Raw genomic sequence first — 72,089 nt, 5'->3', positions numbered from 1 at the left:
CCCTCTTCAAAATGCACAATGCTTTATAGAATTCTCCAACCCCCTATGTGTATCTTCCCTCATGCTAATATCAGAATTCAAGTGATCCCCTTTCATTGCCAATTTACACTGACTTTCAGCCAAAATGTGGGACAGTAACATCCAGCACCCTGTCACTCAGAGTATTATATGGAGAATCAGAATCATCTCAGGGCTCAGCAGGGCTCATCCCATTATTATTTGCTTATTTGAAGTGCACTCTGGAAGTCTGGTTCTGTTCCATAACTCCAGCAGGAACCTTTTGTTGCTTTAGTAAGTTGAAATCCACCCCAGATAATGACTACAAACCCTGTGAACTGACAATGACAATATTGTCTCTGGCTTGACAATCTAGTTTGAATGGAGGCCACAACCAGGGGAAAGAGATGGGAGGACAAAGGAGAGAAAGCACTATTCTCATCCTAACAATTGACAAAGCAGGGATGCCATAGAGCATGGTAACATGTTGCCATAAGATTGTATCATATATCAAAAAATGTTAGATCTCAGAAAATAAATTGGTATACCTGAATGATCACTAGATGTGGAGCCAGAGGACCTGTGTTTGAATTCTAACTTTGCTGGGACCTGAGTTGTTCCTCAAGGTCTCTTCCACACCCACCTCCTAAAGGTTAAATAAGATACAAAGGTACTGTTTTTCAAACTCAAGGATAAGTTAAGCTGCTGAACCAGGAGTTCCAGGTCAAAAGTTTATGTTGATACCTGAGAATCATAGAGTTCAAGGAAAATATAAAAATATATGACCAAGAATCAGGTGAAATTTCAAGTATTAGAATATATGAGATGATTTAACTTACACAAAGGGTTAAGGATCATTTGAAATACTTGGAGTTTTGGAAAAGGTATACTTTTGGACACGTACAAGAGGATTGTCTCAACTCTGACCCCCACTAATTCTGGCTTATGTTAGTTGGACAGTTTTCTGCTACTCCCTGAAAGTAAAGAATGGCATAATGGATTGACTTGAGGTCAGAAGCATTTGGATTCCAATCCTACCTGACATTTATTAATGATCTTGACCATCAGCAAAATTGAGGAATGGTATGTTTCAATATGGATTCAGACTCCATCTGTTCCTTCTTTGGCAGTTAATTTCCTTTTTTTTTATCATGAGTCCTTTGGAGTTATTCTGGATCCTTGCCTACTTGAAAATAGTTCTCATTCACAGTTGATCATCATACATTATTGTTACTGTGTACAGTGTTCTCCTGGTTTTGCTCACCTCACATTGCATTATTAATAGTTTACCTTATATCAAACCATCTGCTTATCTAGTAAAAATTATATAACAATTATAATGTAGAATTTTTGTGTTATGTTGCTGTACTATCCTGGCTAATATTTTATTTATAATTTTTACATCTGTATGCATTAATGAAATTGACCTATAATTTTCTTTCTTTATTTTTGCTCTTCCTGGGACCATAAGTCATCTGGAAACAGAAAATAGTGTCTTGAAAGTGAAAAATTAATCAGCTTGAAAATGAGGAAAGAGGATGAAAGATGAGGCAAAGAAAATGAAAGATGAGGCAAAGAAAATGAAAGATGAGGTAGAGAAGATGAAAGATGACCTCCAAAGAAAATCAGATCAGAAGGAGAAGGATGACCAAAAATCCAAGGAAGAAATTCAGTCTTTAATATCCAGGTTACAACAACTAGAAGCAAGTGACTTCACAAGGCAATAGGACACTATAAAAAAAAAAGCATGAAAAAATTGAGGAAAATATGAAGCACCTCATTCATAAAACAGAAGATTTAGAAAATCGTTGCAGGAGAGACAACTTAAGAATCATTGGTCTACTGGAAGACCATGACAAAAGAAAAAGTCTAGACATCATACTACAGGAAATAATCCAAGAAAACTGCCCTGATATTCTAGAACAAGATGGAAAAGTGTGGAGATTAAAAGAATCCACAGATCACCTCCTTTACTTAATTCCCAACTGACAACACCCAGGAATGTTATAGCCAAATTCAAGAACTATCAGACCAAATAAAAAATATTACAAGCTGCTAAGAAGAAGTCATTCAGATACCATGGAACCACACTGAGGATAACACAGGATCTAGCTGCATCTACACTGAAGGACTGAAAGGCATGGAATATGATATTCCAGAAAGCAAGGGAACTAGGTCTACAACCAAGAATCAATTACCCAGCAAAATTGACTATATTCTTACAAGGGAAAGTATGGACATTCAACAAAATAGAAAAATTCCAAGCATTTGTAAAGAAAAGATCATACCTGAACAGAAAATTTGATGCCCAAGCACAGAACTCAAGAGAATCATCAAAAAGTAATTAAGAAAGAGGGAAAAAAGAAAAACAAAGCAAAAAGAAAACCTTTTCTAAGAGACCCAATAAGTTAAAATGATATGTATCCCTATAAGAAAAGAGATCATTGGAAACTCTTAAAAATTGTTATTATCACCTGGGCAGCTAGAAGAATTACACTTAGAAGGAACAGTGACAAACTATAAAGGATGAAATGCCAAGACATAAATATGTATATAGATATATGTATGCATAGATACCTATATATGTGTGTGTGTGTGTGTGTGTGTGTGTGTGTGTGTGTGTGTACAACTAGAGCTTAAAAAGAGGTTAATACTAAAAGAAATGGGAAAAGAAACAAAAGGGGGTAAATTTATATGTCACAAAGAGGCTCATGGTGGGAGAGAGAAGAACATCAGTACACTGGACAGGTAAAGAGGTTGAAGATAGGAAATATTCAACTCTTACATACATTGAAATCGACTCAAAGACTGAAGAACAATAAAATCCATTGGGGCAGAGAACTGATGTGTGCCCTGTAGGGAAGTAGAAGGTAACAAATGGACTGGTGGGGAGGGAAGCAGTACAAGGGAGGGAGAGAGTGGAGGTAGTTTAAAAAGACTATGGGAATAAGAAGGAAAGGGGTAGAAAGGGAAGTAAAATAAGGGTGGGAATCAGGGGGAATGATTAAACAAAAAACATTGGTGTAGAAGGAAATACTGAAAGAAGAAAAGGCAGGACTAGAAGCAGAAATCAAAATACTGGGAAATACACAGCTGGTAATCATAACTCTGAATGTGAATGGAATGAACTCACCCATAAAATGCAATTGAATAGCAGAGTGGATTAGAATCCAAAACACGACCATATGCTGTATAAAAGAAATACACAAAAGCAAGGTAGCTAGACATAGGGTAAAAGTAAGAGGATGTAGGCAAATCTATTGGACATCAACTGATAAAAAGAAAACAGGAATCACAATCATGATATCTGACAAGCCAAAGTAAAAATAGCTCTAGTTAGAAGAGATAGGGAAGGTAATTACATCCTGATAAAAGGCAGTATAGACAATGAGGAAATATGCATACTCAACATGTATGAACCAAATGGGATAACATACAAATTTCTAAAGGAGAAAATAGTGGAACTCAAAGATGAAATATATAGAAAAACTATACTAGTGGGAGACCTGAACCTTCCTCTATCAGAAATAGATAAATCAAACCAAAAAATAAATAAGAAAGAGGTAAGAGAGTGAATGAAATCTTGGAAAAATTAGAGTTAGTAGATATATGGAGAAAAATAAAAGGGGACAAAAGGGAATACACACTCTTTTCAGCAGCACATGGTACATTCACAAAAATTGAAGCTGTATTAGGGCATAAAAACATTGCAAACAAGTGCAAAAGAGAAGAAATGATAAATGTAAACTTCTCAGATAACAATGTAATGAAAATACATGGAGAGGCAAATCAAAAATTAATTGGAAATTAAACAATATGATTCTCCAAAATTGGTTATAGAACAAATCATAGAAACAATTAATAACTTCATTGAAGAAAATAACAATGATGAGACATCCTTTCAAAATCTATGGGATACAGCCAAAGCAGTACCCAGGAGGAAATTTATATCCTTGAGTTCATATATTGACAAATTAGAGAGGGCAGAGGTCAATGAATTCCAATTAAAAACTAGACAGTGAACAAATTAAAAATCCTCAGATGAAGACTAAATTAGAGATCCTTAAAATCAAAGGAGAAATTAATAAAATTGAAAGTCAAAGAACTATTGATTTAATAAATTAGACTAGAAGCTGGTACTTTGAAAAAAACAAATAAATAGACAAAGTACTAGTCAGTCTAATTAAAAAAAAAGGAAAGAAGAAAACCAAATTGATAGTATCCAAGATGAAAAGGGAGACCTCACTTCTAAAGAAGAGGAAATTAAGGCAATCATTAAAAACTACTATGCCCAATTATATGGAAACAAATATGGCAATCTAGGTTAAATGCATGAATATTTACAAAAATATAAATTGCCTAGACTAACAGAGGAAGAAATAGACTACCTAAACAAACCCATATCAGAAAAAAGAACTTGAACAAGCCATCAAAGAACTCCCTAAGAAAAAATTTCCAAGTCCAGATTGGTTCACAAATGAATTCTATCAAAAATTCAAAGAACTAATCCCAATATTATAAAAACTATTTGACAGAATAAGCAAAGAAGGGGTTCTACCAAATTCCTTTTATGCCACAAATATGGTACTGATTCCAAAGCCAGGCAGTCAAAAACAGAGAAAGAAAACTATAGACCAATCTCCTTAATGAATATAGATGCAAAAATCTTAAATAGGATACTAGCAAAAAGACTCCAGCAAGCCATCACAAAGGTTATTCATTATGATCAGTCAGTATTCATACCAGGAATGCAAGAATGGTTCAATATTAGGAAAACCATCCACATAATTGACCATATAAACAAGTGAACTGACACAAGTCCCATGATTATCTCAATAGATACAGAAAAAGCCTTTGACAAAATACTACACTCATTCCTATTGAAAACACTAGAAAGCATAGGAATAGAAGGGCCTTTCCTAAAAATAATAAACAGTATATATCTAAAACCATCAGCAAAGAAATGGTACAACATTTAGTTTTTTAAAGAAGAAACTAAAGGAGCTTAAGTAGGAAATAGATAGTAAAACTATACTGGGGGGGGGCAAAGAAGGGCAGATCTCAACCTTCCCCTATTAGAACTAGACAAATCAATGAAAAAATAAATAAGAAAGAAAAAAGGAAGTGAAGTGAATTAAATGTTAGAAAAATTATTATTAATACATATCTGAAGAAAATTGAATAGGGCTAAAAAAGGAATATACCTTCTTTTCAGTAGCACATGGTACACATACAAAGACTGACTATGTACTACAACATAAAAACATAGACAAATGCATAAAAGTAGAAATAATAAATGCAACTTTTTCAGATCACAATGCGATAAACATAAATAATAAAAGTTCACGGAGAAACAAATTTAAAATTAATTTGAAATTAAATAATCTTATCCCTCAAAACTGGTGGGTTAAAGAACAAATCAAAGAAATGATTACTGATTTCATTGAAGAGAAGACAACATATGAAAACCTATGGAATATGGCCAAAGCTGTGCTCAGGGGGAAATCTATATCCTGAAGTGCCTATATCAACGAAATAGATAGGAGATCAATAAATTGGGCATACAACTTAAAAAATCTAGAAAAAGAACTGATTTTAAAAAATCTAGATTAAAAACTAAATTGGAAATCCTAAAAATCATAGGAGAAATTAATAAAATTGAAAGCAAAAGAACTATTGAACTAATAAGACTAGAAGCTGGTTCTTTGAAACAAATAGATAAAGTTTTGGTTAATTTAATTAAAAAAAGGAAAGAGGAGTATCAATTAACAGTATCAGAGGTGAAAAGGGTGATCTCATCTTTAATGAAGAGGAAATTATGACAATTATTAAGAGCTAATTTCAATACTATACAAACTATTTGACAAAAAGAAAAAGCAAAGAAAGAGTCTTAGTAAATTCTTTTTGTGGAAGAAATATGGTATCAATTCCCAAGCCAGGAAGACCAAAAACAGAGAAAGAAAACTATAGACCACACTCCCTAATGAACATAGATGCAAAAATCTTAAATAAAATACTAGCAAAGGGACGATAGCAAATTATCATGTTGATTAATCACTACGACCAGGTAGGATTCATATCAGGAATGCAAGGATGGTTCAATATTAGGAAAACCATCCACATAATTGACAATATTAACAAGCAAACTGACAAAAAGCACGAATTTTAGTCAATTTAAACAATAGATGCAGAAAAAGCCTTTGATAAAATACAACACCCATTCCTATTGAAAACACTAGAAAGTACAGGAATAGAAGGGCCTTTCCTAAAAATAATAAACAGTATATATCTAAAACCATCAGTAAACATCATCTGCAATGGGGATAAACCAGAAGCCTTCCCAATAAGATCAGGAGTGAACCAAGGATGCCCATTATCACCTCTACTATGTAACATTGTCCTAGAAACGTTAGCAGTAGCAATTAGAGAAGAAAAAGAAATTGATGGTATTAAAATTGACATTGGGGAGACTAAGATATCACTCTTTGCGGATGATATGATGGTTTACTTAAAGAATACTAGAGAATCAACCAAAAAGCTAGTCAAATCAATGAACAATTTAGCTAAGTTGCAGGATACAAAATAAACCCACATAAGTCATCAGCATTTCTATATATCTCTGACCCATTTCAGCAGCAAGAATTAGAAAGAGAAATTCCATTTAAAATCACCTTAGACAATATAAAATACTTAGGAATCTACCTGCCGAGACAAACACATGAACTATATGAACACAACTACAAAACACTCTCCAAACAATTAAAATTAGATCTAAACAATTGGGAAAATATTGATTGCTCATGGGTAGGATGAGATAACATAAAAAAATGACCATCCTATTCAAATCAATTTACTTATTTAGTGCCATACCCATTGAACTACCAAAAAACTTTTGCTCAATTAGAAAAAACCATTACAAAGTTCATTTGGAAGAACAAAAGATCAAGGATATCCAGGGAAATCAAGAAAAAAAAAATTCAAAGGGAGAAGGCCTTGCAGTCCAAGATCTCAAACTATACTGTAAAGCAGTGGTCATGAAAACAATTTGATACTGGCTAAGAGATAGAAAGGAGGATCAGTGGAACAGACGGGGTAAGTGATCTCAACAAGGAAGTCTATGACAAGCCCAAAGATCACAGCTTTTGGAACCAAAACCCACTATTTGGTTGAAAAAAAACTGCTGGGAAAATTGGAAGACAGTATGGGAGAGATTAGGTTTGGATCAGCATCTCACACCCTACACCAAGGTGAATGACTTGAATATAAAGAGGGAAACTAGAAGCAAATTAGGTGAACACAGAATAGTATACATGTCAGATCTGTGGGACGGAAAGACTTTAAAACCAAGCAAGAGCAGGAAAAAATTACAAAATGTCAAATAAATAATTTTGATTATATCAAATTTAAAAAGTTTTGCACAAACAAAACCAATGCAACCAAAATTAGAAGGGAAGCAACAAATTAGGAAACAATCTTCATAACAAAAACCTCTGACAAAGGTATAATTACTCAAATTTACAAAGAGCTAAATCAATTTACAAAAAAATCAATCTATTCTCCAATTGATAAATAGGCAAGGGACATGAATAGGCAATTTTCAGTTAAAGAAATCAAAGCTATTAATAAACACATGAAAAAGTGTTCTAAATCTCATAATCAGAGAAATGTAAATCAAAACAGCTCTGAGGTATCACCTCACACCTAGCAGATGGGCTAGCACAACAGCAATGAATGGAAAGCAATGAATGCTGGAGAGGATATGGCAAAGTTGGGACATTAATGCATTGCTGGTGGAGTTGTGAATTGATCCAACCATTCTGGAGGGCAATTTGGAACTATGCGCAAAGGGCAATAAAAGACTGCTTGCCCTTTGATCTAGCCATAGCACTTCTGGGTTTGTATCCCAAAGAGATAATAAGAAAAAAGACTTGTTCAAGAATATTCATAGCTGCGCTCTTTGTGGTGGCCAAAAATTGGAAATAGAGGGGATGCCCTTCAATTGGGGAATGGCTGAACAAATTGTGATATATGTTGGTGATGGAATAATATTGTGCTCAATGGAATAATAAAGTGGAGGAATTCCATGGGAACTGGAATGACCTCCAGGAATTGATGCAGAGCAAAAGGAGCAGAACCAAGAGAACATTGTACACATAGACTGATACACTGTGGTACAAATGAATGTAATGGACTTCTCCACTAGTTGCAATGCAGTGATCCTGAACAACTTGGAGAAATCTACAAGAAAAATCATTATCCACATTCAGAGGAAAAACTGTGGGAGCGGAAACACAGAAGAAAAACAACTGCTTGAATGCATGGGTCAAGGGGATATGGCTGGGGATGTAGACTAAATGAACATCCTAATGCAAACACCAACAACATAGAAATGGGTTCTGATCAAGGACACATGTAATATCCAATGTAATTGTGCAACAGCTGCAGAAAGGGTGGGTGGAGGGGAGGGAGGGAAATAATGTGAGTCTTGTAACCAAGGAATAATGTTCTAAATTGACTAAATTAATTAATTTTTTAAAAAAAGAAATGGATAGCAGACTCTTAAGTAATTTTGATGATAGGTTTGTAAGACTATTTAAACTGAGTGTATCCCAGGGTGAAAAGACAATCTTGGTACCTAATTTACCTGAGAGCACTAGTTCATGATTGTAAAAGGATGAGGATGTTTGGTAAGGTATCAGAAGTTTATAACATTCTGTGTAATGAATTTGACATCAAAAAATGAGTGGTAGAAGTTTGCTGATAAATATCAGATATCCCTCCTTCTATTGATATAAAACAGATATTGTATAATTATACCATTTACCTGGAGATTTCATATGCCAGATGACAAATGTTCCTTTGTAATTATCTTATTTTGCATTGCATAATTTAAATGTTTGAGCTGTCAAGAAAGAGCACTTATCTACAAATATCAAATTATTTCTGCGTATCATCAGGTTAGAAGACAATCAGTAAACATAGTTTTTAAGAAAAGTGTACAGTGATTATCAAAGCTTGCTATTTGGGACATATTATAGAACAATATAACGAAATAGTTGAACGTTAGTTTTACTAAATGTCATTCATGTGTAGATACTAAAATATTATACACATATTTTCAGCAAACCACATGGTACTTCTGCTTTACTTTACAATACATTTTGATTCTTCCTATTTTACAATGAAATGGATGAAGGATGTGAGGCAGCATAGTGTAGTGGAGAGGTAATCTTGGAGGTAAGATGTTGGTTCAGGTCAAACTATATATATATACATATATAATATATATGCAATATATATTATTTATGTATCTATATGCATACATACACACATAGATATAGATAGATGTAGATGTAGATGTAGATATATACTGGTTCTGTGTCCCTGGGCAAGTCACTTAACCTGAGAGCATTCTGAGCAGCTCTCTATAATTGCAGATCTTCGATTAGTTGCTGGTATGCTTTAGAAGAGGGAATTCCTTCTACCAATGAAATCATAGGTGTCTTCCACAAAAAAAGCATATTTATTCATTTATATGTGTATTGACTCATTCATTTATCAATTAATTTATTCATTCATTGCTCTACTTGATTATTTTATTCTTAGCATAAGCTAAGCATATAAGATTACACTATTAATTCTTTAGAATTTAGAAATTTAGAAAATTCCCTTCCCTAAAATTCTTTAATCTTTTTAAAAAATCTATTTTCTGTTTTAAAAAATAGGGTAACAAAAATAATACATCTTACTATACTTTAGAGTTGTATAGGAGGAAGGTATGCTCAGAGGTACAGATCTGATGTGATGATATACCAAGTGTGCCTCTTATGAGGGGATACTAAAAATGCCCATCATTATATCCCAGTTCATAAATGACAGAAGTAGCATACAATGGCAGAATACTCAAGAGAATAAAAACCTACAACAATGTTTTCAGCACTAAAAGATGATTGAGTTTGCAGCCTAAGTCCACTGAAATATTTGTAATTCCTTCCAGGTATTATACCTCTGTTGTTGTTGTTGTTGTTGTTGTTGTTGTTATTGTTGTTGTTGTTGTTGTTCAATTGTTTCAGGCGTGTCCAACTTTTTGTTGCTCCATTTGGGGTTTTCTTGGCAAAGATACTGGAATTTTTTGTCATTTCCTTTTCCACCTCAATTTACTGAAGTAAACAGGGTTAAATGACTTGCCAAGAGACACACAGTTAGTATATGTTTAAGGCCAGAACTGAACTCAGGAAGATGAGCCTTCCTAACTTCAGGCCCAGCACTTTATCCACTGTACCACCTAACTGTCCTGTTATGCCTTTTTCTTGGATAAATGCCACCATATGAATAATTTAAATAGCTAACATTCATGTAATGACTTAAGGTTTTCAAAATGTTTTCCATTCATTTCTCTATTTGATTATTTTATTCTTATTTTATTCTATTTATTCTTTATATTATTATCATATATGATCTTCACAATAATCCTGGAAGGTAGGTGCTTTTATCATCCTCTCTTACTGAATGAAGAAATTAAGGTAGACAGGTTAAGTTACTCACCCAAAGTTACATGGTTAGTAAATACCTAAGTCAGTATTCAAACTCTGATCTTCCTGATTTCAGGTCCAGTACTCTATCTACTGCACCATCTAGCTACCTAGAAGATACTTAATTAGAACACCTATTGAATTACTTCAGGTATAGATAACCCAGAATGCCAAGAATATGAAAATCAGCACTAACTTTGGTACTTAAGAGTCTTAGTCAATTAGAATAAGGGTTCAAGGAAACAAAACAAACAAACAAACAAAAAACTACAAAGAGAATAGTTTACTTTTTACTGAGCTGTTAAAAGAATTGTTTCTCTAAACACCTGTTTTGTCATTATGTGGTTTTTGTGGTTTACTTTTCTATATTTATAGTGTCCCACATATTTTTCACAATTCCTGGCTCTAATAGTTTCCATTTCAATTTATAGTATAATTATTAATAATTCCCTTAACATTTCTCTGTTACTCTCTGACTAGTAAGTGCTTTAAATGATTCTTAGTTTCTCCTGTCCTCAAACAGTTCTCCAGCTGTTTGCCTATATCAATCCAATAGATCTTTTTTCTTTTTCCAAATATTTTTGAATTGCCTTTTAATGCAGGCATGGACAAGTATACCTGAATCTTCTCCAGGTGTTCTTAAATCACGTATTAAAAACTTCTCATTGTATTAAAATTTTCTATGGGTTTTTAGAAATATAGATTTATTTTTGTTGTTCTTAAAACAAAATAATTTAACATTCTTTATGTCAGAAAATAATAGATTTTACTTTTTATTATGTTTAAAAAATGCATCATGTTGCTAACAAACATTATTTATGTTTTAATGTTGGAGTGTCACAAATTTCCACATCCCTATGAATAATTTCTCCATTTTACCCCTTGACCTTTTAAATATCCAATCCTTTATTTCATCTCAACTTTTTAAAAACATCAAAAATAATAGTGAAAGAAAGCAAAGCAGATTTCCTTACATGTCGTTTGCTTGAAATGTCTGAAGTAGATAATTCTTTGGCAAAGGGAAATATAATTCCTTTATTTATTTACTTTGTATTGTAAACCTTAAAATTTCTTAGACTTATGAATGTTGGAAATTTCCCCATTTCCAACATTAGGTAGGGAGGGTCCTTCTCCTCCCTACCTAAGATTACTTTAGGACAGAAAACTTTTGCTGAACAATGGAAAGGGCTTTGACCTATGCTTAAGCATAGAACAGGAAGTTCTTTGAGTCATGATTGATTTTAGAATTGATACAATAGAGATACTTGGAATGACAGAACCAGGTCTTGGAAAATACAATTTCCACCCTACTCAGTCCTAACAGGATTTAGGAAGGGCTGCAGCATAGATCAAGATTTAATTATTTGAGAATATGACCTTCAACAGACATGTGCAAAGCCACAGACCACTGGGCGGTCCTAGGTTAAGGTAGAACCACCATTGGCACAGGGAAGACATGGACAGTGATTGGTAGATGTGAGAACTGAGGGGAGGGAACTGAGATGGTTTCCTTAAAGATAGAGGGGGTCTGAGGACTGAGGTGTGGTTGGAGAGGTTTTGCTCTGAGAGGTGGTGCTCTGAGAAGTTTTGCTCTGAAGGAGGCTGGAGGTGGAGGCCCCTGAGACTGTTTCTCCATTTTGGTCACGTGAGTGATAGGGACTGATCTCTTTTCTTTGCCTCAGCTATCTAAGGGCTTGGGCCTTTTGGCCCAGCCTAAACAGAGGGGGTATTTAAGCCCTATTCCCTTCTCTCCCCTTTCTCTCTCTCTCTCTCTCTCTCTCTCTCTCTCTCTCTCTCTCTCTCTCTCTCTCTCTCTCTCTCTCTCTCTCTCTTTCTCTCTCTTTCTCTCTTTCTCTCTCTATCTCTCTCTCTCTTTATCTCTAATACCTTTCTTCCTCCTGTTTGTAATTAAAAACTCCATAAAAGGTTGACTGCTGACTTGAGTTTTCATTTAGGAATTACATAGCTGAATTCCTTGGCGACCTTAAATTAATATATATCAGTCTTTTAAAGTGATTTCCTTGTCACATTGTGGCGACCCAACTAGAAAACAATTTCTTAATAACTATTCATCTTATAAAGAATTAAAAACAGTAAGAAACAGCCTTCAAGAAATAAGTAGGTAGGTAGAGGAGGGGTGTTTAAACATCAGTAATATTTACATTAGGAGGAGGTAAGATATGTCAACTTTTCCATGAGGGGGAATGACATGCATTTCTCAAGAACAGAGTGCTGCCATAGAAAATTTGTCAAGCTCTTTAAGGATAAGACCCTTTAAATTTTTAGTGCATCATCTACAAAGGCAAAATTATGCTTATTTCTCAGGAATTCTTCCTCAGTATAACCATGCTTCCAAACAATTTGCTTCTGTGGGATCCTACAAAGTACTAAGAAAAGTGCTTAACAACAAAGATCTCTCTCAAGTTAACATGCCTAAATTCTCTCTGAAAAGTGAATTGCTGTTATCTGTCCCCTTAAAAGGCTATGTTATGAGCATAGGTTGGATGGAAATTAATAAAATAAATTAATAATAAATAATAAAAACTTGTAGCTTCCACAGGCCAGGATGAGAGGAAGAATAGTTACCTTGCAAGACTTTTATATGGATTTATTTTTTGGTAACATCTACTAATTTTTATCTACCATCACCTTCTTTACTTAGGACCCCTCAGAGAAAAGGTTACAGGATTTCCTCTTTCTGCTTCCCTAGAATATTACACTATCCTATTATTTACATTATTATGCCCTCTCAGTTAGGCAACTTGCCCTTGTACAATCAGTATGTACTAGAGGCAGATCTTTTACCTTGTCTACAAGGTTATCCACCCATCTTTCATCACTGTTTTAGGAGTTTTAAAAAATGTTCCATATTATAAGAAGCCATGGGAGGCAGAGTCAAGATGGCAGTATAGAGGCAGTAAAAGTTCAGACTTCTGAAAACCTTTCCTTACCAGTTACAAACTAAATGTTCCTAGGGTACTGAAAATCAACCCTAACAACAGGACAGAGCCAAGGAACCCTCCTGTTGGACTCAACTTAAAAGGTACATGCTGCAAAAGCCTGAATTTGAGAACACTTGGGTTTAAGGGGAAGGAAGAAGGAAGGTCCTAGGACCCTTTCCCCACCTAGAATGCTAAGCCTCCAGCAGTAACTGAAACCTCTGGGTTGGCAAGGGTGCTAGTCTAGAGGGAGCACCTTGTGGACAAAGCTGTGCCAGGCTCAGAATGTTGAACACAGGTGGTGGGAAAGTAGTTAGAGAAGAAGCACAGAGCAGGCAGTCTAGTTGAAGCAGTGGAGACACTCTATATTGCCACCCCTTCCCAAGGTTTTGGCCTCAAGGCACATCCAGCTCTGCAACTCAGCTGGGCTGAATCTCATCAAAGCCTTCAGAGGGCCTGGAAGCTCAAGATCCAACACCCCTCCCCCACAGACTGTTCTGAGAGATTTGCTGACTAAGTTCCAAGGGTGAAGGCTGAAAGAAAAGCCCAAAACCACAGATCCAACAAAAAAAAATGAGAGGAGCAAAAGCGCAGGCAACTACAGCAAATGAAGAAGGAGTAAACATGAGCAAACAACAGAAAAAGAAAAAAAGAAATTACAGTTGACAGTTTCTCTACAGGCAATAAACAAAGAGCAAATGGAACAGAGAAGAATGAAGTAATGCCAAGCAAAAAAAAAATTTTTAAGCAAACAAACAAAGAAACAAACAAAAAAAAAACAGAAACTCCAGAAAATTGGATACAGGCTTTGGAAGAAATCAAAATGCAATTCAAAACACAATAAAGAGAGGCTGAAGAAAACTAGGAAAAAACTTAAAGGGCAAGATAAGTCATCTGGAAACAGAAAACAGTGTATTGAAAGCCAAAATAAATGAGCTTGAAAATGAGGCAAAGGAGATGAAAGATCAGAAGGAGAGGATGACCAAAAAGTCAGGGATGAAATCCAGCCTTTAAAAAACCAGAATACAACAATTCAAAGGCAGTGACTTTGTAAGGCAGCAGGACACTATAAAACAAAATGAAAAGAATGAAAAAATTTCAGGAAAATATGAAGCACCTCATTCACAAAACAAAAGATTTATAAAATCGTTCCAGGAGAGACAACTTAAGAATCTTTGGTCTATCAAAAGAAAAATCCTGGACATCATCCTACAAGAAATTATCCAAGAAAACTGCCCTGATATTTTAGAACAAGAGGGCAAAGTGGAGATTGAAAGAATCCACAGATCACCTCCTGTACTTAATCCCCAACTGATAACACCCAGGAATATTATGGCCAAATTCAAGAACTTTGATCCAGCCATAGCACTGCTGGATTTGTACCCCAAAGAGATAATAAGAAAAAAGACTTGTTCAAGAATATTCATAGCTGTGCTCTTTGTGGTGGCAAAAAAAATTGGAAAATAAGGGGATGCCCTTCAATTGGGGAATGGCTAAACAAATTGTGGTATATGTTGGTGATGGAATACTATTGTGCTCAATGGAATAATAAAGAGGAGGAATTCCAGGGGAACTGGAATGACCTCCAGGAATTCATTCAGAGCTAAAGGAACAGAATCGGGAGAACATTGTACACAGGGACCGATACACTGTGGTACAATTGAATGTAATGGACTGCTCCATTAGTTGCAATGCAGCGATCCTGAACATCTTGGAGAGATCTACGAGAAAGAACACTATCCACATTCAGAGGGAAAACTGTGGGAGTAGAAACACAGAAGAAAAACAACTGCTTGATTACATGGGTGGAGGGGATATGATTGGGGATATAGACTTCAAATGAACATCCTAATGCAAATACCAACAACATGGAAATAGGTTTTGATCAAGGACACATGTAATACCCAGTGTAATTGCTTGTCTCCTACAGGAAGGGTGGGGCTAGGGAAGGAAGGCAAAGAATATGATTTTTATACCAAGAAATAATGTTCTAAATTGACTAAATAAATAATTTATAATGACAAATAAATAAATAAATTTAAAAATAAAATTAAATAAAAAAAAAAACAAGAAACCATGGAGGAAATAAAGGGAGTTGGGAAAGTCATAATAACAGATAAAAGTTAAAGTTGATACAATATTTATTTATTTAATCTTCTATTTATATGTTTATTTTTAGTAAGTTTTGGTAGCAGAGTTTAAAACATTTTCTTCCATGGTTATCTTTAATTTGTTTTCTATAAAAATGAGGGGAAAATATTATATAACTTATTACTACACCTTTATGACAAAAACAACTAGATAAAGGTGTGTGCTGTTAAATGTTTAACTAATAATAAAAGAAAAATATGTAGTGTACACTTTTAAGTTTATTATTATTACATTATCAACATTTTCTTCAGTGAAGGCAATGAACAAAATAGTCAGTAAAGACCTGATATTTTTGTTTGATTTCCAAGGTGTAATGTAAATAGTGTAACTTTATTGAACCCCTTAAAATTACTCTTACATATTTACCTTTTTATGCTTCTCTTGAGTCTTGTGTTTGTCAGATTTTTCTATTCAGCTGTGGTTGTTTCACCAAGAATTTTTAAAAAATCTTCTATTTCACTAAATATCCATTTATCCCCTGAAAGGTTGTACTCAGTTTTTCTGGGCAGTATATTATCAGTTGTAATTGTAATTCCTTTCCTTCCAGAATATGACAGCCCAAACCTTTTGCTCCTCTGATGCTCACAATGAAAATTTAATAATTGGTTCTCCCAAATATACTCAAGCTGACTCCAGAATCCTGCCTAGATATAGGAAGAAGGAATAAGAATTTATTAAGCCCTTGATATGTGCCAGGTACTACTAAGCACCTTACATAAATTATCTCATTTGATCCTGACAACAATCCTGTGAGGCAAATACTATTACTATGCCCACTTTATAGCTGAGGAAATTGAGGAACACAAAGTATAATTTAATTCGCCATGATTACATAGCTAGTAAGTAATCTACTTCCTTTTCCTTCCTGCTGAAAACTTTCTACCAGATTTTGTCTTTATATGAGCTCTCTTGTTATGGAATTGCTTAGCAAAACTGGGGTAAGTCAATCTTTCACAATCTGTCTCTCAGTTATGATTATAGGAACCAAGATAAATACTTTCTATGTTCAATTAGAATTCAATCATAAGATACCTCACTTAAAACCCATTACTGCCCCCCTCCCCTGGACTTCCAGGTGACAATAACTACAATACAACTGGTGTTCCGTGCTATTCTCCCCATGGGTTAAAGGTCTAGTGATTTAGGATGGTCATTCTTTGAATCTCCATTTTTATGCTTAAAATCATGGAAACTTATTCTCTCTTTCTATTCAATGCAACATCTTGAATTTTGATCTAGAAAAGGATATAACATTCACTAAAGTCAAATATCCTTCTATATCTAAGGAAATTATAGTTTAGTAGAGAGAAAGAAAATGAGTAAGAGGATTGGTATTCAAATATAAGTCCTCTGACTCCAAATCCAGTACTCTCTCAACTGTTACTCATCCTCTATTTCTGCCTCATGCACCTAAGTAAAATTTTCCTGACTAGCTTATTCAACTGATTTCCCTTCATGATGAAATTTCCTGTCATCTAGTAGCCTTCAATGGTAACAAGTCCTAGGACCTAGGACCACAGGGCCTAGGCATCTATATTAACATCCTTTTAGTGTCACTTCTTTCATGCTACTCTTACCATGGACTCCGTTGCCAAACAATACATCTATACCGTCTTGACCCTATCATCTCTAAGGACATGTTCCTCATTGCACTATAATTAGAATGACTGACAGGTACATACTGAAAACAGTGGAAATGAAACATCTCTCTTTATCCTTAATATTTATTCAAGCTATTTCCCTTTCTTTGCCATGGTTTGTATTTGATGCTTGTCTCAGGAAAAAGTTCAGAAATTACAGTCAGAAGTGCTGAATTCAATTCCCAGCTCTGAAACTATATCTATGGTCATGGGCACTAAAATTCTCTGTACTTCAGTTTCCTCATCAATAAAATGCAGAATTTGGACTTAATGATCTCTAAGTTCCCTTTCAGATTTAAATCTATAATCCTATGATTCTTTGAAGAGTAAATCCCATAAAACACATTTTTAAGATAACAAATGAAAAATATTGAATGTAGACCATACAAATGTGTCTTTGCCTCCTCCAATCCATAGTTGAAATTTGAAGCAGGCAAAGTTTGTGTTCAGCTTTTTCCAACTTTGCCTTTCTAGGACCTTCTTCTCTCATCACAACTCATCCCCTACTCAAGGCCTTCATTTTCTTCATTCATATCATGAGTCCTTCTTCCCAGGTCTACCTTCCTAAGCAGTTCTTCATTTATTGCTATCCCTAAGTAAGTAATCTACTCATCAATTCCCTCTTCCTTCCCCCTGAATACTTTCTACCAATTTCTGTCTTGCTGGCTTGCTACTCAACTGTTAAGTAATCATATAGATTATGTGCTTTTTGAGCTGAGCTTAGAGACTGATCATGTGGTTTAACATTATTCCCATTTTTCAGATAAGGAAATTGAGTTCTAAAAAATGTGGTTCATGCAAAGTCATATGGGTAGTAAGAATGAGAGTTGGAATTAAAACCTGTCTTGTAACTTTAAATTCATTGCTCTTTCACTGTGCCCCCTGGACCTATTCTCTCTATTTCTAACCCAAATGTAGACAAACTGTTTTATTACCAGTCGAATGCGACAAATGACTTGCCTAAGATCACCAAGTTAGTCTGCAGGAAGCCCAGGTCTCCCAAGTCCAAGCCCAGGATGCTTTCTATTACAGTGTTCCCTTTTGGTTCCCTTAATTAAGTTTAGCTTCTAGCTGTGTTACCCTGGGCAAATCACTTAACACCAGTTGCCTAGTCTTTACTGCTCTTTTGTTTTAGAACCAATACTTGGTGTACTGATTCTAAGGTGGAAAGTATGGTGTTTTTTAAAACTAAATTACCATCTGTTTAATCAAAAATATCAAAGGACTCCTATAGACATTAGCCAAAAGGAATTAATCTCTAGTAATATCCTTCACCAATAATCTCTTACCAACTGAACTCAACTCTGAGAGCCATCCCAATGCATGGTACAGAGGTTAACACAGGGAATACCACCCAATGTATTGATGTCCCTTTTCATTTTTCCTCATAATCCCAAGGAAACCCTTGGAAGTTTAATTGGTTCTCTTGCCATGTGGTCAGCCTATATTTTCTCAGGATCCTCCATTTCTTTGTTAACCTCCTTACACTATTACCATTCTGCAATAAATCCTCATTTGAAATGTGTTACATCCTACACACAGTCACCATCCACCTCTCCATTGCCCTTTCAATGATCCTCAATTTCAATTCTTCAAAGACTGTAGTGTTCTATGACTCACTGTCATAGAACATATAATAAGAGCAATAATAATAATTCTTTACATTTCTATAAGGCTTCGAACTTTGGCAAAATACAAAGAACTTTGACATATATTATCACATTTGATTCTGAGCCCACCCATGTGAGGTTAGATGTGGATCAAATGGAACAATGTATATGAAAGTGCTTTGAAAAATAGAAGGCCATAGGATTCCGTTGATGTATTAGTTTTATTGAACTATTTTCCCCCTTTTAAAATTCTTTGTTAAAAAGATGATTTTCTGGGAAAGAGTAGGAGGGATGTGTTAGGAAATAAAGGTGATATGAAAACAAAATATATTAATAACTAACTATAAAAGTATTAAGCTTTATAAACTAAAGTATTTATCATTATCTTAATGATTATAATTATCTTCCCTTATACTTATGGAGAGCAAACAAGTTGGAAAAAAAGTTCCATTTAAAAGTACTCTGGAGTCTTACTTCCTCAGGGTAAAGATCATGGGAATAACTTATGACAAGGTCATTTGGTATTTGAATAACTAACTTACCCTATGCAATATGATTTCAGGGTTATGAGGCAAAGCTATTTGTACATAAACCATGCTCCCTTGTCATAAGTCCTAAAGCTCTACCCATCAGAAAGTCAATTTCTGCCATTTCACATGGGAAGACAAACCCCAAACAATGTGCACACCTGGAATTTGGGTACTGAGGTGAAAGAAATAATGATAGAAATTTGAATAGAATAGATCATTAGCCTGGGAATCATGAGATCTGTGTGATCCTAGATTAGGAATTTTCATTTTGGGGCCTCAATTTTCCCATCTGTAAAATAAGGAGTTATTTGAGATGACCTTTTAAATTCCCTCTGGTATTAATATACTCTTTTTCTGTGATTTGATGAATTGCAAAATCAAATCCTACCTTGTAATGAACTTGACTGTAGGAGTGATAGTGCTTCAAAAAATTTCCAATGTGGCAAGAATGGTGTTTGTGTAACACTTTAATTTATTGTCCTGCCACTATTCATTCATTTGCTATTCACTGTGATAGCATCATTTCTAATGAATTTATTTGGTAATAATGTGGATGTCATATGTACTTATGCTCCAAACTGCTGCAGTGAGTACCTCTGCCAGGAAAACTGTGTGTGACATGCTCACACAGGAACGTTGCCAACTTTAAAAGGAATTTTTTCCACCTTTTCAAATGACTCAGACATTTCTGGAGCACAAGCTGTTTCTTTAGCATTTTTGACCCACAACCATTTTTTTCCAACTTGGACCAACCACATGGCCTCCATATGCCTGTTGGTTCTACATGAAATGGTACTTGCTATCAGGGCACCACTCTAAAAAGAGAGGGTAACTTTGTCTGACTCTTATGACCATACTTAAAAAGATCTACCTTGGTGGAGCTGAGGAGGAAAGTGGGGAAATTATACTTAAAAGTCTATATGTAGCATCTGGAACTCATTCTCATATGTGAACTTTCAGAAATCTATCCTAGATTCAAGGCGCTTTATGGACAAAACTCTACTCAAATCCCTACTGATGCATTTCCTTTACTAGATCAAATAATAGATGAGAGAGACAGAGAGAGAGAGACAGAGACAGAGAGAGACAGAGAGAGACAGAGAGAGAGAGAAGTGCAATAGCACATTCTCCCACAGTTTATCAGGACATAAGTGGGGGAGAGGAAAACACAAAGAAGCTTATGTGACCATGAATATGAATAGCACAGTGAATACTTATGGTCAGGGAATGCAAGTGAAAAGACACGTATGTAAGGGATATGTGACAAGGTCAAATATGTAGCAAGGACATGTTACATCTCCGATGCTACAGAACTGCTAGGCATCTCTGGTGATGTCATCACACAAACTGCATCCTCCACTGAACTGGTCTTCTGTTGTGTACTCATTTATCCTGTGCTGCTCTCTGCTGAGGACCTTCACTGAGCTGCTCTCTGCTTCCATCTACTGGGATTCAGCTGCTATGCAGCTTCATTTTGTTCCCTATTGCTCTCTGCAAAAATCTGTTGGATTGTAACTCCTCTACATCCTCTCTGCTCCAGAGAGGTTATGTAGATTCTCACCTTTGGGTAAAATATACAGTCTTTGGTGTCAGAGAGAGGGAAATGGAATTAAGATTTGAAGGCATCTTACGTGGCCCTGGAGTTTTTGACAAGGACTCTCATATTCCATGGCATGATTGGATTCTGTATGTGTAGACATTCAGGAGCTATAGCAAATAGAAGAGCCTAATGTGGCTCAGTAGATAGAGCTCTGGGCTTGGAATCAGGAAGACTCATCTTCATGAGTTCAAATCCAGGCTCAGACATTTATTATCCATATGACCCTGAGAAAGTCACTTAACCCTGTTTGCCTCAGTTTCCTTATCTGTAAAATGAGTTGGAGGAAAAAATAGCAAAATCACTGATATATTTTTGACAAGAAAACCCTAAATGGAGTCACAAAACATCAGACATGATTGAAACAACTGAACAACAAGTAAGAGCAGAGTTAAGTGTTGTTTCACGAGACCTTTATACCATTGCAAAGGGAACAAAAATTGTGAGAAAACTATGCCAAAAGACAATTTGTAGTATATGTGAAAGTGACACCAAGGGATCACCAACTGAGAGAAACAGGGAACTAAAGAGAGCCACACTGTGATGTTGTCAGCAAAGAGTAGTAAGAGAAAACAAGGATCATAAATAAATAATTTAACATATCTGATACAGTTAATATATTCCAGGAATTGCATTCTGGGACCCTTGGGCTACAAAGTTACTCATGCAGTGAGTTCTGTTTTGTTTTTACCTCAATGTTTTTCTGGAATGTTGTGAATGGTGTAATATAAAGTGGGCAGTTGCATCCAGAAAACACTAAGAAATCCAGGTTTCTGGACATGTGTCTCAAATTAAAAGAAATTCAAAAATCCCATAAAATGTATCCACGATGCAGGATGAGAGTTATATGATCAACAAGATAGAGGAATTTAAGTTCTTTGAGGCCAAACCTCTTCAACCTGAAACCTTAAAAGAAAGGAATTATGTGCCAGTAGATGAATAATTATAGCTGATTTCAGAGCTAGGTAAGAAGGCAGAATCCTGCTATATAAGATTAAAAGAAAAACTCATTAATTGGCTTTGAAGGACATTAACACTTAGAACCCTCACTTACCACACCTCAACAACCTTACTCTATGATCAACAAAGGCAAACTTTTAGCTTATAACTAGGGTTCTAGCCATAGGGTTGACATCCCAAGCAGCTGTACTCTTCCTTAATACCACACCCCAATACATACACTCTGAAAGAAAGATATAAAGTATATTTCTCTTCTGATAAATTTTAAAAGAAATTTATGGCACCTAATTCCTACTTGAATATAAATTTCATAAAATGTTTTGTGATTATGAAAAGGTACTTAGAGGTCATTCACTCTGTTGCCCTCAGTTTCAGAGAAGAAAACTGAGACATAGAGAAGTAAATTGCCAATGGCCCCACAATCTTTATATCTTAGTTTCATCATTTGCCAAATGAGACAATAATACCTTTCCCTTCCCTTATAGTTGTGTTGAGAATAAATGAAATAATAGAGTGACACATCCCCATGGACCTCAATTTCTTCATCTGTCAATAAAGCTCCTTTCACCTCCAAGTCAATAATCAAATGATCTGAAAAACTATAGAAAAGTATAAATACTATGCAAATATAAGTAACATATGAGATTCACAAAGGCAGGCTCTGTTTTGCTTTTATTTTCGTATCTTCAGCACCTAGGATAGTGCCTAAGCACATTGGCTTGTACATAAGAAGCCCTTAATAAATGTTGAATTGTTGAAATGGGACAGGTGCATCATCTTTGCTTACAAAACAAACCTTTATAAAGTAAGCACATTTAAACAATTTAACTTCCAACAAGGCAAATTAGAGACTCAGTAAATCCTCTAATATTTACAAGGAGAATATTAAAATTCAGAATGCCAAGTTTTCTAACCCCAGGGATGTAGTTGACCTCTGAAAAAGGAAATATACAGTCTTCTTCCTCTACTAAAGATGTAGAATTGGGGGAGGAAAGTAAAGCTCATCATAAATTATTTCAAAATAAAAGATAATAGGTAAAGTAGGATTCTGAAGTCAGCTGTCCAATGGAACACATTTCATTATTCTTTCCACATGGCTCATGTTTTTAAAAAGAAATTTATATGCAACTCTATAATACGGTTGTTCCAAAGATCTTTGACAAAAACCTAATCACAAAGGTAAGCTAAAGCACTATCAAGTTCCTTGGAACTAGTGATGAAGGAGCTCTGTTTCTCCAACCTGAGTCTCCATCTCTGCCCTTCAAGGTTCTAAGCCAAAATTATCTTGCTGTCTACAGATGCTGACAGAGCATCTCAGAAGCCTGAATAGCATGCCCTGTAGCTGTGTCATTTCTAACTAGATGTTTTATGAACAAGCCCATCTCTCTTATCCATTTTACATGTTCCTCCTTTTAATAAAAGACAGGTCAAACAGTGGGGAACAACTAGTTATATCTTCAAAGACCCAGTGGGATTCCTGCCCTCACAACTTATTTTTGTGTTTTATGTCCTGCCAAACATAATCATCTAATGGTGGATTTGAATTGCCTTCAGGGCTTCTTATATATAGTAGAATTGAAAACACAGACTCTTCTAGTCCCAGTTTTATGACTATTTTTTTTATTCTCAGTGGTTCTTATATCTGAAATGGGCTTTCACAAGCTTATAAAGTGTCAGCTTTGTCTTTCCAGAACATAAAAGTAACTTTTAACAAATAGTGCCCTTAGAGGTCTTCCCTATTATCATAGAAAAGAACTTGGGCTGTCATCCCCAGATTATTCCTTTAGGTTATAACTAGATAGAGAGAGGCTTAACACAATCCTAGATATTCCTGGGCCTTGAATTAGATTTGCCTCATTCTCCAATTTAATATATTTGCATTTTATTAGGTAAGTTCACAATAAGTCAGTCAACTAGCATTTATTAAGTGACTACTATATGCTGGGCACTGTGCTGAGGACTGGAAATGCAAAGAAAAATTTTAAAGTTCCTGGTTTCACAGAACTTACAGTCTCATCAAAGTAATTTAAAGATGGAAGGGTCTTGAGGGATCATCCTAGTCCAACCTCTTCATTTTATATATAAGAAAGCTGAGGACCACAGGGATGAAGTGATTTGTCTATGATCATAGAGGCTGCAGAGCTGTTATTCCAAGTTCTTAGACTATGAAAGAATGATTGTTCCCTTACTATACTCAATTCTTAATCTAAAAGACTAACTTTATGTGAATAAATAATCCTTCCTGAGTATGTGGGATAGAATTTTGTATGACTATTTGTTATTATTGTTCCATTGCTTCAATTGTATCTCACTCTTCATGACCCCATTTGGGGTTTCCTGGGCAAAGATACTGGAATGGTTTTCAGTTTCCTACTCCAGCTCACTTTGTAGATGAGAAAACAGAGGCAAACATGGTTAAGTAACACAAGGTCACATAGCTAGTAAGTGTCTGAGGCCAGATCTGAACTCAGGAAGATGAGCCTTCCTGACTTCCAGTCCAGTACTCTATGGACTTTGCCAATGAGCCACCCTACATAACTTTTACTCTAACAATGTTACCCTAAGATGTGGAAAGTAAGCAGTGATGTGACTCCATCAGAACTGTGATTAGGAATTCAAGTTTCTAGCAAAAATTCACTTACTGGGAGCAGAGGGAGAGATGGGGTGGCATAGTGATGAGCCTCAGAGTGGGAAGCCCAGGACCTGGCTGTTTGACACAAGCAAGTCTTTAGTCATTCCTGATTGTGTGGCATGTGGCAAACCTTGAGGCACAGGGATGATGAGCTAGAATAGTGTCCCAGAGAAAAGAAAGGGAAAATATCCTCCTAGGTGCTAACTACCCTCAGTACTCTAAGGTAATACAATCCTAATTATGACTCTATAATACAAAGACAAAAACAAAGCAGTCTCAATTCTCCAGGAGCTTACACATTCCATTTTGAATTTTTAAATACTTTCAAAACCTATTCTTCATTTTATGGTGAAGTAGGTAGAGCTATACTAATGTGGTAGAGAATTGCTAATACGTAAGCATCATATTCCCCTAGAAGCATTAGTCCTGGAAATTGGCCAGAAATATCAAGAGTGAAGAGGCTTCTTAGAAGAGACAAAGAAGGCTTGAACTTATTAAGAAATGAAGTATATCTGTTGCTGGTTTCCCTGGGACCTAACATGACTATGATATGTGGAGTCTAGAGCCATATAGGTGGGGAAGTAAATAATAGTACCAGATCTGGAGTCAATAAGATTCATCTTTGTGAATTCAGATCTGGCCTCAGACACTTGCTAGCTGTTTGAGCCTGGGCAGTCACTTAACCCTATTTGCCTCAGTTTCCTCATCTGTAAAATGAGCTTCAGTAGGGATAGCTAAGTGGCTCAGTAGGTTAAGAGACAAACTAAGAGACAGAAGGTCCAAATTTGTTCTAAGGCAGAACATAAGGATTTTTTGTTTTAAGTGAGCTTGAAAAGAAAATGGCAAACCACTCCAGTATCTTTGCCAAGAAAACTACATAAGAGGTCACAATGAGTCAGGCATGACTGAAAAGTTATTTTAAAACAACAACAAATGTAGAGTCTAGGCCTGAGACTTCTAAGGTGGGCTTTGACAATAATTTTATATTTGTTATGACTGGCCAGAATAGGAGACCTAGGATAACATTCCTGGGCTTTATATATTATTCTTTCTTTAAACTTCCTCTTCATTTCTAGTAAACTCCTTTGAAAATCTACTTCTGGCTTACGTCTACTGAAGGAAAAGGATGCTGAGGTGGCAAAGTGAAAAGAACCCTATAGGTAGAGTAAGTGGACCTGGTTGTAACCCAGCTAAGCTCCTCACTTTTCAAATGAACTTGATAATAGTAATAGTAATAAGAATAGCCAACATTTACATAGCACTGACTACATAGTCATACATACCTGGTACATACCAGGTCTGTCCAAAGTTCTTTATGATGATTATCTCATTTGATCCTCACAATTATCCTGAGAAATAGGTGCTATTATTATGCTCATTTTACAAATGAGGTAATTGAGGCATACAGAATTAAAGTATTGGGGTCGCACAACTAAAGTCTAAGGCCAGATTTGAACTCAGGTGTTCCAGACTCCAGGCTCAATACTTTATCCACTGAATCACCATACCCTAAAATTAATTCTCTTTGGTTTTCAGCTTTCTTAAGAAGGTTGGACTATAAGTACACTAAGGTTCCTTCTAGCTCTAAATTTATAATTCTATCATCTCCAAAAGGAAAATGCTTATGGCTGATCACTAAAACACTGAAGCAGCATAGTGTGATGTGGAGGTGTCAAACGAGAAATCAGATTAAATTATAATTGGGAAATGTTTAACAAAATAAATAAAAATACAATAGAACAATTATGTTAACATCATTTTTGAAGTCAACATGTGGCCTACAGGGATCCTTATTTATGACTAAGTTTTCACCATTTCATTTGAGATTAACACCAGTGAACTCAGAGTAGTCAGAGATCTGGATTCACACATTGCCAGAGATACTAAATTTTAAACTCTAATCAAGTCACCTAATATTTCTGGGTCTCAGTTTCCTCATCTGTAAAATTAGGAGACTAGACTTGATGAACTCTAAAATTTCCCCTAACTCTAAGCTTGTGGTCTTATGATCCTTGGCTTCATAGTACTTCACTTAAAATAGAATCCAGGACATAGAATATGTGTAGCTTTAGGTAGGCCCTCTCTGAAAGGCTTTTTTCCTCCCCTTTATTTGTGTTCTCTATACCATTTCCTATTGCCTCTTCTAGTAGTTTTGCCTTTCAATCATGTTCCCTTCAATCTCTTCCTATCTTTTGGTCCTTTCCTTGATACCTACAAAAATGGTCAATTCTCTTCCTTTCTTAAAAGAACACTTAATTTTTTTTTCAATAAATCCTACCATTACATAAAATGGGAGTGTACAAATCTTTCCTCCCTCTCATAGGCATGATCCTAGAAAATGCTACCTTTATTGATTACTTCCACTTGCTCCCCTCCTATTCTCTCTTCAGCTCCTTTCATTCTGGCTTCCATTCTCATCATTCAAACTAAACTGCTCTCTCTAAGGGTACCTATGACCTCTTAATTATTAAATTCAATGGCCTGTTTCTAAGTTTTATTCTTTTAAACCATTTTCAGCATTTAATAAAATTTACTGCCTCCTCTCCTGAACATATTTTCCTTCTTGGATTTTGCTGATGCTATTCTCTCCTCATTTTCCTTTTACCTATCTACCTATTGATTCCTACTCAAGGTTTCTATTGGCAATCCTTGCCCAGATGATAGTGTCTTCTTTCCTGAATTTAGTTTTATCTTTTGCTCATATTTTGAATTAGCATCTCTGATCATATCATTTCCTCACTGTAGAAAAAAAGACTATTTGAGTGCAGGGACTGTGTGTTGGTTAGGTTTGGTTTGATTTAGTTGTGTATTCAGTCACCTAGTAAAGTACCTTTCATAGAGAAATTACTTAAAAATTTTGCTAGCTAGCATTTATGTTGTACTTTAAGGTTTGCAAAACACTTTACAAATGTTATCTCATTTTATCTTCATACCATCCCTGCTAGGTAGATCCCCATTTTTAGAATCCCCATTTTACAAATGATAAAGCTGAAGTCACTAGGTTTAGTGACTTGCCCAAAGTAACACAGCCAGAAAATGTTTGAGTGACTAAATCAAATGAATTAATGAACACACTTACCTACCCAAATGGAAAAGTGTCATTTCTTTCCAGTATAGCATGACAGAAAGAGGTCTGGCAGAATAGACAAGAGATATAGATAATAATTCTAGCCTTGTTATTTACCATCTATCTTGTCTTGGGGAATGTATTTTAGTTTTCTGAGCCTCATTTTACTAAACTGTAAATTTTTAAAAAGCTACATATGCCCTATCTACCTCATGGAAACTTTTGTGAGGATTATATGAAATAATTGATTATATAATTTGACTTTAAGTCATGGAACACAATTATTTCAAAAAAATTTAATGGAAGGTGATCCAAAAAGCAATGGATAGATATAAGATGAATTTAAGGAAATAAATATATATTGCCAAAGATTATTTGGGCATAAAAAGTGACATCATCAAGGAAATATGGGCTAAAAAAGAGGCTGATTGAACATTTCTTGTGGTTAGAGAATTAATGTGTATCATTTTTCTGTCATCTCCAGTTCTGTTACCCATTTGGAATCTTCTTGGCAGAGATACTGGAGTACTTCACCATTTCCTTCCCCAGATCATTTTACATGAGGAACTGAGGAAAACAGGGTTAAGGACCTTGCACAAGGACACAAAGCTAATAAGTGTCTAGGGGCAAATTTGAATTCAAGGAGATAAATCTTCCTGACTTCAGGCTTGGTGCTCTATTCACTGCACTACCTAACTACCAGAATTAACTAATATCCATGGAATATTTAATGAACTGTAGGCAATTTTCTAGCATGTTGACTTGAACATCTACAAGGAATTTACAGAATGATAGGGACAAGAACTACACAAAATGAGAAGGTATGACTATAATTCACCATGATTTAACTGAGTGTAGTACATCACTATATTAAAACATCTATAGACCCATCAAGGTAAATAAGCTCATATATGTGAATGTTCTTCAAAAGCCAGAAATTGGCATATAGATATGTCATAATTATTTTTGTTATTTTCTATGTTACTTCAGTACTTGTAGTAAACCAATTAATTTATGAAATCTAGAACCATTTTGGGTCTCAGGATCCCTAATATTTTGGTACAATTATCTCATTAAAATTTGCTTTTAAACAGGGTAAAGTTAAGGGAGAACATGTTACCACTTTTGGAGAAATGTCCCTTTTGGTAACAAAAGGTTTAAGAGTATGTCTGTATTCTGTCACCTCCACTCTCATTCATTTAGTATTTCTATGATATGTACTGAAAAAAAAAAGTATTTTGGAATCTTTCTTAAGGTTAAATAACACTCTAGTTTTTCAAGACTTCTATCACATGTCCTCTGTCTTTTCTTTTTTTTTTAATTTTATTCTCTATCTACTTTCTTAATAGTCAACCAAATGTCCCTGATCTTCCTTTCTATATCCACTTCTTTTTTAATCTGCATATTAAGATGTTTGGAATATATAGGGAAGTAAAATCCATTCAGTAAAATCAGGTAGAAGACTTGAGTTCCAGTCATATTCTAGCCTGTATGAAGTTAGAAAGGTGACTGAATGCCTGTCTCAATATTCCATCTGTAAAATTAATCAACAAGCACTTATCAAGTTCTTATTAGTGCCATGCACTTTGTTAGGTTCTAAGCATATGAAAGCAAAAATAAAATATTAACTGCAACTGACTTCCAGGATTTCTTTTTTTTATGTAAGATAAAGATAGTTATCCTATTTGCCTAAAAGGTCTGCTAGGATTATGGAGACAAAATGATACCATAGGTATTGTGATCTTGAATAAATCATTTCCCTCTTCAGTTCTGTATCATGTTTGTCAAATGAGGGAATGAACTAGATCATCTCGAAGGAATGAATCTATTGACTGGGTACCCTAGAAGCAAATTTCCTGACCTTTCTATGCCTTCCTTTCACTCTGCATAAAACTGGATGAAGTGACACTCCCTTTGCCTCAGGCCAATCACACAGAAAGTTACTGAGATGGATAGATGGATGGATGGATGGACAGATGGATGGAGGGAGGGAGAGAAGGAAGGATGATGGATAGGGAAGGATGCCTGGGAAACACAGTAGAAGCTCATAGAAGCTCCCAGCTTCATGTTCACTCTTTCCCCTTGCAATTTTCTCCTTTGTTAAGAAAATGTTCCTTTTATCAGAAAAGAGGACTTTTTTTAAGTCATTAATTGCCTCAAACAACAAGTCTCTGGACTTCTTATTTGCTACTCAGTACGGAGCACTTTCAGGTAGCCCATTCTCCATGATCTATACAAGGGAGAAAGCACACATGTCTTCTATAATCTGGAGCAGGTAATTAGTGTAGGACAGTTAGAACATTTCTTATTTTTTATGGCAGATTTATGAAATAGCATTCTCTCTCTTTTGTCCTCCCTCTTCCCTTTCCCATTTATCAGAAGCTGTCTCTTCTAATTTTAGAGGGATTTTTTTCCCAGTTGAAAGCTGTGATAGGCTGTCAAGACCTCTCTGGGAAGCTCCTGTTGCTGAATGATAAATTCATCTTGTGGCTGACAAGGAGAAAACATTGGTAAGTGACACCAGCTACATTGCAATCAGAAATGTGACACCCAATAGTCTACTAATGATGAAGATGTGTATCTTACCCAAACTGAGTCATTCTATAGCTGAACTCCAATGGCATCAACCTCTTGACTCTCTTCCTCCAGGGATGATATTTCTTTTCCCCCATTCAATTGGGGGGACCCTTCCCTACTAGCCTCCCAGGATATGTCAGCACTTAGAAAATTAGCTTTCAGGCAGTTCACTGTTCCTCAAGGTCTAATATCAACTTCCTCTGGCTTCCTATTCCAGTGGTCCTCTATTCAGCCCCTTAGGCCTGCTGCCAATACTGCCCTAGGCTTTTCCCAAGGGTTCAGATAGTCTTGATTCTGGCAGCTTCCCCATATATAGAACCTTCCTTTCTCAAATACAGTATAAGGTACTATAATGTTTCTACCACAACCCCAACTCTATCCAGAGCATCATACAGAGAGATTCATTTACCCTCAACATGTGAAATCTTTATTATTTGTCTCAGACAAACACAAGCAATACCATTTATATACCACTGAGACCATGATACAAAGCAATAAAAAAAATCTAATCCTGTCTGTCATTAGAAATATCTGACTCTGTTGTGTATTCCTTTGTGAAGCATTTTATATATATATATATGTATATATATATATATATATGGTTATATATACATACACACATACTATTGTAAACCTTAAAATTTCTTAGACTTATGAATGTTGGAAATTTCCCCATTGGGAAATTTCATACTGGAAAAAATTTCCTACTGATAGTAAGAAACTCTATTGGAATGTGAAACCCTAGGCATGGGAGGGTCCTTCTCCTCCCTACCTAAGACTACTTTAGGACAGAAACCTTTTGCTAAACAATGGAAAGGGCTTTGACCTATGCTTAAACATAGAACAGGAAGTTCTTTGAGTCATGATTGATTTTAGAATTTTAGAATTTAGAATTAGAATTCTAAATAGAATTTAGAATTTAGAAAATCTAGAATTTAGAATTAATACAATAGAGATACTTGGAATGACAGAACCAGGTCTTGGAAAATACAATTTCCACCCTACTCAGAGTAAAAGGATTTAGGAAGGGCTGCAGCAAAGGATCAAGATTTAATTATTTGAGAATATGACCTTCAACAGACATGTGCAAAGCCACAGACCTCTGGGCGGTCCTGGGTTAAGCTAGAGCCACCATTGGCACAGGGAAGACATGGACAGTGATTGGTAGATGTGAGAACTGAGGGGAGGGAACTTAGATGGTTTCCTTAAAGATAGCGAGGTCTGAGGACTGGGGGAGTTTGAGAGGTTTTGCTCTGAGAGGTGGTGCTCTGAGAAGTTTTGCTCTGAAGGAGGCTGGAGGTGGAGGCCCCTGAGACTGTTTCTCCATTTTGGTCACGTGAGTGATAGGGACTGATCTCTTTTCTTTGCCTCAGCTATCTAAGGGCTTGGGCCTTTTGGCCCAGCCTAAACAGAGGGGGTATTTAAGCCCTATTCCCTTCTCTCCCCTTTCTCTCTCTCTCTCTCTCTCTCTCTCTCTCTCTCTCTCTCTCTCTCTCTCTCTCTCTCTCTAATACCTTTCTTCCTCCTGTTTGTAATTAAAAACTCCATAAAAGGTTGACTGCTGACTTGAGTTTTCATTTAGGAATTACATAGCTGAATTCCTTGGCGACCTTAAATTAATATATATCAGTCTTTTAAAGTGATTTCCTTGTCACACTATGGACTCTCAGTGAATTTTGAATAAATGCATAAAATATGTTTAAGTAATTGATGGTATTTAGTGAGACATGGAAAGATAGCCATGCAAAGAAATATAGTTTGTTGGTGAAGCTGAGTCCAACCATTCTGGATAATAATTTGGAATTACATGAAGAAATTCACTAAATTATGCATTTCTTTTGATCCAGAGAGTTTGATACTATGGCGTATAATCTCTTTTATATCTTTACTAATAATATATACATATATATATGGATATCATTATAAACCACAAAGAAAAGAAAGACATAATAGCTCCATTTCCACCCAAATATACATAATGGAACTAATATAACATATCATAATAGAAGCAAAAAATTAAACAAAGGTTGTACTCGCTGGTTGGGGAATGGTTGCACAATTTTTTTCACCTAAAAGAATTTCATTATGCTATAAAGGATGATAAAGATTAGGATTTTTAAATGGAAAAAACTAACACAATATACACAATGATCACAAACTATATAAATGAAAGAACATTAAAGCAAAGTTTGAAAATCTATTTGTTGAAACAAACACAAGAACTATAGGAACATGATTACAAAACATTTTTCTCACAGATCTAAAGTAAAATCTAAACAAATGGAAAAATAGTAATTTCTCAGGGGTAGGCCAAGTCAATATAATAAAAATGACAATCCTATTTAAATTAATCTATTCAGTGCTATGCCAATCAAACTGCCACAAAGTCACAAAGTTCTTAGACCTAGAAAAATAATAACAAAATTCATCTGGACGAATAAAATGTCAAGAATATCAAGGGAATCAATGAAAAAAATGTAAGGGAAGGTTGTCTAGCAGTACTAGATTCTAAACTATGTTACTAAGTGATAAACAAAAAAAAATCTTTTATCAGCCCAGAAATAGAGTGGTAGATTAGTGCAATAGATTAGGTACATAATAATAGTGACAAGTGACCATATAATTTAGTGTTTGAGAAATCAAAAGATCCAAAATTTTTGGACAAGAACACACTATTTGACAAAAACTATTGAAAAAATTGAAAAACAATATGACAAAAACTAGGGGGAAAAAAGCAATATCACACTATCAACCAAGATAAGGTTATCATGAGTATATGATTTAGACATAAAGGATGATACTGTAGGCGAATGAGGGGAGCATGGAATAGTTTATCTGTCAGATCTATAGAAAGGGGGTAAATTTATTACCAAACAAGAGAGAGAAAATATTATATAATGTAAAATGGATAATTTTGATTATATTAAATTTTAAAGGTTTTATACAAACAAAACCATTGCAACTGACATTAGAAGGGAAGAAGAAATCTGGGGGTGGGGAGGGGGAATCTTTGATAAATGTCTTATTTCTCAAATCTATCAAGAACCAAGTCAATTTTATTAAAATATGTCATTCTCCAACTGGTAGTTGGTCAAAGGATATGAATAGGCAATTTTCAGACAAAGAGATCAAAACTATCTATAGTAATATGAAAAAATGATCTAAATCACTATTAAATAGAGAAATGTAAATTAGAACAACTCTTAGGTACCACCTCATACCTATCAGGTTGGCCAATATGACAGAAAAGGAAAATGACAACAAAAATGAATGGGAACAAAAGACAAGAATGAAACAGTTCCTCAAAGAGTTTATGTTCCATTTGAAAAGGACAAATTGTGAGAGGTTTTAAGAGAGAAAGAAAAGATTTTGAAACATTGTCTATGGGGAGTATGATAGAAAATTTGTTAGTAAATCAAATATAGATGGCAGTAACCTCAGCATGCTATTGGCCTTCTATTACTTTGGATTGTGACTTTGTGATATTGAATGTGAAGCTAAAGGGAAGAGTATCTTTCTCTCTTTCCTATTTCCATTATTTTGAGTCCCTGATGGAAGTAGAGGTCTATAGGTACCACAGTCATTTGTCTAAACCATTATACATCTGACTGAGTACTCCCATACTCCCAGTAATCTAGGGGAAAATATCAGCATTGCCAGGAAAACACCATTAATCTAAGAGTTAATATTCTTAATTAGATTCTCTCTTGGAACAAAAACCAGATTGGTTACTGGGTTTTAGCCATTTTCCAGTTCTTAACCATATTACTCACCATAACCTGGGAGTTAATTCAGGTTCCATTAGATAGCAAAACAATAAGAGTTCTTCAAGTGGCAAAACAATATTTTATATCTAAACTTGCTCTTACAACCCCAACAAACATTTATTAATCACCTTCTATGTTTGGTACATTGTGCCAAGGGCTGGAAATAGAAAGACAAAATTAAAAAGTGTCAATGCCTTCCCTGGGGAACTTTCATTCTACTTGGGAGGATGCAACATTGACATTAATCAAAAGATGATTTGGGAAGACAGAGAACATGATCAATTGGAAGATCAGAGAAGGCTTCATGGAGAAAGTGTCACCTGAAGTAAGATGAGGATTCTGAAGGGTAAAGATGAGGAAGAAGTATATTCTAGGTATAAAGTAAGGCTTATGCAGCTACACTGAGGTGAGAATTGAAATCTCTAAGCCAATGTCTAGTTTCACTAGAATTCCTTTATTTATACAATTTCCAGTGTACAAAGTACTATATATTGGGTGCTAGAGAGAAGACAAAGATGAAATGAGACATCTTTGTGGAACTCAGTACTATTATGGCGAAGAAGGGTGTGCTAATGAGTGTTGAACAACAGGCTCTCTGAAAAAAAATGCACTTTTAAAAGTTTAATCTACATTATTAACATTTTCTCCAACCCTTTCTTAAGTCTAAACAGTCAACAAAACAATAAATCAAGTCTCTTTTTGTGGCAGTTGGCAATTTCCCAGGTATAAATGCTCACACTGAAAATTTAACAATTTGCTGTTGTGAGTTGATATGAGCTAGCTGTAGGACACTATTGGCTATATGACATATACACAAATAGCTGTAGTACAAAACAGTACATGATAAAAGCTTAAGAGTAATGCAGATCACATGCTATTCAAGGCCTGGGGATCAGAAAATTTATTGTTTTCTATTTTCCTGAATTTTAAAAGTGACAAAGACATACTTTTTCTCTTCCTATGATACATGTGTTTCATTCATGAGTAAGTATATCCCCAGAAGCTATACCCATGTTCTTTTAGTGAATGATCTTTCTCATTTCACTTGAGTGAGTCCTGAAATTTGTGGGCTCTTTTTAAGATCCATTTGCTTAGTTTTTCCTTCCTTCCTTCTTTCCTTATATTCTTCCTCCTGCTTTAATAGTATCATATTGCACAATACTATCACAATTTTATGTAAAATATTAAAAAGAACTCTATGAATAGTTGATTGCTTACTTGTATTAAGATTTCTCTCCCATTCTTTCTTTCTTTCTTTTTTTTTTGGTCTCTCACTTTTAACCATTCTTTGTTAAGAAATTTAAATTCAAGATGCCTCTTCCAATTTCTCAGGGCAGATTCACTTGAGACACTGGAATTGTGATTCTTCATAGACTTATTTAATTCTATGAAATACCATTTATTCATACTTATTTTAGGAATGTAGTTATTATCAGTGAACCTAAGGAACTACAGTTCTGCAGGCCTCACAATCTATGCAATTATTTTACAGTGTTTCTTTAATCAGCCAGGGGCCCAGAAGTGCTAATAAATGACAATGTCTTTGGATTACCAAATTTAGTTTTCAGAATTAAGCCTACTCCACACTATAGTCACACAAGAGAAAAGATTACCTTTTATTCCATTGGGAAATAAAGGTAAATAAGCTAGCAGGCATCATCAATTAAAAGAAGCCCACACTGAGAAAGAAAATAATGTACTACTAATCTACATCATCTTCCTGAAAAATTAAAAATTTTACAGTTTTGAAACTCTAGAACCATTAAGAAAACCTACAATAACTGTATTTCAGGAGACTCTATTCTGAGATTATTACTAAGCAAAGTTGAGAATAAAGCAACTATGTTTTGGAAAGAGCTTTGGATTTGGAGTCAGATATTTTGGATTCCAATACTACCTCTTCTATTTACTACCTGTGTGACATTAAGCAAATTGCTTAGCCTCCCTAGGTCTTGTTTTCTTCTACTCTAAAATAGGGTGATTAGGCTAAATAGCCTTTCAACTCTAAAAATATATGATCCTGTGATCCAACTTACTGGGTAAGTTACTTAGTCTCTTAGGATATCTGTTTTCTCAATTGTAAAATGAGAAAATTGAACCAGATGGCCTCTCTGGTCCCTCCTAGTTCTTATAATAAATTCCAAAAATTGGATTTTTTGAGTTGGCTCTTCTTAAATACCCAAATAAAGTGAAACTAGGCATATTATCAAGCAATTAGCATAGCATGGTCATAAGTAACTATAATCACTTACTACTGAAGGAGAATAAGGCTAGTAGATTGCTTGAGTTTGGGAGTTCTGAGCTGTAATTTAGCTAAAGCCAATTAGACGTCATCACTAAGTCTAACACCAATGTAGTGAGCTTCTAAGAGCAGGGGTTGGAAATTGGAAAAGAGACAGCAGATTGGCTAAGAGTAAACTAGCCCAGGTCAGAAAGAAAGCAAGTCAAAATTGCCTTGCCAATCTACAGTGGGATCAGGATAGTGAGTGGCCATTATACTTCCAGTTTGGATGAGATAGTTAAAATGTATCCCCAATACAAAATAAAACAATGCAAGATGGTGTTATTGTGTTTATTTCCCAAAGAGAAACTTTTTAAAATTGGTTCTAAATGGAAGTGTGGGTACACCAGGTGGCATTCTGTCCCATTCCACCTAACTGATTTCAATAGAAGTTGATATTCTCTACCTGGGAACATAGGTAGACCGAGATTATAACCAATTAATCACTTAGCTAATGTCACTTTCAAAAAACTAGCAACATTTCCTCCAAAACAGTCCATTTGATAAAGCTTGAGGAAAACTGAAGTCTTGACAGTTTCCCTGCAAAGTGAAACCATTCAGAATACTATTCAGGTAATTAGAGGGCACAATTCCAGAAGGTCCCTTTAGTTCGCCATTCATATACCTTACAAAATGCTAGAAATAAAATAATTATCTTAAAATTAACACTAATTCTTCACACACTACACATGCGTGCATATGCACACAATTTCAGGACCCATCAAATATTAAAATGCAATTAGTTTTCTATAAAAGTTCCTAAAAGTTTCAGCATGAAATTTCCTTTTAAGTAGGACAGGGTACAGTTTGAGGAAGGGAAACTTCAAATCTATTGCAGAAAAACATCTGGAATACTGTATTCAGTTCTGAGAATCTCAAGTACCCAGAAAAGTTGTTTGTAGGCTAAAGAGATAAATGGTAAATTGACTTAAGTCCATGACATTTGATGACAGTTAAAGAAACTGTAGCTATTTAACCTAATAGAATATAACATCCTTGAAGTTAGGGACTGTATGACTGTTTTTGTCTTTCCTCAGTGCCTAGCAAGGCACCTTGCACATTAGTGCACATTAAATAATGCTTATTGTTTAATTGATTCACTGGAAAGAGAAACTAGTAGAGACCATAATGGTTGGTAGGAACAATGAGTAGAAAATTAAAAGGCAAGGGAAAATTTAGTGTTAATATTATGAGAAAGGAAACTTTCTTCCAATTAGTGTTCTTCCAAAGTGAAATAAGTTGGCTCTGGAAGTTTCCCCATAATGGTAGTCTTTAAAAAGAAGCTGGATCAGGGACAGCTTGGTAACTCAATGGATTGAGAGACAGGCCTATAGATGGGAGGTCCTAGGTTCAAATGTGGCCTCATATACTTCCTAGTTGTGTGATGCTGGGCAAGTCACTTAACCCCTATTGCCTAGCATTTACCACTCTTCTGACTTAGAACCAGTATTGATTCTAAGGCAGAAGGTAAGAGTTTTAAGGAGGAAAAGAAGCTGGATCACTTATCTGTTATATTGTAGTGGAGATTCATTTTTTTGTCTGGAATGGATTTATATAGACATTTAGGTCCCTTCAAACTTCAAAAATCCATGTCTTATTCCATTTGGACCTAGGCTATGACTATAAGTTGTCTTTTTCTAATAAGCATGTTTAGGGCTTCCTTAAAGAAAGCAACTATGATGATGCTCATGTCTTTTAATTAGAAGACAGAAACTTTTCCTTGGTTCCTATTCTTAAGGCATCTGATGGTGTGGTATAGAATGTTGGGCCTGGAGTCAAAAAGACCTGAGTTCAAATTTAACCTCAGCTATCTACTAGCTGTGTAACACAAATTAAATAAATTAAATGTCTATTTGTCTTGGATTTTCCAACTTTAAAATGCAGGTAATAATAGCACCTACCTTACAAGTTTGTTGTAAGGAATTAATAATTTTTATTTTTAAAAAAGGTAGTTAGCACAGTGCCTGGCACTATAAATATGCTCATTCCCTTCTCCTTCCCCATTTACTTCCTGTAGTAAATATACAAGTATATGATGATAGGCCTTGGAAAGACTGAGCATAATAGAAAAACATCCAAACTCAATTCTATTACTAGGCATCAATCTGTAAAAAATAGACTCGAATACAGGACTACAATCCCCACAAGCCTTTGCTCCACTTCCCCAAAATGCTTTGTAATCTCATGGGAATTCTGAGGTGGGCCGAGATCGAGGAAGGATTTAAGCTGGTGGCAAAGGTTTTTGGGGCTCTTTTCTCTTTTTTGGACTTCCGTTTTGGAGCAGAGGCATCTCTTCCATGATGTGAGTTTATTTTGTCTAGGCCTCTGGCCTAGGCACATGTTTCTTACTTGTATATTCTTTAATCCTTAATCTTTAATAAACCTCTAAAAAATATAATACTCGCAGAGAGAAACTAATTTCTACCTGCCTCAGTCTCCCCATATTCCTAAATTTTAACTGGTTACAATATGTCACCCAGATTAAGTTAATTTGGCTGGTTGGTTTCTTTTTCTCATTTATTATTGCTAAGATGTCAGACAATTCAGCCAGTCAATACATTGCCTTCTCTTCATCTCATTTCCCAACCTCCAGGCCACTGAGACTCTTTAAAGAAAAAGGACAAGAAGAGCCATTGTTGGTCGCTCCACTTGGGAGAAGCTGAGAGTCACCAATTTAAATTATGTTGATGAAATGGAAGATCACCATCTCCTATTGTCTACCACTACATCCTAAATTCTCCAAGACTTACCATTTGCCATGACTCTGCCTTCTACGTCCCTGAGCACCAGCATCTGATATGGTGCTGAGCCCAAAGTGACCTTAGACCTTGCAATTCCTTGTGCCACTGAGCTTTCTTATGTATTGTATCTACTCTTATCCCTGGTTAGAACGTGAGCTCATTGAGAGCAGGGAGTGTAACTATTTTTCTATTTGTGTTTAGAACACAGTAAGTGCTTAATATGCTTTTTAAAACTCATTTGTATCCATCAAACAGGTGGTATAGGAAACAGAGTGCTGGATTTAAACAACCAGGATGGCTGGAGTTGAAAGCCTGCATCAGACACTTAGTAGCTATATGACCCTACTCAAGATAGTTTACCTCTATCATTCTTCATCTATAAGATAGCAATAATAATAGCACCTACTTCACAAAGGTGTTGTGAGGCTCAAATGAGATCATCTACATAAAATGCTATATAAAAATGAATTATTATTATGATCTTCTAATTTCCCTTAATTCACCTTACCTAACTTTTTGGACAAATCCTGTGATTTTCTTAAAGACTCTAAAAAACAGTTACCTTAATCAATGCAAATCTGTGCCTACATCTTCAATTATATAATGTAGCACAGTGCATGGAACATAGTAGATACATAATAAATGCTTACTGACTAACCAGCTCAGATTCTTAGAGTGTTTCTGGGGACACTAAGAGGTTAGGATGTGTGAGAAGCTAGGCTTAGACCTAGGTTTTCTAAATCCTAAGGCTGGTTCTCTATCCCTTCCACCAGAGGTCTATCAATTTTTTGATCATAAGACCTCATGAGAAAAAGATATCTGACCTAGATCAAATGACTGACCATCCCCAAGAGGAGAGAGAGAAGGGAGAAAAGGAGATAATTTGGATCTTGTAATTTCAGAAAACATATGCTGAAAATTATTACTACATGTAATTAGAAAATGAAATATAAAAATTTTTAAAGAAAAATATGTTTGAGCACACTCTATGAGTGACTATAAATTATATGTATATACTACCAAACTAAAGTATAAACTATCATATACATTTTTATTTTATTTTATTGTTATGCAACATACACTTCCATATTGGTCATTTCTGTAAGAGCACACTCATACACAACCAAAACCCCAAATAAGACCATAAATACACTGATATGAAAGATGAGTCCAACAGTTCTTTTTCTGGAGATAGTTAGCATTCCTCCTAAGTCAGGATTGTCTCAGATCATCTCATTGCTGAGAGTAGCCAAGTTTTCCCAGATAATCATCATATAATATTGCTGTTATTGTGTATGATGTTCTCCCCATTCTGCTTATTTCACTCTGAATCAGTTCCTACAGATCTTTCCAACTTTTTCTGAAATCATCTTGATTATCATTTCTTATAGAACAATAGTATTCCATCACCAATATGTATCACAATTTCTTCAGGCATTCCCCAATTGATGGACAGCCCCTCAGTTTCTAATAATTTACCATTATAAAAAGAGCTGCTATAAATATTTTTGTACAAGTAAGTCCCTTCCCCTTTTTTATTTCTCTTTTGGATATAGACCCAGTAGTGATATTAAAGGATCAAAGGGTATGCACAGTTTTATAGCCCTTTGGGCATAGTTTCAAATTGAACTCCAGAATAGTTGAATCAGTTCACAACTCCACCAACAATGCACTGGTGTCCAAATTTTGCCACATCCCCTCCAACATATTATTCCTTTACAGACATATTGGCAATTCTAATAGGGGTGACGTGGTACCTTAACATTATTTTAATTTGAATTTCTCTAATCAAGAGTTATTTAGAACATTTTTTCATATGATTATCCATAGATTTAATTTCTTCATCTAAAAATTGCTTGTTCATATCCTTTGGCCATTTGTCAATTGGGGAATGGCTTGTATTCTTATAAATTTGACTTAGTTTTCTATAAACTTGAGAAATTAGACCTTTATCAGAGAAATTATTATAAAATTTTCCCCAGTGTGTTGTTACCTTTCTGATCTTAACATTAGTTTCATTTATTCAAAATATTTTTAATTTAATATAATCAAAATTATTCATTTTACATCTCATAATGCTCTCTATCTCTTGTTTGGTCATAATTTTTTCCCTTTTCCAAAGATCTGCCAGGTAAACTATTCTGTGTTCTCCTAATTTAGTTATGGTATCACTCTTTATATCTAAATCATATATCTATTTTGACCTTAGGTTGATATAGTAAAACATTTTAAAACATTCAAAAAGTAGAGATTAAATAAGTGAGATAAAACAAAATGTTGATATTTAATTTACCTATTAATAGTATAATATTTTGCTTTCACTAAAATAATTAATCATCATATTTTAATGAAATAAAGGTAATTGAATATGCTTCATTATCTCTAAAAAATGAAAAACAAAAAGAAAAGACCTTCAGATGTCCTGAAAGATAGGGGATAGTTGTTTATAATTGCTTATTAATGTATATTATCCAGTTAATTTAATTTAATTGATGTAGCTAACAAAGCATGTGGATTTCTTTTTTTAAGATACATTTTTTTTCTGAAAAAACATAATGCAACAATATAGGTAAGTCGGTCAGCAAACATTTATTAAGTACCTCTTAAGTGTCAGGCAGTCTGTTAAATGCTAAGTATACTAATATCACTAATGAAATGATCACTAGTCTCAATGTGCTTCTAACAGACATATGTTTTGATATTCAGCGTTTTTGCTGCTGTTGTTCAGTCATTTCAGTCATGTCCCACTTTTGTAATGTATTTTTTAGGATTTTCTTGGCAAAGATCCTGAAGTGGTTTGCCTTTTCCTCCTCCAACTCATTTTACAGATGAGGAAACTGAGGCCAACAAAATTAAGGACCCCACAGCTAGTGTCCATGGCCAGATTTGAACTCAAGAAAAATTTATTTTTTCTGACTTCAGGCCCCATTGTATCTACTGCATCACCTATCTGACCTTGATATTCATCATATACAATGTGAAATCAATGAGTAGAAATAAACTCTCTGATTTCAGCTCAACAGGAAAGATTCTCTTTAAATCCATTCCTCTTTCTTTATAAGGTACTGCTTAATGAGGTAATAAGTGTTAAGCATTTAGCTTCCAATGCCAGTACTTGGCACATAGTAAGCACTATACCAATATAGTTTATTATTTTTTAATGGATGGCATCCTAATTTCTCAAACATGTTTGAGCATTTTAGTTGTTTTTGTATGTAAATAATAGAAATAAGGTTTATCTTATGCAAAAAGGTGAATAAATATATAGGTATTGTATAATAAGACTAGAAATAAGTAAATACAAATGTAGCATCACACACTGATTAGCTGTGTGTGATCCTGGACAAGTCAATTAATCTCTGTCTACCTCAGTTTCCTTATCTGAAAAAATGGTGATAAGTAGCACCTACCTTTCAGGGTTGTTGTAAAGTTCAAATGAGGTAATATTTTAAAGTACTTAGAAGATCTTATAAATATATATATATGTGTGTGTGTGTGTGTGTGTGTTAGTTATCACCATCATTATCATCATCAAAGATAGGTTATAACCAGGCTGTAACGTGTTTTAAATGCCAAACTGGGGATTATTTAAAAAATTCAATGTAAGAGATTGGCTATAGAATAATAATTTATTAAATCCAAAAGAGTAGGAAGTAGACTGAATAAAAGGAGTGAGGTACTTAGCTTTCTAATCTGTAGCCACCATTTTGGGCCCCCTATCATGCCAACACTGAGGAGAGCAGTCATCCATAAACACAGAAGTCCAGAGCCCAGGAGATCCCTCCCTGACTCAATTTATCTAGCCTAATCTCTGCCCTTCACGTGTGACATCTCAGGAGCCAATCATGGTTTTCTAATTTGCCTGGGCCACCAGGGAACAATCCTGGGAGCAGTCCAGGGGGTGTAGGAAAGATCATGCTGCCTTCCTGGTTTCGTGATATTCTTGACTCCATTGCTCCATTTTTCTGGCTGTTGTTCTACCCTTGTGACTAAATTTATCCACTGATTTTCCTCACACAGTCCTTGCTTCAAGTTCGGAAACTTGCAACAGGTATGAGTAGTGAAAAGAAGAGAGGAGAAATTTCCTTTTCCCATTATGTTTGATCCTAACATCAAAAGAGAGTCCCTAGAGTTCATTGAGTGGAGGTGGGGAATTGGGGGGACATGGGTAGAACTTCACTTTAAGAAAACCACTTTGACAGGGATGTAAAAGACAGGTTGGAGTAATGAAAGACAAGGAAGGAGGGAAACTATTTAAAAAACTATTGTGTGTGGAAGAAAAAGCTATTGTATTTACTTAAGCAAAAGATGATGGTAAATTGAGCTAGGGGGTGACTATGTGAACAAACAGAAGAGGACGGGTTTGAAAAATACAGTGGCTTTAGAGAATAGGTACAGATTTGATAGGAGAGTATTTAGATGTTAAGGATATAGGAGCTGAGGAGGAAGTTTTAAAGGAAATGAAGGATGATTATTACTAGAGAGCAAGATGAATTGTAAAGTTTTATACTCCCTATTTGTAATGAAAACTGCAGGCAATCAAGTTTTGTCATTATGTAGACTATTACGTGGACAATAGTGTCCAGAATTATTCTTTATGAAAATGAATCATCAACAATACATTGCTTCTATAAGCCATAGAAATAATTCTGTTATATAGTACATTTCTTTAAAATGGCACTTGTTGCAAAGGACCTGCTATTTAATGTTACTTCCTCTATGAATATTTTCCTGATTCCCCCAACTTAGTAACTTTTTTTCCTTTATGTTACACTTTGATATAACTAAAGCAGTTATCACATGTTATTTGACATGTAATCATTCATAGAGAATTACTCCTTATGCTTATAAATTATTTGTTTTAAAACATATGAACAATACTTCACTTTTATAGGTCATAGAAATAGCTTTGTTAGACCAAGCATTTCTTTGAAATGGTGCTTGTCACAGTGGACCTGCAATTAAATATCACCTCCTTGTAATAAAGAGATAATCTGTGGAACTATTTCTGGTTGTAATAACTGGGTTATACTCTGGTTGCTAGAGAGCTGCTAGGGGACACCCGAGAGTGCCTAGTTATAATGGAGATAGATGAGAGATAATGAGAGATAGAGAGATGCTACTAGAGGGGTACTCTGGGGTATTCTGGGGTTGCCTATTGATCTCTAATGGCTAATAAGTCAAGATATTTCCTACTCTTTTCCTCCTTTCACCTCCCATATCCACCCACGCCCTTTCTGCCTCCCTTTCCTCTCCCCCAGTCTTAGTCAACCGCCTTCTAAGCAGCTCAGGGGAACTATGAGATTTCAGAGAAATATTCTTCACTCTTCCTTTCTCAAGTAAGGAGGTTTATTGGGAACAACAGGATGAGAATTGAGGTAAGAGGGATAGGGGTGAACCTAATCTATTAGGAGAATTAGGAGGATTATGGAAATTGTCAGTCCTGTCACAACTGTGACTCAGGGACAGTCAGAGAGATGGAGGACAACTGTTTAGTCTTCTTTATTCTTCCAATAACACAAAACAACCAACAAAAGTTAATTTCTTCTCAGATTAATTCCAGAAGCCCCCAAAGGTCCTTCAACCTAGGACAGACGAAGCCAGCCTACCTTGGTCAGTAAACCCTGAGACTTGCATTTTGTGTGTTCTTGTTATTAATCTCATGTTTCTTCTTTAAAAAACAATTTCTAATCAAGTGACCTTTCCTGTGACAAAAGAAACATTCCCTAGTTTTTCTCTGCACTGTTTTTACCTTGTAACTAGGTTTCTTGTAACTAGATGTTGTGTAAATCCTAACTGTGTTCAGATTTTTGATTTCTTCAATCTCCTTTTGTTTAAGATCATTCTCTGTCATTTCTAACTTTTCTTTTAAGTCCTGAACTTGTTTACTTTGTTCTGAATTATTCTCATGCAAGTAACTTGCTGACTCCCACAATTCTATCAGAAAGACTGAATCATACTTGGGGAAATAGTGTTTGAAAAACGTTTTCAAATTAGGTGTACAACCCCTTAGAAATTGCCTATGGACATGACTAGCTGACTCTTCACTATCGGCTTTTAGACCTAAGATGGTCCATCTCTGACGGATAGTCTATGTGTGTGGCAGGATGTTCCCCTTTATTCTGCAAGATCTTGTCAAGCCTAGCCCATGCATTAGGTTTTGAACAGCATTGTTTTATGGCCTGTAGCAAATCCTCCCTGCATTTTCTTAGGTAGGACATGCAAGTAGGATTAGCAAAGTTCATATATACCCTTTGCTCTACAATTGGCCAGCTAGTAAAATTACTATCGCATCTAGTCTTCTCCAAGAATTGTCTCTGTTCATGGGGGCTGAACAGTTCTAATAGGAGGAACTCTACATCTTCAAAATCAGGATCAAAGATCCTGAAAGCCCGTTTCAACTCCATTAGAGATTTGAAAGGATTTTCTACAAATTTAGGAAAACAGCTCTTTATGGATTCAAGGTCCTGTGTTGAGAATTGTCTATGGGCTTTGGAGTTCAGAGCACCAGCATTACTGGACAATTTAGTGACCTCTTTTAGTGGTCAGAGTTTTTCAGGTTCACAGTCAGGCTTGTTCTCATTGTCACCTCCATTTTCCTGAGGTACATTCTCTGTTTGCTCATTGTCCTTGCCCATAACCAGATCTAGCCCTTTTTCCTTAATCAATTGCTCAAACACAGCCTTAATCATGTTTTCTAGGTTGTTATCGATGGTCAATATCTTTTCTGCCTTAAGGGGAACCACAAATCTAAAGATCTTCTTAACTTCAGTTAGAGTTTGAAGGACAGCCATAAAGATCACATACACTTGGGCCAGGACCTGCCAGAGTACCAGTTCATTTTGGAATGGCAACTGCAAAACAGACATTGTTATGTTGCCAATATAATCAATAGTTTCAATTTCCATATGGGTAATTCTGCTGTACAAAATGTGGTAGACTCCAAAACAGGCAATGACAGCCACAATCACAAATCCACAAATAACTTGTCTAAACACTGTTTCTTTCTTATTCTACTCTGCCTGTAAAAGGATTGTGGGCTTCAATCAAACTTCAAGATGCCAATTGTAATAAAGACAGAATCTGTGGAACTATTTCAGGTTGTAATAACTGGATTATACTCTGTTTGCTAGAGAGCTGCTAAGAGACACCCGAGAGTGCCTGGTTATAATAGAGATAGATGAGAGATAGAGAGATGCTGCTAGAGGGGTACTCTGGGGTATTCTGGGGTTGCCTATTGATCTCTAATGGCTAATAAGTCAAGATATTTCCTACCCTTCTCCTCCCTTCACCTCCCAGTTTCCACCCACACCCTTTCTGCCTCCCTTTCCACTCCCCCGGTCTTAGTCAGCCACCTTCTAAGTAACTCAGGGGAACTATGAGATTTAAGAGAAATATTCTTCACTCTTCTTTTCTCAAGTAAGGGAGTTTATTGGGAACAACAGGATAAGGATTGAGGTAAGAGGGATAGGGGTGAACCTAATCTATAAGGAGGATTGGGAGGATTTTGGGAAATGTCAGTCCTATTATAACCGTGACTCAGGGACAGTCAGAGAGATGGAGGACAACTGTTAAATCTTCTTTCTTCTTCCTATTACACAAAGCCACCAACAAAGATTAATTTCTTCTCAGATTAATTCCAGAAGCCCCCCCAAGGGTCCTTAAGCCTGGGACAGAAGGTAACAAGGATCAGTTCTCAGCTTCTTCCCCCTTCAGACAAAAACCAAGGGAGTCTCTCCCCATAATCAAGAGAAATAATTCAAAGCTAGAAATCCCAGCTTCTTCTCTACCATTCTGTCAGAGCCACCAAGCTCTCTCCCCCTTCCTCTCCTGGCCAGACTCCAACTGCCTTTCTTGGGAACATTCTGTTTTGGAATCTTCACCTTGATTGACAACTAAGGTCCTTTACTTTGGTTTGCATGCTTGTCTTGTCTTATGAATCTTCTCTTTCTTCATGCTTCTTCCATATCCTCCCTGATTCTCCAAACTAGTAGCAACCACTTGCCCTTTCCTGCTTATATATCACTTTGTATCTAAATCAATTATCATATATTGTTTTACAATGAAGTTACACATGTGTATGTCAAATCTCCTGACTCTGCTATAATTTTCATGGGGGTGAGGACTGTATCTTCTCACAAAATTGTTCTCTTTTGGTAGTATCATGGGCACAGTGGTCAGTTAATTCTTTAAACTGATCTTTACCTATTTAGATTATAGAATGAAGACAATTAATGAAAATTGAAAGATGGCCCAGATTTGCCTTTCCCCCCACTTTTTCTTGTAAATTATTTTAAAGGAGACTGAATTCCTCAGTTAATCATTAAAAAAAAAAATTCTAGAAACAGAACAGGTTGGACTCCTGTGGAAGCAAAGACATGGCAACCTGTTGTGAAGTGAGAAGACTTATTCTGTTCCACCTGTGTTTTTGTAGGCCTCTTGCCTTATGTTAGTGGTTGTTATGTAATTGTAAACCATCGTAGGAACACAGAATTATCGATTTTAAGTTGTAACGGATACCAGACACCATCTATTTTACCTTATCATTTTATAGATGGACAAGCCAAGGATCACAGAGTGAAATGAACAAGGTCACAAAAGTCAGAGGCAGGGTTTGAAGCTGAATCCTTTGATAACCAGCACTAATATATTTTCTGTTAGGAGAGTTGAGAAACCTCAGTTTCTTAGAGAAGAAAAGATATATCCACAAAATGAGTGTCCCTGAAACCAGAACAGGGAAATCATGAGAGACAAAGAGATCCAAAGAGACAGAGATGAAGAAAGAGAATTGTCTGAATTAGTCATTAAACTGTTTACTATATTCATACAATAAGTAGAGAACAGAATCAACTAGGCAGCTAAATCTTTGAGGTTACAATTGTCACTGAACTTGAGAAAGTGTTAGTATAGAGTTAGAGACAATATGTGTCATTTCAAGGCTAAACTCAAGTTCTGCCTCTTTTGTAAAACTTTGCCCTCACTATGCTAGCCGTTATAAAGCTCTCCATTTTCTTAACTTACTCTCTAAATCTATAGTGTCCATGTTGTTCTAACTAAACAATCAAGATAAGTGATGTGACAGTTATTTTTACAAAAAACATATACATATATAGTTTGTTTTCTTTGAGTATCAATGAACCTCTGCAAATTCTGAGAACTTGGACTTCTACAGTACTGTTCCCAGTTCATTGTGATCTATTGGAATAAGTAATTCAAATCACCAAAACAACATTCTCCATTAACAGAACTTATAAGTGCCACCAATCCAAAAGTAAAAACATTTCATGAAAATCCAAAATCCATTTAAATAACAGGAGAGAAGTAGTTCAATTATTCTCTGCCTCTATACTCAAATAAGCAAAATCTCCTGGTATCTTCTGATGTAATGAATTTGATGAAACCTGTTGGAGGCAACTTATATGAATTGCGGAAACTATTCCCCATTAAGTGAGTAGATGGAGAAAAAAAAATGATTTATGTTCATTTCTTTGAAGCATGCTCTGTATGACCAAGTTGGATATCTACTCTATATGGAATTAGATTTGCCTTGGAATAGATATCCTAGAGCAGCAGTAGTGAAGTATTGGCACACATGACAATCCAGCATGAGGGTGGAGGGAGTGGAGGAGGAGTACTGATCCATTCCCCTTCTTCCCAGTGCCTAAGGACATTTTGGCAGGCCTTTCCCCTCTGTCCAGCAAGCACTTCCTCCCTCCACTCTCTGGGGTAATATGGGGGGTTCACAGGCAGCTTGAAGTTGCAGTTTGGGCATGCAAACTCAAAAACATTAACCAATGGTGCCCTAGACTAACAGGCAATACTCTACTTGAGTAAATGGTCTCCTGAGTTCCTATCCTCCAAGTGTTCCTGTTGAACTATCATTTCCTATTTGAAATATTATAACCCACAACATTGGACAAAACTACTTCAGATACCTGATCATAATGTCAATAACACTCCAGGACTCCCTATCCAAACGTTAGTCTTCTAGGGCCTTACTTATAATTTTTTTAAGAGAATTTTCCTTTCTTTTCCTTATTTTCCCAAGTTTATACTTCCTGATGCAACTGCTCCTTCCACACATACAGGCTCATGGGGTTCTGATATTTTAAAGTTTCATTCAATGAACAGGATCCCCCTTGCCTCACCATCAAGGGATCCTGAAGCCAAGTGAGATCCCTCTTTATGATCAATGTTAGCTGTGTTCTCAGAAACCATTTGATTGATTCTAATCGCATAGGTTCATGAGAACCAGAAATAGAAAGAACCTTAAAGATGATCTCTTCTAAATCCCTTATTTTATACATGAGGAAACTGAAATCCAGGGGACTGATAGGATGTGCATAAAGTCATATGGTAAAATTCACTTTGACCAGCCTGGGGCCCTTCTCTTAAGGATGGAATGGGTGACAGAGAAACCACTAGAATCATTATTGAATGTAAATGTGATTTCCTGATACAAAAAGGAATTCTAACATCTATGTACATCCTCAACTATGTCACTCATGATTGATATATTTAGTAGATGCCTAGAGACTGCCAATTTCTAGCTCTTTTCCCTCCTAAGTATAAGACAGTGCTGCCCCTAACTGCTATTGTTTCTCGGACTTTACCTGTAATTCTGAATAAAGCTGATTTTCCCTAAAATTACAGAACTAAGAAACTGAGAGGTCATTTTCTGATTAGCACACATGACTGCCTTACACAATATATAGCAAGTTGTTGATTTTTTTTTCATTTAAATCCAGGCCATTTAATCTATATTTATTAATCTATATCTAAATGCAATAAAATTTCTTTCATTATTTGCTTCCATGTGCATACCAGTGACTCTACTTGTATTTTTATCTCTATAGAGATCATAAAGGTTCAGGACATAATATGGAAGAAAGTCAGATAGACAGATTGTTTAATGGAGCAATTTCTGAAAATTTTTGGCAATGGCAAATGATTATTTTCTGCTCCTTCTTTAGTATTGTGATGGAAGCAGAAGCCATCTTATTAGAATAAAAAAATGAGATCTCTGCTTTTTTCCTTCTCTTTCTTCCTCTGATCTTATGACCTAAATTCCATTCCTATCTACTGCACTTAAGGGAGATGGGTATACCAAAAAGTGAGAAATTGGAAGTAATGACATGAGCATGGAGACTCTGGAACAAAGACAGTACCTGGATCTGGTTGGAGTGGCGAGATACAGTCATTCAGCTTTGCTAGCTATTTGAAGTCACTTTTGGCTGGAAACTCCTTTCTCTTTTTAATCCATGTGTATTAGATTAAGAATGAATGTCCTTTCCTCCATTTCTTTTCTATATACTATAGATGAATGATGCTGCTAAGATTCAGGAGAAAACGAAGAGGATTAAAAAAGAGAAATGGTTAGTAGTAACAAACCCTACAAATAAATAGTTGGTCTATTTTCCTCATCAAATTATTTTCTGTACAATTAATTTTTTGGTTTAAATATACAAACTGGGTTAATCTATGAGTAGAAGCAATCTGAGAGAATAAAAGATCTCCATGGAATGGGAGCTCTGGTTGTGCATTTTAATATTTGAGCAATATCTCATTCAATTAAAAGTGTACAATAAAGAGGTCACACGAAAGCAGTTTTTGAACCAGTCCCTTAAGAAGTTGCTCACGTTTCTTAGGAGAGCAGCCTAGTATTTGTAGTGGACACAAGGAACATCTTAGAAAATGCCATGGGTAGCCAGTGATTAAAGAGATTTGGATTGTTAATCCAACTAGAACACCACCTTGTGCTTAATTCAGACATTGCCCTGGGCTACTTAAAACCCCTTGACTAGATAATTAACTGAGTAACTTGCTAACACAATACTTGTGGATATGTAACTGGAGAGTAACCTACTCCTCACCAACTCAGCGCCTGGGCACTAGTATGCTTTAAAGATGGAAGAAATGAGCTCCAAAGAGATCAGAGGTGTGGTCTTAGTCATGTCTCTCTCAATAAATCCTGCCTTAAGTAGAATTCCAGCTTTGTGTGGGTAATGACTGCTTTCTGCTTGTACATGACTAGTGTTCAATAAGTGTTTCTTGCTATTAATGTGGCCACCACTGATAATGATGATGACTCTTTAGATACAAGGTCAATTTATCTGCTTTCTGCCTTGACCTGGATGAGAAAAGAACACTTACTCTGGAGCAAATGCAAAAATATTTTATGTTACATTTCATCGTATCAAAAAATGTCAGAGCTCAAGGGACCTTAGAGATAATCTGATCTAATCCTTTCAAATACAGATGAGTAAAGTGAATGCCACAGAGGATACTTGATTTGCTTGGTATCATACATATAAGTTAACAGAGATGAGATTCACACCCAGCTCCTCTGACTCCACACCTAATGATCTCTCTAGAATACTATGTAATCCCTCTTCTCTGGAAAGTATAGCTGGTAAATATATTTAATTGCTATTTTTTCATCTCAATAGTAAATGGCCAATAACACATCTTAGCAGTTCCATTTTGTTCACCAAATAATTTCTAACTATTCTTGTCCCTTCATCTCAAAAACAAAAGGTCTCTTACTTTAATTGTTTTTTTTTTTTTGCACGCACACCCCTCCTTTTATTCTCTAAAACCCAATGGCTGCTAAAAGCCATTAGCAATATTTTTACCACTCACTTTATTGTATATTTTTTTCTGTAACAGATTAACTTAAAAATGGATTTGGCTAAAAGTTCAAGGAAATAATTTGAAGTGAAATATGAAAAGACTAAGGTGAGATGTGTATGTAAAAATGTATATGTGTCCATGTGTGTACATGAAAGTAAGAGACAGAGAAGTCATGTTCATGTGTACTTGGGTATATCTAGATACAGAGACAATTGCTTTTTTCAGAGAAATTTCTTTTCATTTTGTCAGCATTGTTATTTGAGTCAGGTCAATAAACATTTAATATGTGTTTTCTATATGCCAGGCACTGTGGTAAGAACTGGAGAAATGAAGGCAGAAAGGAAGTCCCTGCCCTCAAGGAGCTAACATTCTAATAAGGAAAGACAACATTTAAAAGGAAACTGAAAAATAGAGGTGGGGTGAGACCATGGAAATACCCAAAAAGTCAAAAACAGAGCCTGAGAGGAGTGAAGGGAGTATTAGCTGACCTGAGCACTTCCTTAAAATGGAAGAGAAGTGGTATGATGTAATATATAGAGTGCTGTATTTGGAGATGGGAAGATTTGGATTCAAGTTCCACTTCTGACATTAGCTGTGTCACCAAGGTCAAGTGACTTGACTACTCTGAATCTCAGTTTTCTCATATATAAAATAGAAATAATCATTTCTGTGGTACTTCACAGTGCTGTGAAGCTTGGATGAGATAATGAGATGTTCATATGTTTTTTTTTTTGTAAACTTTCAAGCTCTATATGAGTGTCAGCTATTGTTCATCAGATATCTTTGCTAAATGGTATCATGAAACTGGATCCTCTTTGCATATAAAAGAAAATCTAGATTCTTTTAACAATTTAGTGTTAACTGGGAAGAACTAGCCAGTTAAGCTAAGAACATCTTATTAGAATCAGTAAAAATGTATTTGAAAATGTGCATTTTTAAGAAGTTGTCAGTTGTTTAAGAACTCATTAGCTGATTCTTATTTTTTAATCATTTTTTAAGTTATTAAGTACTTGCCATGTTCAAAGCATTGTCCTAACCTCTGAACATACAAAACCAAAAAGAAACTACTTCCATCCTTTCGTTACCACCTGCATTTGTGTGTGTGTGTGCCTGTCTGTCTGTCCCTGGTAAACTAAACCACTTGCTCTGAATTTATGGAAGACTTTTCCTTCTCCAAGTCCCTGCCTCTTCCCAATAGAATGTAAGCACATTGGGAGCAAGAATTATTCCCTTTTATATATTCATAAAACCTAACACAGAACTGTACATTCTTCTTTTTTAGGAGAAGAAACCAATACCAGCCAGTCAATTCCTGGTGAGGAAACTTCTTCCACCAATGGAGTTCTGTAATTATTCTACAGCTTTTTAATCTTAGAGTTTCCTAGGATATTGAGAAATTAAATAACTTGACTAGGGTCACAGAGCCAATATGGGGGAGGTGAAGAATATGAGACTCGAACCCAGGTTCAGCTCAAGCATTGTTGGCTCCCTATCCACTACTTCATGATGCTTCTTACACTTAAATATTTATTGAATTGAAAATTTATTTGTTATTTATTTTTTATTATTCTCTATGACTAAAATGCTATTGGCCCTGAGCTCTAATGAATTCTTGATGTGGCATGGTGCTTCGTAATAGAATTATATTTTATTTAACAAATGCCTCAGCATTCACCTTTCTTCCAGGCCCAGGATTTCTTTCCCATCTATGGTAGATTTCTTAAAAGGCTTCTCTGGTCACCTTTTGTATTACTTCCTAGAAGCAAGAGGGTCCTCTCTTTGAAGGGCTTGGCATTAAGAAGGTTTAAGCAAATTAAGCCTCTGTGCATCCTCACTGTCCCATGGTATTGTCATTTTTCTAATAGCTGCTGTTTGAAGTTAAGAAGGACTCAAATCAACACTGTCTCATCTTCAACTCACTTAAAGTGCCAGAAGAGATGTTTTTTCTTGCTTTGCTTTGAATAGAGATCAAGATGACCAAATTTGCCAAAGAAATCTTTTATTTTTCATTTATTTTGGCAACAGAAATGCATCTTAGTGCATAACAATATTTCCCCTCAGCCTTCATACATAATATTGTACAGGATATCTCTAATGCATTTACCATATAATATTGTACATTATAGCTGTGTTTATGTCTCATACTTCCACTGAGAAGTGGAAGTATGAGACATACTGCAGTACCCACACTGAGGCCTGCTCCCAGCTGAAGGAAGCTCTTGAATAGGGTGATTGCTGGAGTCACAGCATTGGCAATGAGAACAGCCACCACCAGACCATAAATAGCGATGATACCAGCCATGACGACAGGAATGATTGACTTCATGATCAGCTCAGGTCACATGACTGACATGGCTGCGATACCAGTGCCACTTTTTGCTGTGCCATAAGCTGCACCAAGAGCGCTGAAGACCATGGCGGCCGAGGCGCCCATGATGGCGAAGAAGGACGCGTATTCGGGAGCCTCGGACATGTCTGCGCGGGGTCGATAGGCCGGAAGGTGGACGGGACGAGGGGAGAGAGGCAAGGGCACAGGGCTGGGTGGCGGGTAAAGGACTGAAGGGTGGGTAGACGGGCGGGACGGCGTGAACTCGGAAGACACAGTATGTCTCATACTGTTAGTACTGCAGTATGTCTCATACATGTTGTATGACTGCAGGGGATAAGTCTTATTGGATACTTGTCTCCTTGTCTCTCCTTCTGTACCTAGCACAGAGCTCTATGCTTGCATCCAATCAGTCAGAAAATAAAGCTCTAGATTTCTACCAGCTCCACTAAATCTTGGGAGGGGGGAAGAGAGGGCTGGGGTTTTGCTTAAATCACTCTTGAGCTTGTCTTCCCTCCAATAAAGCTATTTATACCAGAACAAGACAGAAGACCCATGAGTTCAAAGCAAAAGATATTTGATGAATCAAAAAAAGATAATGAAAAGTAATTTGTCTATAAATATTTATTGTTTAATATGTGCCAATCACTGTGCTAGGAACTGGGAATTCTAATGTAGAAATGAGGCAGTCCCTTCCCTCAAGGAATATACAATCTACTGTATTTCACAATATTGAAATTGGATAATATGCATGCCTGAAACAGACACTCAAATGCTTTCAAGGAAAAATGAATCTTCCAATCATCTAATCCAAGATTTAGAAATGTTAGTGACTTTAGGAGTCATTTAGTCCAACTTCTTTCATTCCTTGTCTTAGGTCATATAAAGACAAGAGTAAAACTCAAACTTGAGTCCTTTGTTACAAATTCTGTATTCTTTCTACTGAACCACATTGCCAGTTTTTTTTAGTTCATTCTATTGAGTTCTTTCATAGCATGATAAAGATACAGAATGTTTAAGCTCATGGAAGAAGCTCTTTAATCAATTCCTTCTCTATTCTTGACATAGCAGCCCCTGAGTTTTGTCTTCTTCCAAAATTGAATTTGAATTGACCATATTAACAAACAAACTGACAAAAATCACATGATTATCTCAATAGATGCAGAAAAAGCCTTTGATAAAATACAACACCCATTCCTATTGAAAACACTAGAAAGCATAGGAATAGAAGGGCCTTTCCTAAAAATAATAAAAAGTATATATCTAAAACCATCAGCAAACATCATCTGCAATGGGGATAACCTAGAAGCCTTTCCAATAAGATCAGGAGTAAAACAAGGATGACCATTATCACCTCTATTATTTAACATTGTACTAGAAACACTAGCAGTAGCAATTAGAGAAGAAAAAGAAATTGAAGGTATTAAAATTGGCAATGAGGAGACCAAGCCATCACTCTTTGAAGATGATATGATGGTTTACTTAAGGAATCCTAGAGAATCAACCAAAAAGTTACTTGAAATAATCAACAACTTTAGCAAAGTTGCAGGATACAAAATCAACCTGCATAAGTCATCAGCATTTCTATATATCTCTAACCCATTTCAGCATCAAGAATTAGAAAGAGAAATACCATTTAAAATCACCCTAGACAATATAAAATACTTGGGAATCTATCTCCCTAGACAAAAACAGGAACTATATGAACACAACTATAAAACACTTTCCACACAGTTAAAACTAGATCTAAACAATTGGAAAAACATTGATTGCTCATGGGTGGGATGAGCTAACATAATAAAAATGACAATCCTACCCAAATTAATTTACTTATTTAGTGCCATACCCATTGAACTACCAAAAAACTTCTTTACTGAATTAGAAAAAACCATAAATAAGTTCATTTGGAAGAACAAAAGATCAAAGATATCCAGGGAAATCATGAAAAAAAATGCAAAGGAAGGAGGACTTGCAGTCCCAGATCTCAAACTATACTATAAAGCAGTGGTTATCAAAACAATTTGGTACTGGCTAAGAGATAGAAAGGAGGATCAGTGGAATGGACTTGGCATAAATGATCTCAGCAAGACAGTTTATGACAAACCCAAAGACCTCAGCTTTTGGGACAAAAATCCATTATTTGATAAAAACTGCTGAGAAAATTGGAAGACAGTGTGGGAGAGATTAGGTTTGGATCAACACCTCACACCCTACACCAAGATAAATTCAGAATGGGTGACTGACATGAATATAAAGAAGGAAACTATAAGTAAATTAGATGAACACAGAATAGTATACATGTCAGATCTCTGGGAAGGGAAAGATTTTAAAACCAAGCAAGACTTAGAAAGAGTCCCAAAATGTAAAATAAATAGTTTTGACTACATCAAATTAAAAAGCTTTTGTACAAACAAAACCAATGTTCAGAAGGGTAGCAACAAATTGGGAAATAATCTTCATAAAAACCTCTGACAAAGGTTTAATTACTCAAATTTACAAAGAGCTAAATCAATTGTACAAAAAATCAAACCATTCTCCAATTGATAAATGGGCAAGGGACATGAACAGGCAGTTCTCAGCCAAAGAAATCAAAACTTTTAATAAGCACATGAAAAAGTGTTCTACATCTCTTATAATCAGAGAGATGCAAATCAAAACAACTCTGAGGTATCACCTCACACCTAGCAGATTGGCTAACGTAACAGCTATGGAAAGTAATGAATGCTGGAGGGGATGTGGCAAAGTAGGGACACTAATTCATTGCTGGTGGAGTTGTGAATTGATCCAACCATTCTGGAGGGCAATTTGGAACTATGCCCAAAGGGCGATAAAAGACTGTCTGCCCTTTGATCCAGCCATAGCACTGCTGGGTTTATACCCCAAAGAGATAATAAGGAAAAAGACTTGTACAAGAATATTCATAGCTGCGCTCTTTGTGGTGGCCAAAAATTGGAAAATGGGGGGATGCCCTTCAATTGGGGAATGGCTGAACAAATTGTGGTATATGTTGGTGATGGAATACTATTGTGCTAAAAGGAATAATAAAGTGGAGGAATTCCATGGAGATTGGAACAACCTACAGGAAGTGATGAAGAGCTAAAGGAGCAGAGCCAGGAGAACAATGTACACAGAGACTGATACATTGTGGTACAATCTAAGGTAAAGGACTTCTCCATTAGGATCAATGCAATGTCCCTGAAGGGGCGGATCTGCAGGGATCCAAAAAACACTATCCACAAGCAGAGGATAAACTGTGGGAGTAAAAACACTGATGAAAAGCAACTGCTTGACTACAGGGGTGGAGAGGATATGACTGAGGAGAGACTCTAAATGAACACTCTAATGCAAATACCAACAACATGGAAATGGGTTCAAATCAAGGACACATGTGATATCCAGTGGAATCGTGCGTGGGCTATGGGAGAGGTGGTGGGAGGGGGTTGGAGGGAAGAAAAGAAAATGATCTTTGTTTCCAATGAATAATGTTTGGAAATGACCAAATAAAATAATGTTAAAAAAATAAAAATTTAAAAAAAAAGAAGTGACAAAGAAACCTAGCTCTCTAATTGCCTGTAGGCTACCTCTCCAGATCAACCACAGCACAGAAGAGGCAGACTACTGACGGATGACTATTAGGATGGCCTTAGAAGAATGGATTTGTCACTTCAATTCAACTCAATTCAACAAACATTTATTAGATGCCTACTGTGTGCAAGGCACTTCAGAGATGATGATACTCCAATGGAGTTTCAGTCTCTTTAATGCAGAAATTTCCTCCAAAGATGCAAACTGCAACTCATCCATGCCTACATACTATGCCTAACTCTTCTCCAGTTCTTCCCATAAGTGCACCATGCAGGGCTTGGGGGAGAGTACATTCAATCAGCCAGAGGGCCTTCTCTGCAATCTCTTGACATCATAAAGATATCAATGGAGCCTCCAAGTGGTCATCCTTCACTCTTGCCCAGTGACCAGCCCATCTTTTTAGTCCCTCATACATCTCTCTGATGACATTCACCCTTTAGAATACTTTCCTGGGTAATTCCTTGCTAGTCATGGATTATTGCTTACTGCTGCCTATCATGCACGTCTCCATGGAACTAGGGATGCAAAGCCAAAAATGAGAAGTAGCAAAGCCCTCAAGAAGCTTACCAATAAATCATTTCAATCCAATCCAAAAAAAAAATTTAATTTGATATATATACACACACACACATATATGCATATATATGTATATATATATACATATATATATATGTCTTTAGACTTGTTTCTCCATACAACTTATATGTTACAACCCACTTTCATGGCCCTCAGTATCACCTACTCATGGTTGTGATTTTTTCAACTCCATTTGCCAATCACCACCCTACTACCAGCCAAGCCTTTGAAAACCTACTTTCCATCTCATCATGTGATGGAGGCCTTTATATTCTTCCAGATATAACCACATAATATGAAAGAAAATTTCCAGAAGTGAATTTCCAGATGGTTAGGGACATTTCATGGACTCTATGATCATATAAATATAAATATTAAAATCCAGAGTGAAGCGGGCCTATCTAAACAAAGTTTGTATTAGATGTTTGTATATGGTGAAGCTTAGAGTAGAAGAGAAGAAAGCATATCTCTACATAGGAGTTTGCTTTTATAAACAAAAAGTTAGTTGCTGTTGTTGTTAAGAGCCTAGAAGTTAATGCCCATAGTAGTATTTTTTTTAACTATGCCCAAAGTGAAATTAAAACAGTGATGTCATTAACTAAGGCTAAATACCAAAGAGATCAAAGAAAGAATGAAGGGATCTATAAGTACAAAAAATATTTATAATGGCTCTTTTTGTAGTGCCAAATAACTGGAAACCAAGTGGGAATGCGCCAGTTGGAAAACAGTTAAATAAATTGTTGTATATGAATGTAATGGAATATTATCATATCAGAAGAAATGATGAAGGGATGTTTTTAGTGAAATTTGGAAAGATTTTTAGTGAAACCTGAGAACTGATATTAGCAGAACAAGAACAATTCATACAATAACAACTAAATTGTAAAAAACAAGCAACTTTGAAAGCCTTAAGAACTCTGACCAACAATAACCAAAGGTTAAGTGATGAAGCAAGCTACCTACCTCTTAACAGAGAGGTGATACACTCAGGGCACAGAATGACACATAATTTACGGGTCATAACCAATATGGGAATTTGTTTTGCTCGACTGCATATTTGTTACAACGGTTTTGTTTTGTTTTTCCTACTGATAGAGAGGTAGAGAGAAAAACAATTTTTGTTATTGAAAAAAATTTAATTTAAAAAGAAATTAATAAGTCCATGGAAAATCCCTAACAATCTTCAAATTCACTTCTAGAAATTCTTTTCATATTATACAGTTAGTCCTAGTAGAAAAGACAAAGTTGCCTTATCAAATGAGCTTGAGAGACTCCAGTTTTTAAAACCTGTACTTCATATAACTTAAAATTGAGAGAACATGGTATACTAAAGTCTTAGGCTTGGAATCAAGATACATGAGTTCAAATTGTATCTCCATTTATTAACTGGATAAGTATGGTCAAGTTATTTAAACAGTCAGATCAAACAATCAACCAAGCATTTATTAAGTACCTATTATTGCCAGGCACAGTGCTAGACTTTAGTAATATTTTTAAATTACAGGAAAAAATACCTACATTTAAGAAGCTTACATTCTCTATAGGAGAGAGAGCATGTGTACATATAAGGATATATAAAATATTTCTAAATACAAGGTAATGGACAGACACACAAGCAGCTGAGAAAGGGATTTAGGAAAACTCCATGTAGGAAGTACCATTTAATAGAAACTATTGATTTTATGAAATGGAGGTGTAGAGGGAGAGCATTCCAAAGGCCAATGTGACAGCAAGGAAATAGAAGAAAGTCATGAGAGGATTTGACTGACTAGGTGATATATAAGACTCCTAAAACTATGATCATATGATAAGATGTCCCTAGGATCTTATGATCTCTACTTCCTCCCTAGCTCAGTTCAAGTTTCAATAAATAACAGCTGTCAGAAATCAGCCTGAAACTAAGCTATGGAACAAGCTTTGATTGGTCTAAAGAGAGTGATGCTATGTCTGAAATAAGAACACATTATTTCTTGGCTATTCTGATGAACTCTTGTTTTATTTTTAATAGCTGTGGCTCAGCTTCAGGCCACACAGATTTGATAATGATCTATTAAAATGGACAGTGGAAATTGCAAGTTCTCTCAGAGTTTGATTTACTGTCACGCTTAACTTCATCCAGGAGAACTAAGAGATAATGTATGCCTGGCTCTGAAAATATATTTCTAAACCAAATAGATGCAGTTCTTGGTCTCTAGGTGCTTCATATCTCTGACACAATGCAGATGGTATATAAATAGTTCATATTTGAACACAAACCTATATTTGATAAATAGCATATCTAGCCATGCATCCCCATCTCTGTCATGTTCACCTATAAGACCCTCTATTTCTATTCAAGCCTAAACCATTCTTCAAGATCTAGAACAAGTCCTACCTCATCTTTCTTTCTAGTGGTGATCTCTCCCTTTCCTGAAAGTTCTTTCTGTCATACTACTCATATAGTCCAATTTCATTTATTTTTTGATGACAGTGCCCATATTGTCTTGAATTCTTCCAGTAATCATTTGTAAATCCCCTGAGGCCAGGGACTATTTTTTTGTTGGTTGTTATCTCTCCAGTGCCAAGACCAGAGTCCTATACATAACAAGTAATTAATAAATACTTGTTGGATTGGATTGCCTTTAATTCTGGATATAGAATAAACACACAGAACAAATAGAATATGATTTCCCAACAGCATATAAATAAGGGAAATTAATTTACAATTAGTTTTGGTTTCATATCTTTATGTAAAATTTTGAAATATTTCTTTTTAAAGACTATATTGTTCATAAAAGTTATCAAGGAAAACCTGGAGAAAAGGAAATTCTAGTTTTCTCAACTAAATTAAAGATCTAGATATACTATATATATATATATATACATATATATATATACTATATATTAGAAATCTGTTACTCAGTAATTTGATGGGTTAGATTGTTTTAATTCCTACTGAAATGATTCTAAGAATCATAGCTAGAATTACAATTGTATGCTAGGACATTTTTAAAAAATTGGAGACTGATGTACATAGGAGGGTAAAACAATTAGCAAAGTTGTTTCTTACTCTTTTTGCCCAGATATATTATAAGTTCTTATTATCCAATTTCAAGTTGACCCTCACTGCAGCATTGTAATTCTTGTATTCCTCCTTAAATGATTCTCTAATTCCCATCTATTCCAAACTAGCTCTTCTCTCCCTAAGCCTCTAACATCTACTCCTCCATCTTTCCCTCAGATGAGGATTCTCTCATCTTACTTTACTAAAAAAATGAGGCAAGTGTAAACCTCAAATTTCCTTAGACTTGTAAATGTTGGAAATTTCACCATTGGGATATTTCATACTTGGAAAATTTCTTACTGATAGTCTATTGGAATGGGAACCCCATTGGCATGGGAGGTTCCTTCTCTTCCCTTCTTAAGATTACTTTAGGACAGAAACCCTTTGCTGAACAATGGAAAGGACTTTGACCTATGCTTAAGCATAGAACAGGAATTTCTTTGAGTCTTGATTGATTTTAGAATTGATACAATGGAGATACTTGGAATAAATCTCCACCCTATTCAGTCCTAATAGGATTGAGTAAGGGCTGCAGCCTAGATCAAAATTTAATTATTCCAATCTCTACCATACTCAAGTTAACAGGATTTAGAAAGGGCTGTAACAAAGGAGTAAAGATTTAATCATTTGAAAAATATGATCTTCAACAGACATGTGCAAAAGCCAGAAACCTCTGGGCGGTCCTGGGTTAAGCGAGAGCCTCCATTGACAGGGAAATTGATGAAGAGTGATTGGTAGATGTGAGGACTGAGGGGAGGCAACTTGGATGGTGTCCTTAAAGATAGGAGGGTCTGGAGACTGGGAGGGGGTGGAGTTTTTGGTCGGTGTGGTTCCTGGGCTCTGAGGAAGCTTGCTCTGAAGGAAGCTGAAGGTGGGGGCCTCTGAGACTGTTTCTCCATTTTGGACACGTGAGTAATAGGGACTGATCTCTTTTCTTTGCCCCAGCTATCTAAGGGCTTGGGCCTTTTGGCCCAGCCTAAACAGAAGGGGTATTTAAGCCCTATTCCCTTCTCTCCCCTTTCTCTCTCTATATATATCTCTAATTCCTTTCTTGCTCCTATTGTAATTAAACTCCAAAAAAGGCTGACGGCTGACTTGAGTTTTTCATTTAGGAATTACATAGCTGATTCCTTGGCGACCTTAAATTAATATATATCAGTCTTTTAAAGTGATTCCCTTGTAACATTGTGGCTGACCACACGGGAGTCTAAAGAATCCTCTCAATAAAACTTTTTCCTTGCCTTTTTACTATACTGTTTCACCACTTAGTCCTTTTTTTTTAACAAAAAACTTGGCTTAAAGACACAGCTGCTAGAACACGTGAGTATAAAAAACTTTTTCTCTTTTCTCCTTAAGTTAAATTGGAATCAGCAGTTTTTTCTTTTTCTTCCCTTTAATCTTAAGGGACAGCTGGGTAGCTCAGCGGATTGAGAGCCAGCCCTAGAGGCAGAAGGTCCTGGGTTCAAATCGGACCTCAGATACTTCCCAGCTGTGTGACTCTGATAGACAGAAAACAGCTGTTTTTAAATCTCAGCAACAGGACTCTAAAGTCCTGGCTGGAAGAACTGTTTCTAAATATCCTTTCCCTTAAGGAACAACTTCCTGGATTAAAAAAAAAAAACCCTGTGGAAAGTTTGTTGCTTTGCCCTGCTCCCCACGTGTTTTGTGAAATTACAAAATATACATATAAAAATGAGTACTACATTCTTTGACAATTATATGGCAGCTGAAGAAGTAGGGGCATTGAGGAATGAAGGATACCTCCAAATTTTTATATTAATAGGTACTGTCATTTTTGTACTCCTCAATACTATATTTAGAGATGAAAAAATAAAAAATATTGAGGATAAAATAAAACAAAATGAGGATAAAATAAAACAAAATGAGGATAAAATAAAACAAAATGAGGATAAAATAAAACAAAATGAGGATAAAATAGAAAATATTGAGGATAAAATAGAAAATGTTGAGGATAAAATAGAAAAAAATGAGGATAAAATAGAAAATATTGAGGATAAAATAGAAAATATTGAGGATAAAATAGAAAAAATTGAGGATAAAATAGAAAAAATTGAGGATACAATAGAAAAAATTGAGGATAAAATAGGAAATATTGAGAATAAAATAGAAAAACTTGAGGATAAAATAGGAAATATTGAGAATAAAATAGGAAATATTGAGGATAAAATGGGAGATATGGAAGATAAAATAGGAAAAATTGAGGATAAAATGCAAGCCCAATTAGAAGATCTAAAATGTTTCTTACAGGATCAATGGGCAAACACCCACTCTACCAGAAACAGACCTGTTTCTGAACCTTTGAATGAGGAAATTTCCTTCCCGTAAATAGAGATGGAAAACACCTTCCCTATAGCCCAGTTAACAGACTGCTTCTCTCGTGTAATGCAAATCTTGTCTGAATTTAATCCCCAAAACCCTTCCCCTGCAATCCCAGCTTCTCATGTTCCTTCTCCTACAGAAAACCAAATTCCAATGCAAGGGAGATCTTGTCCTCCTAGAGAAACCTGCCCTTGTCAAACTGACCCACAGGTGCAAAATCCAACTAGAGGCCTGTTTCCTCTAAGAGAAGTACCTGAAATAGGACGAAATGGGGATGTGGTGACTTTAAGACATAGGATACCGTTTACTCCCCAAGAAATAAATGAATTTACACGAAATATCCCCACATATGAACAAGATCCTTTTCTAGTAACAAAAAAGATGGGAGACATATTTTTTCAGTATAATCCGTCTTACAAGGACGTTGAGAGCTTACTACAGGCTTTTTTAAGTGAATGTGAAAAAAATAAAATAATTGCTCATGTCAACAAAACCCGGGGGCGTAATGCAGCACATTGGCCATCTCAGGATCCCGAATGGGACTATAATAATCCTGAGGACTATCTACAACTATACCGTTGTAGAGAGGCCATCCTCACGGCCATGAAGGAATGTGCGGACAGTACAGATAAGTGGATGGAACTGGAAAAAATTAAGCAAAAGGAAAAAGAAACACCCTCCAGATTTATGGACAGAATTATCGAGTTTGGGGACAGATACTTAGATTGGGACTTAAATAAAGAGAATAGTTTAAGACAAGTTAGAAGAATCTTTGTAAACAATTCTTGCAAAGTAATTAAAAATTATTTTAAAACACAATGCCCAAGATGGTCAGATATGGACCTTGAAGAATTGCGAAAAACAGCTATATATGTTTTTAAGGGAAACGAAGAAAAGGAGAAAGAGAATAATGATGACATGGAGGAAATGAAGAAAAAAATGAGATGTGTAATAGATAGGATAACTAAATTAGAAAGTGGGCATGATAATGAACCAACGACAATTGCCCCTCTCCAGAAATCCAATTATCAATCCATTACTTGCCACTTCTGTGAGAAGAAGGGCCACAAAATGATGGAATGTAGAACCTTTCTTAAGATGTTTGGAAGGAATACACAGTTTAATAATGGTTTTAGAAATAATAACTATAGAAATTATGATAATGGTTATAGAAACCAGAATTCTAGAAATTATAATAATGACTATGGAAATAACTATAATGAATATAGAAATAAGAACTTTAGAAACCAGAATTATAGAAATAGGAATTGGGAATTTAATGACAATGCTCAAATTTAAGAAAATTTTAATGATAATACTCAACAATATATGAGAAATGGCGCTCGTCCAAAAATTACTCGAGGTACTAATGACCCTCAGAGAGGTGCCCTTCAGGGGGGTGCCCAAGGAATATCCCAAACACAATGATGGTGCCCGGGGGGGGCTGGGGCACAGGAATCAGAGGATACAACCTTTGATTTCCCAGACCCTGATGTCCTACTACCCGTTGTCCCTATCCACTGCCCTCCCCATACTAATGAACCCCATGTTACCTTAAAAGTGGGTAACACCTATTATGATTGTCTATTAGACACCGGAGCTTCCTGGTCTGTATTAAAGAGAACACCTGATTTACAATGTTATTCTATTGGCTCAGAGAATGTAATGGGAGTATCAGGAATAACCCAAAGAGTTAAAAGACTTCCTCCTAGAATGGTGTCTGTAGGACCCCTAGAGGTACAACACACCTTCCTTTTGATGCCTGACTCCCCTTTAAATTTGCTGGGGAGGGACCTTCTATGCAAACTCAGAGCCACAATAACCTGCTCCCCAGATGGCTCATTATCATTAGAAGTACCAGAGGAATCTTTAAATTTACTCCCTGTACTTCTCTCGGAAAACCAGGAGGCAAAAGAACCTTCCATTTTTGAAATACCTAAAGATATACCGGAGTCTCTTTGGGCCACATCTTCTTCTGATGTAGGCTTACTTAAATCTGCTGTTCCTGTGCAGATAAAAACTAAATCTAGCCCACCTCCTTCTATCCCTCAGTATCCCCTCTCAAAGGAGGCAATTGAGGGTATTACACCAGTTATTAACTCATTAATAGAACAGGGAATAATAATCCCTTGCAAATCTGAATACAACACGCCCATCCTGCCAATTAAAAAACCAAAAAAAGGACCCGATGGCAAGCACATCTATAGATTCGTACAGGATCTAAGGGCAGTGAATAATCACGTTATAAAGAGACACTCCGTAGTTTCTAACATACATACTATTATTTCATCTATTCCTAGCACAGCTACATACTTTACAGTAGTAGACTTGTGTTCAGCTTTCTTTTCCATACCAATACATGAAAACTCCAGGCATATTTTTGCTTTCACCTGGAAGGGCTCACAAAATACCTGGTGTCGACTGCCACAGGGTTATGTCGAAAGTCCGAGCTTATTTGAGCAAATTTTGAGCCAAGACACAGACAATATAACATTTAAAAATAGCAAATTAATCAAATATGTAGATGATCTACTCTTGGCTTCAACAGATGCAAAAACATGTCAAGAAGATAGCAAACACCTTCTTTTGGAATTGCACAAAAGAGGACATAAAATCTCTAAGGATAAAGTTCAATGGTGTCTCCAAAAAGTAGAATATTTGGGATTCATCTTGACTGCGGGTGCTCGTTATATTTCTCCAAAACGAATTGAGAACATTCAAAAATTGAGTGCTCCTACCACTAAGAAACAGCTGAGAGCAATTTTAGGAGCAACAGGGTTTTGTAGACAATGGATTCCTTGCTATGGGGAAATCACTAAACCCCTTATAGCATTAACAAAGGATTCGGTTCCTGAACCCCTCAAATTAGAGCCTGAACACTTGTCAGCTCTAATGGATCTGAAAAAGGCTATCATGTCTGCCCCTGCTCTAGGCATCCCAGATTACAACAAGCCATTTACTTTATATGTGCATGAGCGAAGAGGAGTAGCCTCTGGTGTGTTAACTCAGACTTTGGGACCTTCTCAGCGCCCAATTGCTTATTATTCTGCCCAACTAGACCCAGTAGCAGCAGGAGCACCACCATGCCTTAGAGGAGTAGCTGCTACAGCCTTACTAGTAACAAAAACCGTTGATTTAGTATTGGGATGTCCATTAACAATAATGTGCCCACATGAGATTGAAGCATTATTGGTAAAACATAGAACACAGGCATTCTCGGATCAGAGAATTACAAGGTATGAAATAACCTTATTAAATAGTGAAAATATTACCTTGAAACGCTGTTCAACTCTTAACCCTGCCACCTTGCTTCCAGATTTACCTACTTCAGGAGAACCACTACATAACTGTGAAACATTAGTGTCCATGGCAGAAAAGCCTCGAGATAATCTCTTGGACACTCCCTTAGACAATGCAGATCTGATTTTATTTACCGATGGTTCCTCTTTTATGAGGGATGGCATACGTTACACTGGAGCTGCCGTAGTCTCAGAATTTGCCACTGAATGGTCAGCTTCACTACCTTCTAACATTAGCGCTCAAGGAGCAGAACTCATAGCTCTAAAACAAGCTTGTATAATTGCCAAGGATAAAAAGGCAACAATTTATACGGATTCTAGATATGCTTTCGGCATTTGTCACTCAGTCGGGATGCTATGGCTCCAAAGAGGATTTTTAACCTCAGCTGGAAAATCCATAGCTAATGCAGAAATTATTAATGAAGTTCTTTCTGCTCTCAAACTGCCTAAAGCCCTAGCTGTAGTTCATTGCTCTGCCCATACAGGTGGCTCTGACCCTGTCTCTAGAGGAAATGACCGAGCAGATGCCGCTGCAAAACTAGCAGCCATAGAAGGACCTGGATTAATTTTAACATCAACAACCACTGATAATTTAAATTTATCACTCTCCTATAATGAAAAGGAAGTGGAAAAATGGAAACAAAAATTTAAAGCAAAACAAATTAATGGAGTATGGGTGTCACCTGAAGGAAAACCCCTGCTCCCTAGAAGTTTCTATAACCAAATTTGCCAATCTATTCATAAAAATGGTCATTTTGGCACCCAGGGCATCGTGGACTCTGTCAAGAGAGTATGGATAGCCCCTGGTATAACTACTGTAGCCTCTAAAGTATGTTCAGCCTGCCCTATTTGCCAGGCATATAACCAACATGCATATCGTGGAAAAGCCTTTGGGGGACGTCCTCTGGCTTACACACCTTTTGAACATCTACAGATAGATTTCATAACAATGCCAAAGGCTGGACGTTATAAATTTTGTCTAGTAATTGTAGATCAACTAACCAGATGGCCGGAAGCATTTCCTACGACCCGAGCCACAGCAGATTTTGTTGCAAAGATACTTTTAAAAGAAATTATTCCTCGTTTTGGCCTACCAGCACGTATTGACTCCGATAGAGGGAGTCATTTTACCGATTCTGTCTTAAATCAAATATATTCTTGCTTGGGGATAACTCCAAAATTCCATGTTCCATATCACCCCCAGAGCTCAGGCCAAGTGGAGAGGATGAATAAAGAACTTAAGACTATGATTGGCAAATTATGCACTGAGACCCATTTAAAATGGCCTGAAATTCTCCCTCTGGCCCTATTTTATCTTAGAAGCAGGCCTAGAGGAGACTTACATATTTCACCGTTTGAGATGCTTTTTGGACATCCGCCTATACAGGCTAAGCCTTTCTCCCCGGCTTATACATCGCTATTAGGGGGAGATATTACTATTGCTTCCTATATACAGGAGTTACAGCACAAACTACGTGAACTTCATGAATCCGGAGCTGCAGTACAAGCTGGACCATTAGACTTTTCTCTGCATGACCTGAACCCAGGAGATAAAGTTTATATCAAGAATTTCAAGCGAACTGGAGCAACTGAACCTTCATGGGAAGGACCATTCCAAATATTATTAACTACTCCAACATCTATAAAGATTGGAGAAAGAGACTCTTGGATTCACTGCTCACATGTGAAGAAAGCATCTTCTGCTGAGACTGATTGACTCTATCCTATCATATGAATTGTGACTCTATCTTATCATATGAATTGGAGATAATAATCCATAGACAAATGGATGCTGTTTTTTTTTCTCAAGAATATATTGAATTACTGATTTTTTTCTTATTTTTTATTTCTTTTCTTTTATTTTTTATCAGAATATTTGATTTTTTTTCTCATTTTTTGTACTGAAGGTACACATAATTAATATTAATATTTTTCCCTGCAGTAATACAAGTTAATATATATACTCTTGCTATAATATCAATATATGCCTAAAAGCTTTAAACTATGGGAACCTGCCATTTATTGATAAAATATTATAGGACTGTGATTAATGTTTGTGTCTGATTCCAGGAAAAGGGATAAAAACAAGGAGCACAGACTAAACCTGAATAGTGCCAATAGAGCACACATGAAATATTAAAGTGAGACTCGAGGTTGCGACGCTTAACTTATGTTTAAGTCGTAGGACTTCCTTGTATCTACACTCTTTTCGAAATACTCAAACAAGTACAAAGCTTGAATATCATGCTGGCTCCCTATATCCCTGAGGAAAAAATCAGACAAGGGAATGACATTTCCCCATCAAAATAGAATTCTAATTCTTTCCTTCTTATATTATGGCAACTTCCTGTAGTCTTGGCTACAAATGGCTAAGTGAAATATTACTGCATTCTGTCCTACATACTTGTGGGATAGAAATTACTTTAAACTGGACCTATACAAGGTCTATTTTGAATTTTTCTTATGTTTTTGATTATTTTTCTATTCTTTTGATAATTGACACATACACCCCCATAACTGAACATTGCATTCTGAGCTAAACTTGATATATATATTTTTTAAATACTTACTTCAGGGGGGATTGTATTTTAATTTAAAATCTAAGAATTTTTGAATTTTTTTTGTTTGAGATTGTATTTTTATAAAAATCCAAGAATTTTGTTTAAGATTTTACTTTTATAAAAAATTCAAAGATTTTGATTTTGTTCGAGAAAAGATCTTCAAGAAAGAAGCTTGAAACTTTTATATCCAGAGAATGAACTGTTGCAGAAAGATGCCGAAAAACCTACACTTCATCAAGAAGATCAAGAATGAACTTTGGATGTGATTGATTGGACTGAACTTTTGATTGAACATTTATTGTAACATTTATGCCAAAAGGGACTGCCCCTAATTTGGCTTTCTGTCAATGCGCCTAGCAAACATTGGTTTTGCTTTCTTTTCTTTTCTATTTCCTCTCTCACTATTCTAATTTCTCCTAGAAAATTGAATATTGTGTATATCTTTAGTTAGAAGTGAATTTAGAACTACAAAATGATTATGTTAAATGATCAATGGGGAGACTAGTCTCCCAATGATCATCAGGGGGGATTGTAAACCTCAAATTTCCTTAGACTTGTAAATGTTGGAAATTTCACCATTGGGATATTTCATACTTGGAAAATTTCTTACTGATAGTCTATTGGAATGGGAACCCCATTGGCATGGGAGGTTCCTTCTCTTCCCTTCTTAAGATTACTTTAGGACAGAAACCCTTTGCTGAACAATGGAAAGGACTTTGACCTATGCTTAAGCATAGAACAGGAATTTCTTTGAGTCTTGATTGATTTTAGAATTGATACAATGGAGATACTTGGAATAAATCTCCACCCTATTCAGTCCTAATAGGATTGAGTAAGGGCTGCAGCCTAGATCAAAATTTAATTATTCCAATCTCTACCATACTCAAGTTAACAGGATTTAGAAAGGGCTGTAACAAAGGAGTAAAGATTTAATCATTTGAAAAATATGATCTTCAACAGACATGTGCAAAAGCCAGAAACCTCTGGGCGGTCCTGGGTTAAGCGAGAGCCTCCATTGACAGGGAAATTGATGAAGAGTGATTGGTAGATGTGAGGACTGAGGGGAGGCAACTTGGATGGTGTCCTTAAAGATAGGAGGGTCTGGAGACTGGGAGGGAGTGGAGTTTTTGGTCGGTGTGGTTCCTGGGCTCTGAGGAAGCTTGCTCTGAAGGAAGCTGAAGGTGGGGGCCTCTGAGACTGTTTCTCCATTTTGGACACGTGAGTAATAGGGACTGATCTCTTTTTCTTTGCCCCAGCTATCTAAGGGCTTGGGCCTTTTGGCCCAGCCTAAACAGAAGGGGTATTTAAGCCCTATTCCCTTCTCTCCCCTTTCTCTCTCTCTATATATATCTCTAATTCCTTTCTTGCTCCTATTGTAATTAAACTCCAAAAAAGGCTGACGGCTGACTTGAGTTTTTCATTTAGGAATTACATAGCTGATTCCTTGGCGACCTTAAATTAATATATATCAGTCTTTTAAAGTGATTCCCTTGTAACACAAGTCAAAGCTCCTTTCCTCTTCTCTCCTCCTTATCCCAACCCCCTTGAACTCATTCCTAATATTTCCCACTTTATCCCAGTTTCTGACAATGAAATGGTCTTTCTTCTTACCAAAGCCAACCCATCTATGTGTGTCCTTGATCTCCTTCTGCCCATATTTTCAAACAGATTGCAACAACCTCACTCACTACCCCATTTACAATAGCCTTCAACCTCTCCCTATCTACTGGGAACCTCCTAATTACTTTTAAACATGCTCAAGTCTCCCTCATTTTTTGAAAAAAAAAAGTGCCTTCACAAAACACCACTATCCCTATAAGTCACCATACTATATAAACTATGAGGGGGAAACGCTTTTTACAGTTTTTGTCTCTACATCCTTTCCTCTCATTCTTCAATCCTTCATAATCTACTTTCCTGTCTTATCACTCAACTGTAACTGTTCTTCCAAACTTATCAACAATCTTTTAATTGATAGATCTGATGGTATTTTCTCAGTCTCCATGCATCTTAACCTCTCTACTATTGCCAATATTAAATACTCTTTGTTCCTTTATACCCTTTTCTCCATTTTCATGGTCTGCCTCATATCTCTGACCATTTCCTCAATATTTTTAGTGGATTTGTTATATCATGTTCTGTAATTATGTGTATTCCCTTAGGCTCTGTTTCAAGAATTCTTTCTTCTCAACTTTATGTCAATAACTCTCACACACATACCCCTCTTCTACTTATCAATCAAAAGTTTTCATACAGCTTTTACTTTTTGAACATCTACTATTCACATGTTTTTGCATATATTGAATATTGAGCTAAAATCTTTCTCTTTGCAATTTCTACTTGTGATTTACTCACAAGCTTCAGTCCCATATCACAAATACTCTTTTGGACATTTCAAACTAGATGTCCCAGAAATATTGTTGCCCAACATATGCAAAATATAGTATTTTGTTTTTCTTATAAACCTATCTCCTTTACAACCTTCCCTATTTCTATCAAAGATAGCACCATTCTTCTAGTTTCCCATATTTATAAGCCTAGGGTTATCCTCGCCTCATTTTCTGTCATCTCACATATCCAATTATTTACTATATCTCTCTATTTCTATCTCCACAATATCTCCTATCTGACCTCTTCGCTCAACTTATATAGCTACTACCATGTAGTTCAGACCTCATCCCCTCTTGCCCAGAGTATTGCAACTG

General features: G+C 35.9%; 1 pseudogene; it reads right to left on the bottom strand.

Moving 5' to 3' along the window:
• Positions 1 to 20,022: 20,022 nt before the first annotated feature.
• Positions 20,023 to 54,250, bottom strand: LOC100025917 (V-type proton ATPase 16 kDa proteolipid subunit c-like; annotated as a pseudogene).
• Positions 54,251 to 72,089: the final 17,839 nt, after the last annotated feature.

The sequence above is a fragment of the Monodelphis domestica genome, chromosome 7 (assembly GCF_027887165.1).
Source record: "Monodelphis domestica isolate mMonDom1 chromosome 7, mMonDom1.pri, whole genome shotgun sequence".
Taxonomy (NCBI): domain Eukaryota; kingdom Metazoa; phylum Chordata; class Mammalia; order Didelphimorphia; family Didelphidae; genus Monodelphis; species Monodelphis domestica.
This window is presented reverse-complemented; position numbering and strand designations above follow the sequence as displayed.